The 70,623-nt window shown below is 47.8% G+C and overlaps 3 protein-coding genes and 1 pseudogene across 27 annotated transcripts; 2 read left to right on the top strand and 2 right to left on the bottom strand.

Annotated features, from left to right (window-relative positions):
• The first annotated feature begins 25,214 nt into the window (after positions 1 to 25,214).
• LOC123179966 (protein Rf1, mitochondrial) lies at positions 25,215 to 30,704 on the top strand. 3 transcript variants are annotated; one of them, XM_044591899.1, is made up of 5 exons: positions 25,215 to 28,168; positions 29,039 to 29,131; positions 29,611 to 29,719; positions 29,851 to 29,897; positions 30,123 to 30,704. In XM_044591899.1, the coding sequence occupies exon 1, from the start codon at positions 25,267 to 25,269 to the stop codon at positions 27,643 to 27,645; it is 2,379 nt and encodes a 792-aa protein (XP_044447834.1). In that variant the 5' UTR covers positions 25,215 to 25,266; the 3' UTR covers positions 27,646 to 28,168; positions 29,039 to 29,131; positions 29,611 to 29,719; positions 29,851 to 29,897; positions 30,123 to 30,704. The 3 variants fall into 3 exon arrangements, with proteins under 3 accessions (XP_044447834.1, XP_044447835.1, XP_044447836.1); XM_044591900.1 differs by having other exon boundaries at positions 28,975 to 29,131; XM_044591901.1 differs by lacking the exon at positions 29,851 to 29,897.
• Positions 30,705 to 36,996: 6,292 nt separating this feature from the next.
• Positions 36,997 to 39,066, top strand: LOC123162937 (laccase-15-like; annotated as a pseudogene).
• Positions 39,067 to 40,315: 1,249 nt separating this feature from the next.
• On the bottom strand, positions 40,316 to 47,010 carry LOC123179963 (disease resistance protein RGA5). 13 transcript variants are annotated; one of them, XM_044591884.1, is made up of 8 exons: positions 46,784 to 47,010; positions 46,488 to 46,673; positions 45,961 to 46,026; positions 43,584 to 45,863; positions 41,269 to 43,165; positions 41,016 to 41,126; positions 40,828 to 40,906; positions 40,316 to 40,696 (listed from the first exon to the last, which is right to left on the bottom strand). In XM_044591884.1, the coding sequence occupies exons 4-7, from the start codon at positions 44,420 to 44,422 to the stop codon at positions 40,871 to 40,873; spliced, it is 2,883 nt and encodes a 960-aa protein (XP_044447819.1). In that variant the 5' UTR covers positions 44,423 to 45,863; positions 45,961 to 46,026; positions 46,488 to 46,673; positions 46,784 to 47,010; the 3' UTR covers positions 40,316 to 40,696; positions 40,828 to 40,870. The 13 variants fall into 13 exon arrangements, 8 of the variants coding, with proteins under 8 accessions (XP_044447819.1, XP_044447821.1, XP_044447817.1 ...); XM_044591886.1 differs by lacking the exon at positions 46,784 to 47,010 and having other exon boundaries at positions 43,584 to 45,260; positions 45,675 to 45,857; positions 46,488 to 46,660; XM_044591882.1 differs by lacking the exon at positions 46,784 to 47,010 and having other exon boundaries at positions 43,584 to 45,260; positions 45,675 to 45,863; positions 46,488 to 46,659.
• LOC123179965 (uncharacterized) lies at positions 46,801 to 52,570 on the bottom strand. Of its 11 annotated transcripts, none has more exons than XM_044591889.1 (9): positions 50,717 to 52,565; positions 50,348 to 50,405; positions 50,145 to 50,185; positions 49,908 to 49,966; positions 49,286 to 49,499; positions 49,033 to 49,194; positions 48,357 to 48,787; positions 47,307 to 47,498; positions 46,801 to 47,197 (listed from the first exon to the last, which is right to left on the bottom strand). In XM_044591889.1, the coding sequence occupies exons 1-9, from the start codon at positions 52,065 to 52,067 to the stop codon at positions 47,042 to 47,044; spliced, it is 2,664 nt and encodes an 887-aa protein (XP_044447824.1). In that variant the 5' UTR covers positions 52,068 to 52,565; the 3' UTR covers positions 46,801 to 47,041. The 11 variants fall into 11 exon arrangements, 10 of the variants coding, with proteins under 10 accessions (XP_044447824.1, XP_044447826.1, XP_044447828.1 ...); XM_044591891.1 differs by having other exon boundaries at positions 49,286 to 49,496; XM_044591893.1 differs by having other exon boundaries at positions 49,286 to 49,445.
• Between the last annotated feature and the right edge of the window lie 18,053 nt (positions 52,571 to 70,623).

The following is a 70,623-nucleotide window of genomic DNA, read 5'->3' as shown; positions in this document are numbered from 1 at the left end:
CGCAAGGAGGCAGGAAAGGAATATCCGGTTCAGCGGCCGGTTTACTATATCAGTGAGGTACTTATTGAGTCCAAGCAGAGGTACCCGCATTGGCAAAAATGGGTGTATGGGGTTTTTATGGCAAGCCGGAAGCTTAAGCAGTATTTCCAAGGTCATCCCATCACGGTGGTCAGCTCTGCTCCTTTGGGGGATATAATCCAGAACAGGGAAGCAACTGGCCGGATTGCTAAGTGGGCTATCGAGCTCGGGCCTCACGGGTTGAAATACATACCCCGAACGGCGATCAAATCTCAGGCACTTGTGGATTTCATCAATGATTGGACAGAATTACAAGCGCCAGAGGAGAAGCCGGATCATACTTATTGGACTATTCATTTTGATGGGTCCAGGCAATTGGAGGGCTCGGGGGCTGGAGTCGTATTAACTTCCCCACGAGGTGATAAGTTTTGTTATGTTCTCCGTTTAATGTTCCCTTGCACTAACAATGCAGCTGAATATGAGGCTTTACTCCATGGTCTTCGAATGGCTAAGGAGATGAATCTAAGCCGAGTTAAGTGCTTCGGTGACTCGGATCTAGTGGCTCATCAAGTGTCTGGCACTTGGGATTCCAAGGACCCACTAATGGCACCATATCGTCGTGAGGTGGATATTGTTGCAGGTCACTTTAAGGGTTATCAGGTGGATCATGTGGACCGGCGGAAGAATGAAGTGGCGAACGCTTTAAGCCGCCTGGGTTCCCAACGTAAACCGGTTCCACCTAATGTCTTCCTGGATGTTTTGCATAATCCGTCCGTCAAGCTCCCTGGTGAAGAGGATTTGGCTGTTCCTAATCCGGAGGCTCAGTTGGTGGCGGCCCTTCATGTTATCCCGGATTGGACGGTTCCATTTCTGGCGTATATGAACCGAGGTGAGTTACCATAGGATGAAACTTTGGCTAGGTATATAATCCAGCGGTCCAAGTCCATGACTATTATCAATGGAGAGTTACATCATTGCAGTGTGACAGGGGTGTTTCAACGCTGTGTGTCTCCTGAGGAAGGCCGTGAAATTTTGCGTGAGATCCACGAAGGAGATTGTGGTCACCACGCCGGTTCAAAATCTTTGGTGGCCAAGGCGTTTCGTCACAGTTTCTATTCATTGACAACTCATGCTGATGCCGAGGACTTGGTCAAAAGATGTGATGGCTGTCAGAAATTCTCAAGACGCGCTCATGTACCGGCTCAAGAATTGAGGATGATTCCAATCACCTGGCTGTTTGCAACTTGGGGGCTGGATATGGTTGGGCCTTTCAAGAGGTCCAAGGAGAAGAAGACCCACCTCTTGGTGGCGATTGATAAGTTCACGAAGTGGGTGGAGGCAGAGCCAGATAGTAAGTGTGACGCAGCCACTGCGGTTCAATTCATCAAAAAGGTGATCTTCCGGTTTGGCTTTCCACAAAGCATCATAACAGACAATGGTACCAATCTGTCAAAGGGTGCCATGAAGGAGTTTTGTCAACGTGAGCACATCCGGCTTGACGTGTCATCAGTGGCTCACCCCCAGTCCAATGGTCAAGCGGAGAGGGCCAATCAAGAGATCTTGAGAGGCATCAAACCCCGGCTTATGGTTCCTTTGCAACGGACGCCGGGTTGTTGGGTTGAGGAGCTACCTTCAGTGTTATGGAGCATCAATACCACACCCAACAGATCGACAGGATACACACCGTTCTTCATGGTTTATGGAGCGGAAGCGGTTCTTCCTAGTGACATCCGTCATGACTCACCTCATGTAGCGGCATACGTTGAAGCTGACAACGAGAAGGCACGGCAGGAAGCTCTTGACCTGTTAGATGAGGAGCGTGACATGGCGGCGGCCCGTTCGGCGATTTATCAGCAAGATCTGCGTCGTTATCATAGCCGCCGGGTTAGAGCCAGAACCTTTAAAGAAGGAGATTTGGTGCTTCGACTCATCCAGGATCAGACGGATATGCACAAGTTATCCCCCCCTTGGGAAGGACCTTTTGTGGTAAGCAAAAATCTGCACAATGGGTCATACTACCTAATCGATGTTCGAGAGCGCAAAGACTCACGTAAATCGGAGGAGACCAACCGGCCGTGGAATATTGCTCATCTTTGGCCCTACTATACTTGAGCTACAGGCTCTGCTTATGTACATATTATGACATTGTATATATTATGATCAATATAATAAACCGGAACCTCAGCTAAAGTCGGGTATCTGTTGTTTTCTTACATCATGTGTGGTTACATGGAGCTTACAAAGCGGCGTCCGGTTTACCCCTTGATTTAGCTTCTCAAAGCTTGATATTAGATCACTTGGGGGCTTGGTCGTATCCGAACCATAGCTACACCTCTTGATCGGCGTAATGCCACAGCATCACTTGGGGGATTGGTCGTATATGAACCATAGCTACACCTCTTGATCGGCGCAATGCCATAGCAGCACTTGGGGGCTTGGTCGTATCCGAACCATAGCTACACCTCTTGATTGGCGCAATGCCACAGCATCACTTGGGGGCTTGGTCGTATCCGAACCATAGCTACACCTCTTGATCGGCGCAATGCCACAGCATCACTTGGGGGCTTGGACGAACCCGAACCATAGCCACACCTCTTGATCGGCGTAATGCCACAGCATCACTTGGGGGCTTGGTCAAACCCGAACCATAGCTAAACCTCTTGATCAAATTTGGGGCCTGGCAGCCCGTGAAAAGCCTCGACTACAACGGTTTTTATTTGCCTTTTGCTGAGTTTTCTTGGTTTTCATAAGATTTGTGACGTTTTCCAACCGGCATTTATCAACCTGGTTAGGCTGTCCACTACAAGTTGTCAGTACATGATCAAGTTATAACCCGGAGACTATCAGCCCGGTCTGGTTTTAGCTAAAAAGTCACCAGTATGGAATAAACCGGTGTTTATCATAGCCTGGAATGGTTTTATTGTAAACCGGTATCATATAACAGGAGTTACTTCTACTCCGGATTAGGGTTATTACCCTCATTACAAAGTTGGTCAGCCAACATTATGCCTAACGGTCGCAGGTATCATATATTTACATATTTGGTTATCTTTTACAACCTTGGTCATATATATATTTGGGTATCATGACCCGCCCGGTGATAAACCGCCAGGGCGCTTTAAGCCTCTTATCTGCAGGAACAACTTGAATAAATAGCTATTGATTATGAACATCATATATTAAGCATGGCGGATTAACACGCATCAGTTGCAGATAAATATGCACGAAGGCATAACAGACCAAGTGTTTTAACTAGCCTATTACAAGGCGTTTTAGTGCCCAACGGGATAATTGTTTATCAATAAGCATTGCAGCATGGAAGAATAAACCGGCCCCCGGATTATGATTGCTTATCAGCTTGACCTGACGGCTGCTGATCATCTTGCACCGGTTCATCTTCTTCGTCTCTACCCAGCGGCTAGAAGTCAACAGTTGTCCAGTCGATCCCAGTTAAAGCTTGGAACACAGCTTCATCGCTTATAAGGGTGGACGGTTCAATGTCAGGGGCATAAGTCTGCTTACGGATTGGAGGGGTCAGGTTTTGAGCCTCAGGAGTTGGTGCAGCAACCCGCTTGTTATTGGTATCATAACTTGCCTGGTAAAATGAAAGGTCAGCCTCTTCAGCAAGTTGACAAGCTAGTGGACGTACTTCTCGGTTTATGGCGCGGTGATCTTCAGTGCCAAACTCTGATCCGTCTTCTTTTAAACTTGGGTAGCCTTTAGCCACGTCCGTCGGATCAAGGTCAGGCACCCATGCTTTTGCCCGGGTTAGTGCGGTCAGAGCGCCAGCCCTTGCAGCAGACCTCTTTAGCTCTTCTACCCAGGCAGGCAGCATAGATAGCCTGTCTAAGGTATCCTTGATTAACGTCGGGGGCGGCTTATTGTGAGAAGCAGTGCAAATAATTCGTTGTGCGCCGGTATACAGTTTCTCTGTCAGCGTGTAGGCAGCCTTCAGCTTCTTCTGAACATCAGAGCCCAGATGACTAATGCGAGTTCCTGCATCATTGCAAACATCAGTAAACCGGTAACACATAGGAAGATATGATTGAAAGTATAAAGCAAGGATGCTTACCAAACACAGCAGCAGTCATAGCATGTACTTGCCGCTTTACACCAGTCAGCTCGTCTACCACCGGTTTGAGAGCTGTTTCTGCGTCTTCAGCTCTTTTCTGCAAAGCGGATTTCTCTGTGTTCCAATCCGCCCGCTCCTTGGCGAAGCTCTCCTTTAGCTTTTCCATAGCGGCTAAGGCGCTTATCAGCTCATCTTTTGCTTTGGAAGTTTCGGCCTGTTGGGACTTGATGTTCTCTTGCAGATCAGCGGTTTGGCTTTCCTTCTTGCTCAGCTCCGCCTGTAAAGGGACAGATGTATAATGAGTTGACATTACATATTGGAAGTACCAAGCCCATAACAAGTTATGCCCTTGATACTTGGGGGCTAATGCATGTTTTCTCTTTATCAGAAATTTCTACAAGTCCCAAGCACAATACAAGTATTAATCTTGGCACTTGGGGGCTAATGTGTGTTTGCTCAAAAAGCTGTTGGTATGGGAATTCTTCTACAGTCCCGGTTCATCTTTATAAAGTTAAGCCGGCCCTTGGGGGCTATACCGGTGAAAGAGCAGTATGGCAAATTTTAAAGAACCGTTTCATCTTAAAGAGGTAATCCGGTCCCTGGAGGCTAAATATGCAAAGATAAGTTATGACAAAAGTCCCGGTTTAGATCGGTATCATAAACCGTCACTTGGGGGCTACTAGGAGTTGATAAACTGCAATTGGACAAAAGAGAAAAATGGTAGTTACCTCATATTGCTCCTTCATCAAGTTTACCAAACTAGCTTCATAGTCACGGCTGGTATACAGACGGTTCAAGAAGCCAGAGTGAATGTCTTGAGCATTGAGATGGGCGTAGCTTGATAAATCGGCATTCCATTTGCCTTTGCCAATAGCAGAGAGGTCGTCCTTGGCAGTATGCTTTGACAAAGCGACAGGATTGCCAGGAGTGGTGTGGCCAGTGCCAGTAATCATAATGTCATCATCTTGGTCATTAGCAGCCCTCACTGGAGTCGGCGGTTTGTCAGTATCCTTAACTGGATTGACCAGTTTGTCATCAGTTTGGACAGGGCTGGTTGGCCGGTCTGCATGGCTTGTAGTGTCAACTTGCACTTGTTTGGCAAGGAAATAATGGTCTTGAGGCGGCGGATTGTTAAGCATGTCGTCAGCGTCAGTTTCTTCTGGATCTGGAGTTTTTTCCGGTTCAACAGCTACATTATCATTAGCCGGTTTGCTTAACCGAGCCTTCTTGCTGGGTCTCGGCTTGGCGCTGAGAAAATATAGACATGAGAATCAGTATAGTATGAAAAGATAATGCATCAAGAATAAAGACACGTGCATAGCTCACCCAGGAACTGTTTTGAGGGGCGGAAGCTGTGTGGCCGATGACTCGCCAGAAGATGAGTGAGAAGTACCCTGATAATTTGAATCAGACGGGTTAAGAGGCTGGCGGAAACAACCTGCTTTGGGGTATGAAGTATCAATGGGATAAGAGACCTCGGATCAGCGTTTCCGAACCGGACTGTTCGGTAAACCGGCGGAGGTAACTACCTGGCCGCTATGCCGGGTTGTACGGCGAGCCTCGTGCTGCTGCGTCTTCAAAAGAAAGTTTGGATCCAAGTAAGCAAGAGGGTGAGAAAATTTTACTTTCCGATTTGCTTGACGGATTTTATATGTTGGCAGAGGATCTGAATCGTAGGAAAGAATGGTTACCTCTACATCCTCAGCATGACTGCCTTCAGCGTCGTCCTGATAATAATCATCGTCAATGAGATGTACGAAAAATGAACCAAGAGAGTCAAGTTCTACCTCTAGTGCCGGATTACCCACATCGTCATCAGCTGGTAGATCGGAGGATGCAGTGGTCCTTTTCTTGGCAGGTTTTTTAACAACCTTGGTCTTTGGACAAACTGGCTTGACCGGTTTGTCTTGCGGCTTCAGCGGTTTGTCTTGTGATGGCTTCTTGTTCCAGAACGGATCATCACCCTGTCAGAAAATAATCACACTATCAGAGAATATTTGGACAGAAGCAACTTCAGATAAAAAGATTATATGATTCTTACAGCTGGTGGTTTGTTGAAGGTGTAGAAAGGGAGTAGTCCGGTTTGGGCACAGACAGCCTCCGGTTCATTCAGTATCTTCTTTACAGCTTCAGTGGCTTCTGCATCTGTAAGCTGAATGTCAATGTGCCGCTGAGCATCCTTCAAACTTCCCATGTACTCACACATCAAACCGGAGCGCCGGCTTAAGGGCAGAATACTCCAACTTATCCAACAACGAGCAAGATCAACTCCTGTCAAACCGTTCGCCATGAAGGCTCTGAGCTTTGATAATTGAGGAGCATAGTTGGCCCTTTCTCTTGCAGTCAACCTTTGAGGAAAAGGGTGTGTGTTGCTCAGGCGTTCAGGGCGGTAACCCGGCAGGGGGTTTCGTCAGATGGAGAGGTATCCATGCAGTAAAACCAAGTTTGGTTCCACTCTTTGGGGTGACTGTGGAGTTTGGGATGAGGGAAAGTGACTTCTTTCCTTTTCTGAACCGCCATTCCGCCCAGTTCCGTATTGGGTCCATCCGAGAACTCTGTGCGACGGTTTATGTGAAATAAATCCCTAAATAGTTCGACTGTAGGTTCCTCTTGCAGATAAACCTCACAGAAGACTTGGAAGTGGCAGATGTTGGTCACGGAATTGGGGCCGATGTCTTGAGGGCGCAGCTGAAAATTGGCTAATACATCTCAAAAAAAATTTGAACCGGGAGGGCTAAAACCTCGTCCGAGATGATCAGCAACCACGACTACCTCTCCATCCTTGGGTGTAGGAGGATTTTCCGGGCCAGGGACTCTCCAGTGGATGACATCTTTCTTGGCTAAAGCGCCCGTTTTAACAAGATTGTCTAATTGTTCTTCGGTTACTCGAGAAGGAGCCCAATTGCACTCATAGACTTGCTTAGCCATGGCAATGGAAGTCTGAAACATGATTATTGCCGGTTTAAGATTCATAGTGGACAACTATACAGCGGTATAAGGATACAAGCATATTGATAAACCGGAATTGGTTATTCGTAAACCGGAGTCTGACAATGGAAACAGTACAATGATGAAAGCCTTGGCGGTTCAACAAGGGACTAATGGTATCTACTGGGTCATCATTTTGTATATGAAGTTAAACCGCCCAATCAGGTGTTAAGGATGTATAAGTGAAGGGAAAAACAGGTTTCACAAGTTGGCACTATAATTTTGGATCTACCGCATGTCAGAAAATGAAAATATATTCAGACCTAAATATTGGTACCGAAGCAGTTGATGAAGGTTCAGATGGGATTTTCTACTTAAACGAGATGCATGGATGGAAAATAAGGGCTACGGCTATCGCCGTACAGGATAAACATCAAGATTTGAATCAAACAGCTATTGCACAACGACGAACACCGACGAACACCGATGAACGCTGAAACCCTAACAACATATCTATGGCGGAAGGAAAGAAGGCTTACGATGCTGATGGAAGAGCGGAGAAGCGCCGCGATTCTCTGGTGCGTTCAGGGTGATGCAGCGGCCGTAGTTGAGGCAGAAGCGAAGGTCGACGGTGGCGGCGGAGCTCCAAAGGTCGGGCAGCGCAAGGAAGAGGACGAGGCGAAGAGGCACGAGGGGGGGAATGGAAAGACCCCCTGGCCCTATTTATAAGGCAGAAAGATAAGCGTCGGGCGCGAAAATCGAGGAGCCTAAATTTTGGGTATGAGGCGGAGCTGTCGCCTCGATTGTCGGAGGCTCGTTAATGATAGGTGACGTCACGGCGGTTTACCATGGTCCTAGAAGATGATGTCATGGCGGTTTACCAGATTATGTGAAGATGTTGAAGAAGAAATTTTCTTAAGTATTGAGGATTGACATGAACCAGTTCAAATCAATCTGGGGCCTAATGTTGGGGATATTGCCACTGGGCATAAACCGGCCAGGAGAGGCCGGGTTAACCCCATAAGTAATTCATCTGTATCTGAAGTCCATGAAGACAGAAGGTGACGCTTCATGAAGGCCCAGGGCCCAAAGCCGGTTTAAGGCCTGTAGACATAAACCGGCATTGATATGTAAACTTGTGTTGTAAGATAGAAGTAGCAGAGACCGAGCCGGACACGATTATGAGCTGGCTCAGGATTCTGTAAACCGGCGGGCGTCAACCCATGTATATAAGGGGACGACCCGGCGGCGGTTCAAGGACAACAGAAAACAACTCGAGACTCAGGCAAAGCGTATTCGCTCCCTGGTCATCGAAACCCCATCAATTCCATCACAACTAGACGTAGGCTTTTACCTTCATCGTAAGGGGCCGAACTAGTATAAAACTCTCTTGCATCCCTTGTCTGCTTTAACCCCTTTAAGCTAACCCGTAGCGATGGCTCCACGACTAAGTCCTTTCTCTAGGACATCTGCCGTGACAAAACCACGACAAGAGATGTTGTCCTCCAGAACATCTTTTGAAGAACACACCTATATATGTCTGATTGTTAAACGTCGCAATCTATGAGAGTAGGGTTCTCTCTAGTAAACTCATGAAAGGTCTCGGAGTATGACGCATAAGCTCCACTCGCGGGGAAGACCCACGGTAGCCTAGTATCGGTCAAGGCTTTGTGTGAAGCTAGATTCGCAGATAACTTGCAGTTCAAGGCCCAGTCCATTGTTCAAGTTGCTTACTAGTGTAGCATAGGGTTCTAGGTGGAAGTTCAACTTAACAGTCCCAACTGCAATACCGGTATATAAAACAGTGTTTTGGAACCAAAGGCAAATTTTGTGTGCATCTGGGATCTAGTGGGGGATTGCTAGAATTTTGTCTATTTTGGGCCAGCCCAATAGGAATTTCAGAAAATCCTAATAAATCCTAGTGGCCCACTTAGCCCATTCGTGCAAGGCAAGGGGTACTACTAAAGTTTAGTCCCACATTGCTAGTTTGGTAGGAGTTGGGCCTCCTTATAAGGGAGGTCGTTTCCCCACATGTATGAGCATGAGAACAAGAGGGACATTCACGCGCGCTCCTCCTCCGCCGATGTCTAAATTTTTGCTGCGCATGACTGGTATACGAAAGGTCACACGGAAGTTGAAAAGATTTTTTCTATAGTGGAGTTTGAATGCAAACCATGCATCCCTTTGGCTGCTGGCTGTTCGCTTCATCTCTGTCTCTTCGTTTCACCTCCCGTTGTTGGCCTCTCGCCTCCTTCTCCTGTGCCTATAAAAGGGAGGTCGCTCCTCTCCAGATAGACACACCAGAAGACTCTCTTCCTCTCGCCATGGAGAGTTCCAACCTCTGAGCTGTTGCTATGATCTTCCCCATCCCGGCTTGCGGCGTGCACCACAGGTAGGGACAGTAGGCCTCTGAAACCCCACCTCTTTGAGTCATGTATGGGAGAAGGGTGATAAAGTTTTTGGGGAGCGCTCCACACGACTACTGACCTGTTCATCACGGACGCTCCGGACACTGATGAACACTTCCCCAATGACGACTTCTTCCCCGATGTCGACCACATCTTCGAGGACATGGCCAGCGAGGACATCTACCCCAAGACCAATGCTTCGGCCGCTATTCTGTATGTTCTCATGCTCTTTCTGTTTGAGTTTCTGCCTCGCTTTCTTGCTCTAGTGTCTGCTCTACATATGTTTGGTTCTAGTTCAGATATGCAGATGCTATTAACCTTCTCTCTATTAGATCACGTTACATGTTTCATCTCTACTACATTAGTCATGTTTTATCTACTATTTCTGTTATTAAAATCATATGGTAAATTGCTCATATTTCCAACAGCTTATAATTGCGAAAGTAGGTGCATGAAGAAACGGATAATCAATAGTAAGACTTGATCAAAATTGCAACAGGAGGTGATGTGGAAGTTTGTTTGATGTTTTGAACAATTTTCACCTGACCTTCCCAACTACATACAGTAGACAGAGAAAAAAAATGAGGTGCATAGAGGTCTTGAAATACACATGGTTGCAAATGCAACTGAATTCGTATAGTAAAAACATTTGTAGTTAACATGCTCATCAATTTTAATCCGGAAGCACATGATATACGTTGGTCTGATGATCCTCGCATGTAATACCCCTATAAAATGTGTGAACTGCAATAGAAACTACCAAAACTGAACCTTGCGGGGGCGGCTCAGCGAGGTGGCGGTGACGCGCTGCGAGCAGCCCGTTGAACTGGCGCCCGGCGGTAGTGAAGCAGACGGCCACGCATGTCTCAGGCAGCGGACGGGGGACGACGGCCAACTGAGCGTGCGGCGGCAGCGGGGCAAGGGCGGCGGTCTCCGGCGGCGGGCGGCACGGCCGGGTTGTGGCCGTGCGTGTGGGCGGGGGCAGGGGCAGCGACGGCGGCCATGCGAGCATGCGGGGGCAGGGCGGCGGCGGCGCTTGTGCAGGTGTCAGGCAGCCGACAGGTCGGCGCGTGCGAGCGGGCGAGGGCGCCGGTCTCCGGGGCGGTCTCCGGCGGCGCGGGCGGTTGCGAACGGGTGAGTGGGTGGGGGTGTCTCTCGCGCGGTTGCTGGGCAGTGGACGGGGCATGAGGTGGTTCGGGGTGGATAAATCAGTTTGACTGCGACGTGGGGCATGCGGGCGTGCGGGTAGCGCTCGCGTGGTGCAAGTTTTTTCTAACAACACATGTTTATACCAAACGTGTTTTAGTGACTAATCTGAATCGTATAGGAGTGATTAGAGGGATAAGATTAAGTTTTGGATCTCCGCACTCCGTGCTTTATAGGGGTAGTAGATACATTTCAATTTTTTTTTAAAAACTTGAGAGTGGGGCGATCTCACATGTAAGTGTCTACTAAATTTACAAAATTTAGAAGAAACTCTTTTGGACCCATGAGTTGTACAGAAAAAGAAAATGGCGTGATCTAGAATAGCAGACATTAAGGGTACTATTTGCTAATATTATGGATCACTATGTTTTGCAAAAAAAAATATGCAGCTATCAGATGAATGTATTTTCTGTCGGCGTCCTGAAAATGGGGGTACCCAGACTTGCCTGCCTGTGGCCCATGACGTGGCTCCACCAATGGCCTGGTACGGCCCAACATCGACAGCAACAACTCAAGACCCTCGCGAGGGGCCAAGCCTCGCGAGGTGGACGACACCAAGACCTCCCTGGGGGCGGCCTCGCTAGGATGGCTCCCGAGGAGCGGAGATATCTATGCAGGGGGCACCTCGCGAGGTTTGCGTGACGTGAGCCATGACGACCAAGGCCAGGTGGGCGCCAACGGGCGCAGTGTACCAGTTTCCCCTTTGGTGCCAAGGGGGCAAGCGCAGGCGCGGAGTCCCGAGGCATCAGGCAAAGGTTTCCATATTGGTACAACAAGACCAAGACCACCCGGACGGCAGGACGGGGGTCATCGTGGAGCCCAGGGCAGCGTCACCACCAGAGCCTTTGGCAGGCGAAGACAACTTTTGTCGGGATAGCTTATACTAGTTGTCTCCCTTCAAACTTGGTCGTTGTGGGATCCCTTCCCGCCTAACATTTGGGAAGAGGACCAGGGCCTCTATAAATAGGATTAGACACCACCATAGAAGGGGAGACGGATCCGAACCTTCACCAGCTCATCGAGCCCAAGAACACCTCTACTCCTGAGGTTGTTCGTCCACTGTACTAGTTCATCCTTAGCCCTCAAGAGGCAATCCACCACCACACACTGGAGTAGGGTATTACACCACAACGGTGGCCCAAACCAGTATAAACCCCCGTGTAAATTGTTCTTTGAGTTCGTCGAGCTAGGCCGTAGATCGTGAGCGAGCGAACCAGGGAGAGAGAGTTCTTCGTGCGCACCCCAGAGATTGAACCTCAAGGGTTTGCCGGAACCCGAAATCCAACATTTTCTATGAAATTTTTGTAGATCCATAGTGTCATTATCCAACAACAAATGTCATACTTGGGCCACCAACCCAAGATGGAGCTTCAAGCCAACTTAAGTAAGAGGGGGACCCGGAGCCAGGGTATCCCTCGCGCCGCACGGAGAAAGGCGCCGCACGGAGGTAGGTCCTCTGCCGGGGGAGACGCCGGCAAGCCCTTCCCCCCCCCCCCGGCAGAGGGCCCGAGGACACCGAGGGCGCCGCTAGCGTCCCCCTTGCCCCTTGGTCTCGTCCTGGTTTCCGGACGCCCCAACGATGGTTGGGGTGGCGCAAGGCGGGGCCCTCGCCTGGCGATATGAAGTAAGCCTCATCCCTGTGAAGGTCTCCGCTCGTGACACTCTCACGTAATAATGAGTGGGGCTGTACACGCCCCCGAGTCTCCAGAGTGCCGCTCTCGGGCCTCGGGGGCTCCCGCCCACATCCTAGTGGAAGCACCATGCTCCGCGCTGGCCGTCGACACTGTCCCCCAATGACTATGCTCACAGCCAGTGAAAGCACTTAGCTCCGCGCTGGTGGGAAGACAAGAAGACTAGCTAGGTGCTGGACGCGGCTATTTGCTTTCCTCTCCTTTTTGTAACTTGATTGGCTGCCCTTTCGGATTGAATTTTTAGCCTTTCTTGTTGCCAAAAGTTGGGGGAGTTTTCCTTTGGTTTGTGCCGGTTCAATCGCGTTTTGGTCGTATACTTCGTTTTTCAGGATCGCGTCTCAGGCCCTCCGGCTCGGGGGCTTGACGACCGACCGCACCAGGCGTGTCTACACGAACTCGGCAGGACCCCATCGGGGAAAGAGCGTACACGCTGCAAGATTGCCGCGTACGCATCCCACCGCAGTCTACAGGATGCTCCTGGCCTGGCTCTCCCGAGCAGGGCCGTAGGCTACTCAGGAGGCCCAGAGCCGCGGGCACCTAATGGTTTGCCTCAGGAGAGAGGCGCGGCAACAACCTCACAACCTCCCCGAGGCCAGGTAGGATCAAGATAAATCGCAACGACAACCCTGCTCAGGAGCTCGCGAACTCACGAAAGCGCATCTCAGGTTCGGCTTTAAGACAGGGAAAAGAAGAGTAGAACTTCAATTTATACACACGAGGGGCTCCCCTTCCAAAATGCTCTCACGCCCTGCAGGCCGTTGTCGGTTCTATATCCGGCGTATCTCGTAGTAGGGGTCCTAAGCTAGGCGTCTTGGAGCGATGGTAACATGGACACGGGGTTTTACCCAGCTTCGGGCTCTCTCGAAGAGATAATACCCTACATGCTGCTTTTGATTGTATTCATATGGGTGTAGTATAGAGTACATGTGTCTACCACGAGATTGTAGTAATGAATATGAGATTGTCCATTGACTAACCTGGCCTCGGTTTATATATGCTACGTAGGCCTCGGGTTTAGAGGAGTCCTTGTCTTGGGCGCCAAGTCTTGTGGAATCCTCCTTGTATGCGGCAAGGGCTGTCCGAACTGGCCCAATAGTGAACCGCCACGGGGGTCCTCGGCCCGATCCAGCTGGTCGGGAGATGACGTGGTGAGTACCCCCTAGTCCAGGACACCATCAGTAGCCCCCTGAACCGGTCTTCAAGTTGGGGATGCTCCTCGATTCTTCCAAACTGTTCTTCATCTTCGGTCATCGGTCTTGAAAACTGGTTCCACAAATCTTCCCATCTTCGATCTTGAGGATCGCCGAGGTGAATACGAAGAGTTTACACGTCGGGTATCCGAGGAGCCCCTTTAAGTACTCGGCCTTTATCAATGCCTTGCTATTTTTTACACCACACCTCGGGTTTGAAGTTGTTCCCATTCGGCGGTGTCCTCTTGCATCCGAGCTCCAACGCCGGACTGCATTCGAGGTATCTTTTGCAACCGAGCACCAACGCCGGAGCGCTTCCAAGCTCCAACGCCGAAATGTATCCAAGCTCCAACGCCGGACTATATCTGAAGAGTCTTGTTATAGCCAAGCTCCAATGCTGGACTGCATCCGAGCTCCAGCGCCTGACTGTATCCGAGCTCCAACGCCGGACTATGTCCAAGCTCCAACGCCGGACTATATCCGAGGTGTCATAGATCACCTTGGTTCAAAAAAGTTGAAGGAGTTTAGCCAAGCTTAATGCTGGAAATGCCCTCTATGGAGCCAGCCACTTGCATCCGAGCTATATCCCGAAATGCTTTCGAGGTGGTTCAGCACCTCGGTCATGGGCTGATTGTTCCCGAGACACTGGTCGAGTGGCAACACCAGATTAGGGGATCGATGTGCCCCTTTGATATTAGCAAATGATAAGCCCGAAGCCCAGTAGCCCCCGAGCCTTAATGTGGGCACGGGTGGCCAAATTAAGAATCGATATCCAAAGTAAAATCACAAATTATGATTCTATGTATCCAAGTACTCTACATCATTAATGCTCGGATCCGCATTGTACAAAACTTTGTTGACCGACCATCGGCTCCAATCTCCTCGGCCAGAAGCCGGGGAGTGTTTGTCCCACTTATAAATCCTTTATGAGGGCAAAGATTTACGGCAAACAAGGCAATCCGTTCATACGGTTTTATAAACAAAGGTACGCAGATAGATATGTTATATTATTTTTTAACATAAGAAACATCTTCCAAAGAAAATAGTCCCGCTATCGGTTCCTTTCTTTGGGTTGTCATGCCAACCATGATCATGAAATCTCACCTCCGATCAATGCAGGAGAAAAATATTGAGGATTTAGTTCGGGGAAAGTTCCCAAACTCTAAGGTCTGAATGGACCAAAATTTTCACTTCCGTCGTTGCCGACCAATTATATCCTTTAAGATTGCTAGCTTTCGGCTTCACCCAGTCTGAGGTACTGACCCGGATGACCCGGTAGTAACAATCATAGAGGTGCTCCCTTTACCGCCTAGCCAAACAATCGGGAACGTAGGGGTAAGCACAGGAGCCAGGCAACCCAGCTTGGCCAAAATCTTAAGTCAAATTGATGCATATTTATGGCTTTATATCGATGATTACGGAAGGCAGCCCTCGTATATTAAATACAAACGCCGATGATATGTTTATTTTGACTCTGTTGCGACCGTTTATCAATTGAAAGTGGCCCATCGTCGGCTTCCACCCCCTCGTTGATGCTACGCAGGGTGTTTCCGCAATAACAAAACAACTCTTAGTCGACGTCTTGGTACCCGAAGGCAGTTGTGTTAGCGGAAACGAGGCAATCAGATATGCGGGCTTTATAACTTTCACTTAGTCATAGGAGCTTAAAGTTGGGAGGCCGGTTACTAGCCCCCGGTTAGTGTTCGGCGACAGCCGAGGTCAAGTCGTAAACACTTCGACCAATGTTATGAACGGCCCATTATTTAACATAGGGTGACCTCTATCGATCTTATAGTCATCAGATCGCTGACCAGTTTACGCTTATTGTGCCAGTCAGTTTTCGGCTTTCTCCACTGAGGTGCTTAACCATTCGAGCTGGAAGCACAATCGCAATGGCTCTCCCTTTGTGCACCTAGCCGAACAAAGCGGAACATAGGAGGCAAGCACAGGAGCCGGGCAACCCAACTACTGACCGAAGACACAATTCAAAACCGATGCAGATATAGCAATATACGAGAATGTTTTTGCCGAATCTCTAAAGGTGTCCGGCGTTGCACTGCGAGACTTATGCTGGAAACACACAAATAGTTTAAAAGTGCCATAGGCTTGGAAAACCAAAAAACTTCAGTAAAAATTGGACGTCCGAACTAGATCAAATGTTCGGTGCCAAATCGAAAATTGGTCTTAAAAAAAGGTGCTTCTGTCGTGCTTTAACATGACACATCCTATCTCAAGACTTCAAGCGGGTCAGCCTACAGCTTCAACCTCCTATCCCGAAGGCGGAGTACTTCTCGTTAGGCCAGTTTAGCAAACTAAACTCTACCGGCTTTGAGAAAGAAATTAGGCTCCTCGGCTATTGACCACACACTCGCGTCGAAAAAAGGAGTGATAGAAAAAGACTTTGCAACGACTAAGAAGAAGAACACTTATTATAAAACAGCTCATACTAATTTAAGAGACCCCAAGTGACCTGGGTAAAAGAGTTTTATGTATAATGATTGTATGTACTGAAGTACTTATATCATATTTGTGTTCACCCGAACTTTAAACGCGTCTTAACCGACCGTTGGCTTCTCCCTCTTCAGTCAAGGGCCGAAAAGTGTTATGTACTCCACCTGTCGAGAATATCGACGGTGTTTCCGATAACCAGGCAATCAGGCCATAAGGCTGTAACAGACAAAGCGCGCTCAGGGAACTTATGCTATATTACCGACGAAGTGTAAGAAGCATCTTCGAAGAAAATAGTACCCCCACCGATACCTTTCTTCGGTTGCTCATTGTTACTATGAGACTTGTGCAATAGATTTTTTGTACTCATGAGTTCTGTTGTGTGCCGACCATGATTGAAAACAATAAGAGCACTAGCTTTCGGCTCCCACTAGTAGAAAAGGGGGCTTTTGGCCCGGTTGGTAAGGCCCTTTAGTCCCGGTTTTTGAACCGGGACTAAAGGGTCGTTACTAATGCCTCCCCCCTTTAGTCCCGGTTCTTACACGAACCGGGACTAAAGGCCGCGGCCACGTGGATTTCCACCTTTAGTCCCGGTTGGTAACACCAACCGGGACTAAAGGAAATTTTATGATTTTTTTGAAATTATTTTTTGTAATTTTTTAAAAAAAATTGAATTTTTTTTTTATTTTCAAATTTCTGAATTATTTTAACCTCTAATCTCTAATCACCACCCCTCATCATTGCTCAATTTATCCTCTAATCTCTAATCACCCCTCATCATTCCAAATCATCTAACTTCCCGGACGGTCACCCATCCTCTCACTACTCCAGTCTGAGCACGCTTAACTTCCGGGTTCTGTTCTCCCTCGTTTCCAAGTCTGCACTTGTTGTTTTCCTGACAATAGTAAGATGTCAATCCTATTAACCCTCAGGAATTTCGCTTGAGCATGAAGTGACACATTTCACTATTTGAGTTTGAAACTATTGATTTAAAAAACAATAATTATTTAGTAACACTAATATTTCTTGAATAATTAGTTTGACCACAGTTTGACCAGATTTGACCAAAATTCAAAAAAATTGAAATAATTATTTAGTAACACTAATATTCTAGAATAATTAGTTTGACCATTGTTTGACCACAGTTTGACCAGATTTGACCACATTTTTTCCAAAAAAAAATTGAAACTATAATTTTTTTCTGTTACTAGTGGCGCACCTAGCAAATGGTGCGCCACTAGTAAGTTTGAAATTTTTTCTATTTTTTCCACTCTAGATCTTAAAAGCCCTATAACTTTTTTCTGTTAGGTTTTTGAGGATTTTGAAAATGTTTAACGGGTTCCCCCAGTTAAATTCGGATGTAACTTTTCGAGTAGATGATTTTTCATATAAAAAACTTTTTAATCCGAGTTCGTATGCAACAGTTATGCAAATAAAGTCGAAATTCATATTTGTAAATTTTCCCAACAACTAGACCACATATCACATGGGAAACTTATTTTATTTATTTTTTTGACATTTCCATCATTTTCTTTTGTTTTTTCTAAAACTGAAAAGGCGGTCCACGGGGGGGGGGGGGGGGGTAGAGTTTGAAAATGGGACCTTTAGTACCGGTTCGTGCCATGAACCGGTACTAATGCCTCAAAGCCCATTAGTACCGGTTCGTGGCACCAACCGGGACTAAAGGTCTAACCTTTAGTCCCGGTTGGTGCCACCAACCGGTACTAATGGGCATCGCACCCTTTAGTCCCGGTTCGTGGCACCAACCGGGACTAAAGGGCCCAGGTGAACCGGGACTAATGCCGTAGCCGCACGAACCGGGACCAATGCTCACATTAGTCCCGGTTCGTGACTGAACTGGGACTAATGTGAATACTGCCCTGTGACCAAAGCCCTGTTTTCTACTAGTGTTCACCCAGTCTGAGGCCCGAGCTCGGATGACACGATCGTGACAATCGCAGAGGTGCTCCCTTTACTCCCTAGCCGAACAATCGGGAACGTAGGGGTAAACACAGGAGCAAGGCAACCCAGCTTACGGAACACTTAAGTCAATATGGTGCATATTGTGGCGTAATACACAAACAAGGAACGAAGCCATACAAGTATAATCATATGCAAGAGGAAAGGCTTCATAAAGGAAGCCCCCAAGTAAACGGGGTATTTGAATTTGTGTGTCACAAACAAAGTTTTGACAAGGAAGTTTTTCACCAACAACTTTTTGCCAGAAAAGTATAATACTTGGTCGAACCGAACAAAATTTAAAACTGAAAGTTTTTGAGCATGAAAGCGACTTAGCTGGTTAATGTGCTCGGTGTTGATGACGCGGTCCGAGCTTGATGCGGGACAAGGTCCCGGCCCCCGAGCCGGTCCTGAGGTGGCGGAGCGAAGAGCTCGACACTCTGAAGTGGCGACGTAGCACGGCCAATGTGGCGAGGTGGAACCCCCAGTCCGACCGAGGCGACGGAGCAGCCCGGCAGTATGACGGCAAAGTCCCCGGCGTGGGTTAATGAAGTGATGACAAAGCCCCGGTCCAGCCGAGGTGACGTGGTACGTTGATACGCTGAGGTGACAGCGCTGCTGGACCCGGATCATTTATCTGTGCACGGAAAATAGTGCAAGCCGGAGAGAATAGTAATAATAATAATTAAAAAATGTTGCATAATAAAAGAAATATGGCATGTGTGCCGAACACTCGATGAGGTAGAGCTCTCTCAACGATGCCGAAGTCCCCGAGGCAACCGAGCCTGCCGGTATGACAATTTTGACCAATAAGGTGATCACGCGAGCCGATTTATGCTGATTGGGACGACGATGTCGGTTTGCCGAACTGACCGCGTGACGCAGTTGAATTTACCTACACAGGAAATGGTACAGTCCAAAAAATAATAATATAAATACGCAAAGTAAATTGTTAAAAAGATGTAGCCTGGCGGAAGGACGATGTTGGCACGCCCTGATGACAGTCACGCTGAACCCGGTCATCGATGAGTACTGGGTCAGCGGTTTTTCCTTGTACCAAGTTGTACGTGCAGAAACAGGCCGTACTATTCATCAATCAAACCTTCAAATCTTGAAACGATTAGCACCCTTAATGAAAAGTAGGTATACTTCTCGTATGTTGGGGATGCAATTCACTAGCACTAATACGTGAGCAGTGCATAAATGACAGATTTTAGCAAAAAGCATAGATGACCTCCTTAATTAGATAATAAAGAAAACAAAGAAGGATTGGGTCTCCCTGTATGCCGCCGAGCGATCCGAATTCAGCCCGTGTCTGCTGCTCTAGCTTGATGCTGCGCGCGCATGTTCGGCTGGAACGCAGCTGTCCAGGATCTCCACAATGTGCGGCACGTCCTCAGAAGTCACGTCAGCTGCTAGTCCGTCGAAGTGGACCTCAGATCCAATGTGTAACCAGGCGGCACACACGGTCACCGCCGCTGAAATTTTGAAAGAGATGATTTAGGTGGAACAGATCTAATTGAAAAAATATCACATGATTATCCCATCGATCCGCGACGAATACCCAGTAGGCTCTCAATGAAAGCACCAATGTCGGTTCTATATCTGGCGTATCTCGTAGTAGGGGTCCTAAGCTAGGCGTCTTGGAGCGATGGTAACATGGACACGGGGTTTTACCCAGCTTCAGGCTTTCTCGAAGAGATAATACCCTACATGCTGCTTTTGATTGTATTCATATGGGTGTAGTAAAGAGTACATGTGTCTACCACGAGATTGTAGTAATGAATATGAGATTGTCTATTGACTAGCCTGGCCTCGGTTTATATATGCACCGTAGGCCTAGGGTTTAGAGGAGTCCTTGTCTTGGGCGCCAAGTCTTGTGGAATCCTCCTTGTATGCGGCATGGGCTGTCCGAACTGGCCCAATAGTGAACCGCCACGGGGGTCCTCGGCCCGATCCAGCTGGTCAGGAGATGACCTGGTGAGTACCCCCTAGTCCAGGACACCGTCAGCCGTATCCAAGCCTTTGCGTGCAGGTTCAAAACAGAGGAGCGCGGGCTCAATTGGACATGTCGCGCGCAACATCGTCTGGATCGCTCTCGTACACGCTGTTGGCGCTGTCGCTGGTGTCGTCTTCACCGTCATCAACCGTGCCGCCTTAGTCCGCTACGACTACCACCGCGTCGTCCTCGGCGGCAAAGGCCCTGACCAGAGCATCCACGTTATCGTCCACCCAGCACGCCAGGTTGTCCCGGATGGCCCCGGGCACTAGGGCGATGGCCGCATCAAAGTCGAAGTGGGGATCGATGTTCTGGAGATGACTAAAGACGCGGGAGAACACGCGCCCGAGGAAGCCTCGGCTCTTTTCTTCAACAAGCTCGCGAGCCCTCACCGCCTGGTCCTCCAGGCGCGTCACGACGTCAGTGAAGAAGCGGAGATGGCTAGCATAGTCTTCCGTGATGGGATGAGGAGCGCGCTCTTCGCAGATGGCGCCCAGTGCCCGGTTGGCCCTCACCCTGAGGGCCTGGAGCATGGGGCAAGCTCGCGCAGCAGTGTGTGCCTGCGACACGCCTCCTCCCTGTTCTGCCGTGCGAGGGATGCGGCGTCATCGATCTGCCGCTGGAGCAAGAGCAGATCAGCGCGGGCTTCAGCCAAGTCGGTCTGGGCAGAGGCCTGGGCCGCCGCAGCAGTCTTCTCGCGCCGCTCCACCTTGTCCAGCCTCGACCTGAGGACGGTGGTCCTGCCCTCGGCTTCAGCCTCCTGGAACTTCAACTTCAGGTCGTACTCATTGGCAAGATCCGCCCGAGCCTTCGCTACCCTCCGGGCGACCTCCTCCTGGATCTTGGCTTCGCGGGCGGAGATGGCATCTTCAGCTAAGGCCACATGGTGCTCCCTCGTCTCCAGCCGCTCATGCTCCAGGCTGCGCTCCAGGGCCTCCAACGCCAGTGCCTCCTCACGCTTCAGGATCTCCTTCTCTTCGAAAGGCGCACCCCTCATCGATGCCAAGACGGTCATGCGCGCCTCGACCTGCTGCTCCAGGGCAGCATTCAAGGCCAGAAGCTCGCGTTCTCGCTCCTCGGCGCACTCACGACGGTGGTCGGCCTTCTTTGCCTCCTCCAAGGCTCGAGCGCTGGCCTCGCGGGAAGCCGCAAGGGCCACTGCTGCTTTCGCCTTCTCGCGCTCGTGCTGAAGTTGCCCAAGGTTGATGGCGACCTTCAACTAGCACCACTCATGGGCCAGGCGGAGATCCTCCATCTCGAGGCGGGCATCGACCGCCACGAGCTCTCTTCCAAGGCGGCTCAGCGCACCCATCGCCTCCTGCAAAAGCTCATGGCGCACGACACCGCGTCTTCGAGCAAGCTGCAGCGTGCGGCCCAGTCCGCCCTCCGCGTCAAGGGTTGCTGTGGAAGGTCGAGCTGGCCCGCTTGCCCCCGGCAGGAAGCTCGAGGTCGGCGCCACCTCTGTCACCTTGCAGGCCTCGGCAAAGGTGCTTGGTGACGCGGCCTCACCACCTGAAGACGGAGCCGGTGCCGGGGTCGCCCAGCCACCGGTGATGACCAGCGGAGGAGTCCTTGGCACGCCAGCGACGTCCTAGGCCGGGGCACGAAGAAGTGACCTCAGGAAGGTCGGATCAAGGTCCAGGGTCGGCGCGTCCGCCTCCGGAGCAGGCTCCGGACCTCGCGCAGCGGTCCGGTAAGCAGAACTCAGGACCAAGCGCAAGTCGGCGGCCAGCGGGGGCCGCACCTCAGGATGTCTCTTCGCTCCGGTCGAGGGGATCCAGAAGAGCTTGGGTCAGAAAAGGATGCAGCATTCAGGAAATCACTCGGAAGAGGTACTTACTCGTCTTTGGCAATGTATCACCTCTACTTCAACGGCGGGCGGGCGCCACCATTGTAGCCTTGAGGCACCTTCCTCTTGCGGAGCGCTTCAAAGTTCAGGCGAAGCCGGCTGAAACCCTGGGCGCAATCACCGTCGCCTGGGGCCGTTGGCGGGGCTCCCGAGGGGATGACCTCAGGAGCGTCGGGCTGCGTCGCCCATTCAGCCTCCGCCTCGGGGGCTCCCCTCTCGGGAGCTTCGGACCGCGTCGGCCCTCCGGCTGCCGCCTCAGGACTGTTCGCCCGAGCCACAGGGGTTGTCGCCTCGGGAGCGGCAACCAACATCGCCTCTTCGGCAGTCTTCTCGCTGGTGTTCGGCGACGCTCGCCTCCCTGCACCCGCCACCGGGGAGGGCGCCGAGGAGACAGCAGGCAGGGGAACCACAAGGACGGGGCTCTCGCGGGGCCCTTCAAGGCCGACCGGGCGCAATCCCCACTCATCGAAAGGAGGCATCTGCCTCACGAACTCCACCCTGTTCGAGCAGCAGTACAAGAGGCAGCCCTCCTCCGGCAGATTGGGCGGCGCGTCGCCCGTTAGGAGCTTGAGCACTATATGCCGCGCCTCGGGAGGAAGAGCAGACGCATGAAGCCTCATGGGGTCCTTGCAGCCTGAAAAAGCCCACATCGGCCGGGAGTGACGCTGAAGCGCAGCAATGCGGCACCGGACGAATTCCTTCACCACCATGGGCGTCATCACCCCAAGATCCTTCAACCTGGCCAGCCGGCACCAGACTTGGGCGAGCCGCCGATCAACGAGCTTCGCGTGCCTCCAGCCAGAGCTCGGGACGGCCAGAGCCCGTGGAAGCAGCAGCAGAGGGTTGAGCACGCCGGCGTCCACAAATACCCCCGCTTCTAAAATCCATCCATGATAGGTGAGAGCTCGAAGTCGATCCCCGAACTGGCCGTCGCCGCAACAGCCTGGAAGGACACACACCCCGAGCGCTGGAGAGCGTTCGTCAGATGCAGCGAGAAGAAATGGCGGAGCAAGGCCACGGAAGGGGCAATGCCCACCATGGCCTCGCAGACGAAGACGAAGACGGCGAGGAGGATGATGGCTTGGGGGTCCAGGTGAAGCGCACTGACTTGGTAATGCAAGAGCGCGTCGTTGAAGAAACCAGAGAAGGGGGCAATCAGGTCGGACCAGAGGGCGTGAAGATGGATGGGGATCTCGGTGGCCGTCCTATCGACCGCGGCGCGGGAAGCGGGCCAAGCCACCATCGCCCCCCCCCCCCACTCATTGGAATCGGAGGCGAGCGCTGGGCGAACCTTGCCCATCCCCTCCTGGTTGAGCACCACCGACCGCTCGACGGCCGGCTCGAAGACCGGAGGTGCTGGGGCTGAGGTACGGGACTTCTTCTTTCCCTTCTTCTTCTGGCTCGGCGCCATGGCGGCGGGGAAGATTTGCGCCGGGACGAGCCAGGGCAGGAAACTGCTATTTTTCGGAGGGTAGAAGAACTGTGGGAGCGCGCTGCCAGCAATGGAGGCGAAGCTGTGTTGACAATGGCGGCCGCCTAGCCTGGCAGATATCAAGGCTGCGTGGGGAAGCGGAGGCGCCCACGTCCAATCAGTCGCCACGCGTCTACCAAGGCTGCAGGCGGTTGGGGCCCGCGGCGCTCCGCACTTGCCCTTTGGCTTCGCATCGAAGCCAAGTTCGAGCGCGCCTTGGGCTCGGGGGCTACTGTCGGTGTCCTAGGAATGGGGGTACCCAGACTTGCCTGCCTGCGGACCATGACGTGGCTCCACCAACGGCCTGGTACGGCCCAACATTGACAACAACAACTCAAGACCCTCGCGAGGGGCCAAGCCTCACGAGGCGGATGACACCAAGACCTCCCTGTGGGCGGCCTCGCTAGGATGGCTCCCGAGGAGCGGAGATATCTATGCAGGGGGCACCTCGCGAGGTTCGCGTGACGTGAGCCATGACGACCAAGGCCAGGCGGGCGCCAGCGGGCGCAGTGTACCAGTTTCCCCTTTGGTGCCAAGGGGGCAAGCGCAGGCGCAGAGTCCCGAGGCATCAGGAAAAGGTTTCCATATTGGTGCAACAAGACCAAGACCAGCCGGACGGCAGGACGGAGGTCATCATGGAGCCCAGGGCAGCGTCACCACCAGAGCCTTTGGCAGGCGAAGACTACTTTTGTCAGGATAGCTTGTACTAGTTGTCTCCCTTCAAACTTGGCCGTTGTGGGATCCCTTCCCGCCTAACATTTGGGAAGAGGACCAAGGCCTCTATAAATAGGACTAGCCACCACGATAGACGGGGAGACGGATTCCAACCTTCACCAGCTCATCGATCCCAAGAAAACCTCTCCTCCTGAGGCTGTTCGTCCACTGTACTAGTTCATCCTCAGCCCTCAAGAGGCAATCCACCACCACACACTAGAGTAGGGTATTACACCACAACGGTGGCCCGAACCAGTATAAACCCCCGTGTCCATTGTTCTTTGAGTTCATCGAGCTAGGCCGTGGATCGTGAGCGAGCGAACCAGGGAGAGAGAGTTCTTCGTGCGCACTCCAGAGTTCGAACCTTAAGAGTTTGCCGGAACCCGAAATCCAACATTTTCTATGAAATTTTTGTAGATCCATAGTGTCATTATCCAACAACAAATGTCATACTTGGGCCACCAACCCAAGATGGAGCTTCAAGCCAACTTAAGTATGAGGTTACCGAGATGCGTTGATGATGTCTGATCTAGCTAATGAGGGATATATCATGGGATTTTTGTAGGGAGAAAATGTCCTAAAGATCGTTGTCGAATCCAATTAGTCAATTAAGATTGACACCACCAATGGCTCGATTCACCCTTTCTATCGGCCTACTCTAGCATAGATGTGCACTATTTGGCTTCCGACGCGACCAGAATAATCAACGTGACACCAGCCTACCATGAGAAAGCCATCATGCCGAGTTTATTTTCCAGGCATCCCTTGTGGCATATCATGCCATTTCCTTCGCCCATGAGTTGATATCACCCAAATGCATCTTATCCCGGAGCACAAGGAACCACATCAGAAGGCATGGTTCACACGACAAAACATCATTTTGAGCCCGTCACCCATGTTAGGCACATTTGAAGAAGGAAAGGCGTTGAGAACCTCCGCCATCGTTAGTAGTAGACTTCTAACCTTTAGGTTTGCGACAACATGGAAGTGCAAAATTCACTACTTAGATAATCAAAAAACTAAATGCCTAAAAATATCTATTATTTTGTGGGAATACTTAAATATATATATTTTTATGGCTTCCTAGTACATTTCTACGGCTTGCAACTTAATCTTTATTCTTGGTCTAAATAAAGTTATATTCTCACACATTATGCGACATGAATATATCCATATTGAGTTCTGCTTGTATTGCTGGTACATTCTATTATATTCTCACACATTATATTATCACACATTCTTGGTACAACTTGGAAAAGCACTAGCCCCGTCGTCCTGCTCCCAGTTGAGTTCACGACCTACACACCAAGGCCATGCCCCGCTTCTCCTCCACCACGCCAATGTCGCCACCCCGCCTCCTCCTCCGACTCCGCGCCCGCCACTCCTCCTCCATCTCTCATCCCTCACGCATCTGGGATCCCCACGCCGCCTTCGCCGCCGCGACGCAGCGGGCGCGCTCTGGCACGCTCACCACGGAGGACGCACACCACCTGTTCGACGAATTGCTGCGGCAGGGCAATCCTGTCCAGGAGCGTCCCTTGACTAACTTTCTGGCTGCCCTCGCCCGCGCGCCCGCGTCCGCATCCTGCAGCGATGGCCCCGCCCTGGCCGTAGCCCTCTTCGGTCGTTTGTCCCGAGGCGCCGGACGACACGTGGTGCAGCCAAATGTCTTCACCTATGGCGTCCTCATGGACTGCTGCTGCCGCGCACACCGCCTGGATCTGGCGCTCGCCTTCTTCAGCCGTCTCCTCAAGACGGGCCTGGAGGCAGACCAAGTCGTCTTCAGCACCCTCCTGAAGGGCCTTTGCCACACAAAGCGGGCGGATGAGGCTCTGGACGTGCTGCTTCACAGGATGACTGAGCTGGGCTGCACCCCCAACGTGGTGGCGTATAACACCATAATCCATGGCTTCTTCAAGGAAGGTCAAGTAAGCAAGGCATGCAATCTGTTCCATGAAATGGCGCAGCAGGGCGTTAAGCCTAATGTGGTGACATATAACTCGGTTATTGATGCGCTGTGCAAGGCCAAAGCAATGGACAAGGCAGAGTATTTCCTTTGTCAGATGGTTGATAATGGTGCCGTACCTAATAATGTGACATATAATAGCCTCATCCATGGATATTCCTCTTCAGGCCATTCAAAGGAGGCGGTCAGGGTGCTGAAAGAGATGACAAGTAAGGGTATCATACCAGATGTTTTTACTTGCAACTCGCTCATGGCCTCCCTTTGCAAGAATGGAAGAAGCAAAGAAGCTGCAGAAATATTTGATTCAATGTCCATGAAGGGCCTGAAACCTAACACCGTTTCATATGCTATTCGCCTTCATGGGTATGCCACCGAAGGATGCTTAGTTGATATGATTAATCTCTTCAATTCAATGGAAAGAGACTGTATTCTACCTGACTGTCAGATCTTCAATATACTGATTAATGCATATGCTAAATCTGGGAAGCTTGATAAGGCTATGCTTATCTTCAAAAAAATGCAGAAACAAGGAGTGAGTCCAAATGCAGTCACATATTCAACCGTAATAGATGCATTTTGTAAAAAGGGTCGGTTGGACGATGCTGTGATAAAGTTTAATCAGATGATTGATACAGGAGTACGACCGGACATGGCTGTTTATCGTTCTCTAATCCAGGGTTTTTGTACACATGGCGATTTGGTGAAAGCAAAGGAATATGTTACTGAAATGATGAAGAAAGGTATGCTTCCTCCTGATATTATGTTCTTCAGTTCAATAATGCAGAACCTATGCACGGAAGGAAGGGTAATAGAAGCACGGAATATCCTCGACTTGATGGTGCACATAGGTATGAGGCCGGATGTTCCCATCTTTAATTTACTGATAGGTGGATACTGCCTAGTCTGCAAGATGAAGAATGCAACAAAAATGTTTGATGATATGGTGTCGTATGGTTTGGAACCTTCTAATATTACGTATGGTATTCTTATTAATGGCTATTGCAAAAACAGAAGGATTGATGACGGGCTGATTCTGTTTAAAGAAATGTTGCGCAAGGGACTTAAACCTACAACTTTTAATTATAACGTCATCTTGGATGGATTATTTCTGGCTGGACGAACTGTTGCCGCAAAGGAAAAGTTTAATGAGATGGTTGAATCTGGAGTAAGTATGTGCATCAGTACTTACTCTATAGTTCTTTGTGGACTTTGTAGAAATAATTGTAGCGGCGAAGCCATCACGCTATTCCAGAAATTAAGCGCAATGGATGTGAAATTCAATATTAGAATTGTCAATATCATGATTGATGCCTTCTTCAGGGTTCAGCGAAAGCAAGAAGCTAAGGATTTGTTTGCTGCAATAACAGCCAATGGGTTGGTTGCTAATGTTTTTACCTACAGCCTAATGATGACAAATCTTATAAAAGAAGGGTCAGTGGAAGAGGCTGACACACTCTTTTTATCGATGGAGATGAGCGGCTGTACTTCGAACTCGTGGATGTTAAATCTTATTATCAGAAGGTTGCTGGAAAAAGGAGAGATAGTCAAGGCTGGATGTTATATGTCTAAAGTTGATGCGAAGAGCTACTCACTTGAAGCTAAAACTGTTTCGTTCCTGATCTCTCTCTTTTCAGGGAAAGGGAAATACAGAGAACACATAAGATTGCTACCTAAAAAGTATCAGTTTCTCGAAGAAGCAGCCACAGTTGAATGGTTTGCTACATGATATCTGGACGTAACTCCTAGAAGCTAAACTTGAGTTGTTACTTGCCATAGGTTCTCCTGCTTTTGCAACAAATGCCTTTCATATGTGTAAATAGAAAGTCAGCTTATAAGAAGCCGTCAGGATGGCAGAGAGAGAACAAATCAAACGCACTCCAAAACAAAAGAGAAACCTCGCCAAACTGAATCCAAACTCAAACAGATGCATCATCAAAAGTCCGAAGCTGTACTGTTTGCTAGCCAAACTCCTACGGGAGATTGTCAGGCGGCCGGGCATGAAGTGGCAGGCGTCTATGCGCCTTCGCTGCTGCCAGCATCCATGGCTTAGCATCACACGGAATCGAGTCAACCAATTCCCAGCGAGTTTGGGCGCCTCCATTGAAGATGCAACCGTTTCTAGCCGCCAAATACGCCTAAGTGTCAGAGTAATCAGCGAGCATGCCCCTTTTGTCTGGTTCGAGAAGAATTTGAAGAAGCTAACAGCAACAGGAGCTTGACCGGTTTGTTCTCATCAAAGCCAGTTTAAGGTTAGTTAATTATAACATGGTAATAAAGAGGTGTTTTGTTGACTGTTGAGGTGTAATATGTTATATGCCAAGCTCTTGATGATTAGGGTGACCTGTGAAGCATGCAAAAGTCTGAATCATATGTGCTTGTTAGTTATTTTGGCAACTTTTTAGTCTTTTTTCCATGTACAGATTTTATGGATCCATTTTAAGTAGTATGTACATTCTGGCATTAAATATGAGGTGTAGAGGTTTACTTAAGGACCGGTCTGCAATTTATTTTTTTTGATCGAGGCAGCACCACGTTGAGTTTAACCCTGTAACTTGGCTCACCTCGTGCTAGTGTTATCGCCGGAAATTGTATTATCACTGGCCTCAGCGTTTTTTTACATTGAATTAAACATACTCTGTTGTTGCAGAAACTGACTCCAAACAGTGTTCACAGTTAATATGGCTCTGTCGGTAATTTTCATTGACTGTCAACATGTTCCTTTTTTGAAAAGTAGGCTGGCCAATTGTCGTTCAGTACTCTGTATATAATGATGGTAAAACTGACAAGGATATGACGGATGGATTTGAGCTTCTTTGCCATAGTTCAAAGTGTGCACTCTGGGTTATGCTTTATATTATGTTCTTTTTGGCTCTGGTAGTATGAACAGGAAGCAGGCAGGAACGAACTGATATGTGGTACTATATTTTGTTATGGAATCTAGTTGTTGTTGTTATTATCATTATTATTATCGTCATCATAATCATTATCCCTTTTCTCCAAGAAAAAGTGTGCCCTAAATTATAGATCAGTTCATTCATCTCGCCTCTTTTTTTAGGGGCCATAGTCTGATGGATTTTGAAGAGCTTCTCCATGGTTTTCTCTTCTGTTCCTTGGTGCAGGGCCTGGTGGAATTATGCTGAACTGTAACATTTTGGTACTACAGAAAAGTTCTTCTTAAGTTGGTCGCTTTGGGGGCACATTACATGTTTGAGGTACTCTAATTTTTCCTAGGCATGTCTAGACCTTGAATATGGTTTGTATTAATGCACTGTTATTATTCAAATTACAGATATCTAATTTTGTGGAAGTTTATTTTCTGACTCCCTAGATATCCTGTTTTAGTTGTACTATTAAAGGAAAAGGACTACCTTATATTTCACCCATGACTTTCTTTTTGGAATCAGCTGTAGCGTTTTATAATAAATTATGTACGATGAAAAATGTTAATAATAAACCACACCAGCTCAAATTGTTTGCGAAGCTGAATCTTAATTGATGTGAGGTCATATTGTTCTTGATCTTTTAAAACTGTACCTTGTGAATAATTTGGCATGTCTACCACATTACCTGGTTAATGCCATGCTGAGTTTAGTTTCATAATGCATGGACTGTGTTTTATCATGTTAATTAAACCTGTGCATTTCCTCAACTTTTATTTGGTATCTTCAGCTAATGCCATATGACCATACAGATGAAGTTCACTGTGGAGAAAAATTGGGTGGTCTGTCCTTTTGCCCCTATGTCTTCTGATTGTTGAACTGTAGCTTTGCCCGGGCCACTCCTCCAACAATTACGGGCTTGTGAGTTCTAATGAATAGCCCCCCTGCATTTATTTTCAGTCAAATTCTTGTAGAGTTGACCCAGAAAATAAAGATGGAAAAGAAACAAGTGTACAGTTGAATGTATGACGATTGTTTGGTCTTCCTTGCAGAAACCACTCATCCAGTGAACTGGCTGTTAAAATCGATGCTTCTTTTGGTGAGCTGATATTGCACGTGTCTGAGTAGTTGATCACTGGATTAGTAGTCAGTCATTGAATTAGTTTTGCTCGCATATTTGAACATGTATGGTCATCGACCACTCAATGCTCAGTCCGTCCCGTTAAACTTCAGTAACAAATTACCCCAGAAAGATCATAATACTGGCCTGACTAATTCAAGTAAACATGGTAAGTATTCTGATATCTCTGTTTTTGAGTTTCAGCTCACACCTTTGGACAATCTTATTCTGGAGCCGTTGGCACCGATGCAGTCAGAAAGATGGTGGACCTTGACATAGGGGTTCTGAAGTGCAATAAGACAAGGTCTCCAGAAGATATAGTACTCCCTCTGTAAACTAATATAAGAGCGTTTAGATCACTACTTTAGTATTCTAAACACTCTTATATTAGTTTACGGAGGGAGTAATTAATATGACTGATGGATATTCAGGAGCTTTCTTTTATGTAAAGGGCAGGTGTACTACAAATTCATTCTAGTGGAGAAAGACTTGGTACTAGCATTATTTGCACGCTCAAAGGTCGACAGACGAAACCAGTTAAAATAATACTCCTACCTCCATTCCAAAATATAAGTAGCCTACCAAAACGTCTTGAATTTTGGAATGGAGGTAATATATCAAAGGATCATCACTCCTAATGGTTGGCAGCTGATCACTGATTAGGGTGGAGTCGTCCATAATTGATAAACTGGCACATGCTTTACTGTATTGCAGTGATGTCAAATACCACAATTCTATGTAATACAACTTAAACTGAACACTCACCTGTTCCTTCTTAACTCTGTCATGTACTCCCTCCGTTCCAAAATAGATGACTCAACTTTGTACTAACTATAGAGTTAGTACAAAGTTCCAAAATAGATGACTCAACTTTGTACTAACTATAGAGTTAGTACAAAGTTGAGTCATTTATTTTAGAACGGAGGGAGTAGAAGAGTAGCTGTGTGATATCATGGCCCTTGATTTTATTTTGGATGGCTAGATGATGACTGCTTAAGTTGCAGTAGCAGTCCTAACTGCACGAGATATGTGTCCTATTTTTATAGAAGTGATGTGGGTCAATCGACTTGTGAGTGCAAACTTACTCTTGTGTGACCTGTTGGATCTTTACCGCACAGCTATGAACATATACTTCCTCTGTTCCAAAATATAAGGTGTATTTGTTTTTTTCAAAAAAAAGTGCAAATTTGACCAAGTTTTTAGAAAGAAAAATAATAATATCTACAGTAGCGAATTTGTATCATTAGATCCATCATGAAAAGTATTTTCATATTTTATATTTGCACTAGCCCAAATACCCGTGTGTTGCAACGGGACAGAATTTTAAGGTGTATGTTATGACCGGGCAGACTTATGCCTGTAGGAGGCCCACTGGGCAGGTTTAGTTAGGGGCTTAGCCCGCAAGTTATCTATTTTATTTTCGATCGTGGTTATATATACTAGTTGTAAGACTCTATGACAATTAAGCAATAAGAATAAATCTATTGCCCGGCTCCCAGAGGAGTCGGACCCTAACCCTAGCCGCCTCCAGCTCCTTGCGCCGCCGCCTCCTCCCTCGCGCACGACGGCGCCCTGCCGCCGGCGACCGCGAACAACACCACGCCCCTCCCCCTCCTTCCCCTACAACCTACGCCCTAGACCCGGTACGGTCCTAGCTCCTACCAATTTGATATCAGATAGCTTGGGTCCGATCATGTCTGCTCCACCACCCACCCCGCTGCTGCCCACCTCGCCGTTGTCCACCGCCGCCGCCCTCTCCACCGCGCCGCTGGCGCTTCCCGCCGCCGAGGTCGACAACTCTACCGGCGCCGCCCGGCTCCTCCGCGGGGGCCTCCACCAGCCAGTCGCTGCCCGTCACCACGCCACCTGCCGCCATCTACTCCCCGGCGGAGATCACCGGGGTCCTTAATGACCTCGTCACCGCCGTCCAGGGCATCCGCCTCTACCTGGCTGAGCCTTACGGGAAGCCGCCGGCCGCCGCGACCAGGCCAGCCGCCCTGCCCTAGTACGCGGCCACCACGGCGCCGATCGGGCCTCTACACCACCACTGGCCCGGTCAGCCGCCCCCTACTGGCCGCAGTGGCCGGCCCCAGCGATCACCGCGCCTCCGACGCCTCCCGGGTCCGGGCAGCCGCCGCCCCAGCTGTCGGCCCCACCGCCGCCCGCTGCCATGCCTCAATGGCCACAGTGGCCGGCCCCGGCCCTCGCTGCGCCCCCCACGCCACCCGGGTCTGTGCCGCCGCAGCCGCAGTTGCCGGCCCCGCCACCGCCCTGCACGGGGCCCGGGTCACCCACGCAGGGAGGCGTACCGATCCAGCAAGTGCGCTTCCCGCCGTCGCCGTCCCCAATACCGGCCTGGCTGATCGGATCATCGTTGCCACCCGTCTACACGTCGGCGAGAGACCCGCCGGCGCCCACTCTGCTGTTCGGCGATCCCTCCGGCTCGGCGGGGCACTCCACGGGCCGCGGCCACGCTGACCGGGCGCCCCAATCCTCGCTGCTTCGCACCTCCGAGCCAGCCGGCCATGGCGCTCCGACTCAGACACCGCCGCGGTTTGCCAAGCTGGACTTCGCCACCTATGATGGCACGGAGGACCCCCTCAACTGGCTCAACCAGTGCGAGCAATTCTTTCGCGGGCAGCGCACCCTCGCCTCGGAGCGTACCTGGCTCGCCTCCTACCACCTTCGTGGCGCGACACAGACCTAGTACTACGCCCTCGAGTAGGACGAGGGCAGCATGGCCCCTTGGGAGTGCTTCCACGAGCTCTGCCTCCTTCATTTTGGGCCACCGATCCGTGGGAGCCGCCTGGCAGAGCTCGGTCGCCTTCCCTTCACCTCCACGGTTCAGGACTTCGCCGACCGTTTCCAAGCCCTGGCTTGCCACGCGTCGGGCGTGACGGCGCAGTAACGGGCCGACCTCTTCGTCGGTGGGCTTCCGAATCACATCCGCGTGGACGTGGAGCTTCGAGGACCCCAGGATCTCTAGACGGCCATGTATTACGCCCGCGCCTTCGAGTGTCGCGCCTAGGCCATGCAGCTGGCGGGCCCAGCTCGAGGAGGCCACCAGGCAGTCCCCCGCGACAGGCCGGCCACCCCCAGCCGCTCCGGTGACCACCACCCTGGCCGTGACGTGGCCCTTCCGTCGTCTCTCTCAGGCGGAGCAGCTGGAGCGTCGACGCCTGGGGCTTTGCTTTAACTGCGATGAGCCCTACGCGTCGGGCCATGTCTGGCCGCCCCTCTTCTACCTGGAGACGGTCGACTACACCGAGGAGGACGCCCCGGCCGACGGGTTCGACGCGCTGCTGCCCCAGCGGCTGCCGATGCCGCATCCGCGGCCGCCCCGACGACGGCCCTTGTGCTCTCGCTCCATGCGCTTGCCGGCATCCACGATGAGCGGACCATGATCTTGCCCGTAATGATACACGGTGAGCGCCTGGTGGCCCTTTTGGATACGGGCTCCACACATAACTTCCGGCCCGAGGCTGCCATGCGCCGCTTAGCGCTGCAGCCAACGGGCGGGGAGCAACTTCGGGTCACGGTGGCCAATGGCGATCGTCTTCGGTGTCATGGGCTCGCGCGGAACGTGCCCATCTCCATCGGCGACGAGCACTTCACCATCACATGTGCGGGGATCGACTTGGGCTGCTTCGACTTCATCCTTGGGGTCAACTTCCTGCGGACCCTCGGTCCCATCCTCTGGGACTTCGACGCCCTGACGATGGCTTTCTGGCGTCTCGGCCGCCGCGTCCAGTGGAAGGGCGTTGGGGACGCCTCACCGTCAACGCCCCGCCTCCAGCTGGCGAGGGCCACGACCGAGGCCGAGCACCCTCTATTGGAGCACTTCCTGCAGTAGCACAACAACCTCTTCGACGAGCCGCGGGGTCTTCCGCCAGCCTGGGTGTACGATCACTGTATTCATCTCCTGCCAGGCTCGGCACCGGTGGCGGTCCGGCCATACCGCTATCCGCAGCTGCAGAAGGACGAGCTGGAGCGCCAGTGTGCACTCATGCTCGCCGCGGGCATCATCCGGATCTCCACATCGCCGTTCTCCGCGCCGGTCCTCCTCGTCCGCAAGTCGGATGGCACGTGGCGCTTCTGCATCGACTACCGCGCCCTTAATGCCCTCACACTTAAGGACAAGTTTCCTATCCCGGTGGTTGATGAGCTCCTGGATGAGCTACATGGGGCACGCTTCTTCACCAAACTCGATCTCCGGTCGGGTTACCACCAGGTGCGCATGCACCCGGATGATATCGCCAAGACGGCGTTTCGGACTCATCATGGCCACTTCGAGTTCTTGGTCATGCCGTTTGGTCTCTCCAATGCAACAGCGACTTTTTAGGGTCTGATGGACGACGTCCTCCGCCCCTACTTGCGCCGGTTTGTGCTCGTTTTCTTTGATGATATTCTTATCTACATCGCCTCGTGGGCGGAGCATCTTCGGCACGTCGCCATCGTCTTCAACGAGCTTCGAGTGCATCATCTTCATCTTATTAAGCGCTCGAAGTGCTCGTTCGGGACGCCTTCCATCGCCTACCTCGGCCACATCATCTCGGCCGAGGGGGTGGCCATGGACGCGACAAGGTGGCGGCCGTCGCCGCCTGGCCGACCCCGCATTCACCGCGGGCTCTTCGCAGATTTCTTGGCCTCGCGGGGTACAACCGGAAATTTATCCGGGAGTTCGGCCTCATCGCGTCTCCACTCACGCGCCTGCTCCGGCGCGACGCCTTTGCCTGGGATGACGAGGCAACCGAGGCATTCGAGGCCCTCAAGGGGGCCCTCACGACAGGCCCTGTCCTTCAGATGCCGGACTTCGACCGGCCGTTCATCATGGACTGCGATGCTTCCGGTGCAGGGTTCGGCGTCGTCCTTCATCAGGGCGATGGACCCCTTGCCTTCTTCAGCAGGCCCTTCTCCGCGCGCCATCTTAAGCTCGCGGCCTATGAGTGAGAGCTCATTGGATTGGTGCAGGCGGTGCGCCATTGGCGGCCCTATATGTGGGGCGGTCTTTCCGGATTCGCACGGACCACTACAGCCTCAAGTTCTTGCTGGACCAGAGGCTCTCGATCGTGCCGTAGCACCAGTGGATCAGCAAGCTCTTCGGCTTCGATTTCACCGTCGAGTATCGACCGGGCCGCCTTAACACCGTGGCCGACGCCCTGTCTCGCCGTGACGCCGACCACGACGCCACCGTCGGCGACCCCGAGGGGGTGGCACTCTGCATCCGCTCGGGGCCTACCTTCGCCCTCTTCGACGACATCCGCGGGGTGATGGTGGCCGCGCCAGACGCACTCCTCCTTCAGCAGCAGCTGGCTGCGGGTGAGCTGGAGGAGCGATGGCGCCTTGCCGACGGGTTGCTCCTTCATGGGCGACGGGTCTTCGTGCCGGCGCACGACGATCTCCGTCACCAGGTGCTGCTGCTGGCCCACTCGGCGGACCATGAGGGTGTGCAGAAAACCCTCCATCATCTCCGCGCCGACTTCTACATCCTAGGTGATCGGGCCCTGGTCCGCGACTAGGTCCGGTCTTGTGTGACGTGCCAGCGCAATAAGACGGAGACGCTCCGGCCGGCTGGTCTGCTCCAGCCCTTGGAGGTGCCGTCTCAGGTCTGGGCGGATATCTCCATGGACTTCATTGAGGGCCTCCCCAAGGTGGGCGGCAAATCGGTCATTCTCACGGTGGTCGACCGCTTCTCCAAGTATGCTCACTTCATCGCGCTCGGTCATCCTTACACTGCTGCATCTATGTCCCGTGCCTTCTTCGACGGTATCGTCCGCCTCCATGGGTTTCCCTCTTCGATCGTCAGCGATCGGGACCCAGTGTTCACCGGCCATGTCTGGCGATCTCTTCCGGTTGGCGGGCGTGAAGCTCCGCCTGAGCACAACCTTCCATCCTCAGACGGACGGCCAATCCGAGGTTGTCAACAAGGTGATTGCCATGTATTTGCGTTGTGTCACAGGTGATCGTCCTCGCCCTTGGGTGGATTGGCTCTCGTGGGCGGAGTACTGCTACAACACCTCCTATCACTCCGCCCTGCGCGCCACTCCATTTGAGGTGGTCCATGGCCGGCCGCCCCCGCCCATACTGCCGGTTGATCCGGTGACGGCTCGGACGGAGGTGGCCGGTGATCTTATGCGGTGCCGTGACGAGATGCTGGCCGAGGTCCGGCAACGTCTCCTTCAGTCCCAGCAGCTGGCCAAGCACTACTACGACGACCACCATCGCGAGGCGGAGTTCGCGGTGGGTGACTGGGTTTGGCTGCGTCTCCTTCATCGCTCTACGCAGGTAATGGACCCACGCGCGAAGCGCAAGCTGGGTCCTCGCTACGCCGGGCCCTTTGCTGTCTTGGAGCGCATCGGGAAGGTGGCATACCGTCTTCAGCTTCCGGCCGGTGCCCGCATCCACGACGTCTTCCATGTGGGGCTGCTGAAGCCCTTCCGTGGAGGCGCCACCTGCGGCTCCTCCAACGCTTCCCCCGACCTTCGACGGGCGTCTCCTCCCGGCACCGGAGAAGGTCCTGAAGGCCCAGCTACGTCGCGGGGTGTGGTATGTGTTGATTCAGTGGGCTGGACTTCCAGAGGAGGACACTACTTGGGAGCAACGCGACAAGTTCCGCCAGCACTACCCAGACTTCCAGCTCGAGGACGAGCTGTTTATGCAGGCGGTGAGAGATGTTATGACTGGGCAGACTTATGCCCGTAGGAGGCCCACTGGGCAGGTTTAGTTAGGGGGCTTAGCCCGCAAGTTATCTATTTTATTTTCCATCGTGGTTATATATACTAGTTGTAAGACTCTATGACAATTAAGCAATAAGAATAAATCTATTGCCCGGCTCCCAGAGGAGCCGGACCCTAACCCTAGCCGCCTCCAGCTCCTTGTGCCGCCGCCTCCTCTCTCGCGCACGACGGCGCCCTGCCGCCGGCGGCCGCGAGCAACACCAGGCCCAGCCCCCTCCTTCCCCTACAACCTACGCCCTAGACCCGGTAGGGTCCTAGCTCCTACCAGTGTAATTCAACTTTAAGCAAACACGCATTCCAAAATCCAGTCTAGAATCTACGACGATTTGCCTCGTTCAACTATGATCAATGGAAAGCTTGGAGACCTTAGTAACTGTTCTGGTAATTACAAGTATCATTATAATTTTAACGATAGTTATTAGCAAACATATGCGTGTATTCTATGTTTGAGCTCTAGGTGGTATGGTTTGGATTGTGCCATCTTTGCTGATATAAGGGTCGTGGTGTCGTCTGGGTTGTCCATATTTGGCGTTGTAAGGATGTCTTCATAATCAGCTGCATGGTTCGAAAACATTCACATAAATCTGTAATAGAGTTGCAATTTGATATTATGAAGAATATTTGTATGCAAATTTAATGACACTAACACAACGTTTCCAGTCTAAATTTGCCAGAAACATCTTTAGTGAAAGTTCTACTCCCTCTATTCCACAATGTAGTGCGTTTAGATTTTTTAAAAAGTTATAACCTTTATAAACTTTAATCAAGTTTGTATAGAAAAACATATACATCTAGAATACACATACCATTAGATATATCACAAGACATACTTTCATATTGAGTATATTTGGTCTTGTAGATATAACTAATCTTCTCCATAAAATTGGCCAAAGCTTGTAAAGTTTGACTTTCTACAAAATCTATATGAACTACATTATGCAACATAGGGAGTATATTTTTGAAAGTAGCCTTTCTACGATGCCATGTATTAATGAACAAATGTAGTAAAAAGCAGTGATTTCTCAGTACTATAAAAAAGTAGCACCCACATTTTAGTCTAGGATAACATTTCTGTAAGTAGAATATCGTGAAGACTTTATTATTGTTAAATTTTGATTTCGTGTGCATGCAGGGTTCATTGAAGACAACTATGTTCTTAATGTTGAGCATGGAAAGACATATCTCTTACGCATAGTAAATGCGGCACTCCATGAACAATACAACTTCAAGATCGCTGGGCATGAGTTCACGGTGGTCGCAATTGATGCCAACTATGTGAAGCCATACATGACTGATACAATTGTGATCGTGTCAGGCGAGACGGTCGACTCTTTGCTCGTTGCCAACGCACCTCCTGGTCGGTACTACATGGTCACCCAAGCTATGCAATCACCAAAGCCTTTCATCCAGATCCCGGTGTTAATGTCAAGAGGGATTGTATCCTACTATCAAAGCAACAGATCCACTGATGATACTCCGATAATGGCTCCTGAAATGCCCGATCAACACAATGCAACCACATCTTTCTACTTCCGTGGCAACTTGACCAGTCTACTACCTCAGGAAGTGCCAGCCAACGTCGATGAGCAACTGTTCATCGCCGTTGACGTGGGTAATATCTGCTCACATGATGGATCACATGACAACTACATGGTGACCAGGTTGAACATCTCATTCCAGCTCCCCATGACGACGTCGTTGCTCCAAGCACACTACTACAACAACATGAGCACAACCGTAATCAGCATGCTAAAAGAGTTCCCAAGATGGCCACCGAGCTTAGAGTTTGGTTACAGCCTGACGTCGGTGGGGACGGCGGTGAGGACAGTGCGGTACAACACCGCGGTGGAAATCGTGTTCCAGAACCCGTACTCGTCGGGTCGCTTCAGTATCAGCAACCCAATGCACCTTCACGGCCACGACTTCTTCATTCTCGGGCAGGGGCTAGGGAGGTACGACACAGTGAAGGATGTGCAGGCATACGACTTGGTGGATCCACCCATGAAGAACACCGCCCTTGCCCCGATTTATTGCAACCGGGTATTCATATGTATTCATTTTGTAAAATCATTGCTGTTTTTCAAAAATTGTCACAAAAATCATGGGTATTCACATGAAGAACCAAGAATACCCCTAGCGCCGCCCCTGGGGTGGACTGCCATCCGATTCATCGCAAGTAATCCTGGTACGTATGCATGTACCCATACACATATGTATATATTTATGCATTGCTTAGTATTTATCTAGCTTTCAACACATTAAAAGCTGTGAGTTTTAACAGGGGTGTGGTTCGTGCACTGCCATATGGAAAAGCACATATCGTCGAGAATGACTTTAGCACACGTGGTGGAGAATGGACCGACATCCGAGACGACTCTTCCCCCGCCTCCGGCAGATTATCCAAGCTGTGATGGCCAAAACAATATAGTACTGGCAGATGAATAATGAGAGACCGTAGGCTAGAAACATGTTTGAGTTCTGTCAAACACTTTTGCTTATTGCACTTGCAATTTGGACCCTCCGTTTATTGGTGGTTGTGTGCATTTATTGTGTCGTTGGTATTTTTCGAAATTAGCGCCCTGACATAAAAGGAGAGAGAACATTTGTTAAGACCAAGCATCTGGGTTAGAACATTTGTCAAGACCAACTCTCACACTAAAGGGTGCCTTTTTTATTTTACCTTTTGTAAAGCTTGGGATGTACTCCCTTCAATCCATTTTACTTGTTGTTCAAACGGATTTCTCTAGGACTGAAATATGTCTAGATACATCCGTTTGAGCGACAAGTAATAGGAGTAATCTTTATGGAACCTTTTCAGCCCACCTGTTGCTAATGGAAGCAGGACTTTAGTTCGTAAAAATAAAATGTTTACCCGCCCAAACCGGACATCACTGACAGCCATGGCTGCCACGAGGAGCTCAGCAGCTGAGAGTGACAAGTGGGTCCAACAAGAGCTACTTGTAGCAGAGTCGGTTGGCACCACACATTTTTGTTGCCTGCTGTCGGTGGAGTAATAAATAAAGGGATAAAAAGAACGTAGTACATGTTGGACAATGCATGTTTGGATCTGTTGCAGCTACAGAACAAGCAATCAACTACTGACAGAGAGTCCATCTGTGTGAGCAACCGCATCAGTTCAGTGTTCTTTCGTCTCACGCTTGCAGTGAAAAACAGGTATACCATTCGAAACCTAGTATGGCACTCCTTCATGAAACAGTTGAGCAAATTATCCCGATTACCGGAGAACTGAAGCTTCAAAAATAAGAAATAAAAGTTGAAAGAGTTCACTGGTCATAAGCTTAACCAACCGGTGTGCATCGCTGGATGCAGAGGCCAGGGATACATCCTCTTTTTTCAAAAAAAAAGTTCAAGATATGTATTATGGTTATGGACCAAGAAAGATGCCAGAACAAAATTTGAAAAATTCAAGAAGAGGTACATGATGTGGCAGTTGGTGCAAACATATGAGCTGATCATCATGATAGACTGATCGATCAGGCTTGCGACCATAATCCTACGAACTCTCACTGAGTGTGCCCCTCTCGGCTGCAACAATAATTTGTAAACTTGTTGGAGGGCGATCACGGGTTCGGACCAACCAGGGATTCTCCAAGAGGCGTAAAATGCTGGGTGGTTTGGAACTTTCAGAACACAAGAAACTTTGCAAGAGTTTATCCACATAATTTTTTCAGGAAAAGAGCCATATGAACTCTGTACATGGATCTGCTTCAGTTTGTGGTTTGTGCACCAGCACAGAGCACGGGGCATCTAAAAGAAGAAGTGGAGCCATGCTGTAAACATAATCTCTACACCTCACATCAAGGCTAGAGTATAAGCAGCTCCTCGGGTGCAAAAATAGAAAAGATGAATGGAATAAGGATAGCACAGATTGGGCATCTGGGAGCCGATGGACATGGACGGATCCGTTTTGTATATAGCACTCTGTTTTGAGGGAGGGGCCGCGGTTGGAGATGGTCATCCTTCGCATGCTTGTAATAGAACTTCTCGCCGCACCCTAATCCTCATGGGATATTTTCTCCCCTGCTCATGTTGCAATAGATTATGTTTATGAAATTCAAAGTTGCCAAGGATGAAAAACAAACCAGTTGTGCAGTTAATTGCAGAGAAACAAATCAATCAAAGCAAAAAACATGCAAGATTGCAAATCCCACCTCTGAAAATCATCTTGTCTTGCTGCTGTACTTGAAGTGGCTTTTATTTACTTTTAGCTTTCTTGGAGCACGCTAGAAACTGCCAAGCATTGGTGCGTGTTTCATAAAACAAAATATGAGTAATTAATTCTAAAAAGTGCACACGTACTGTGTCTGTAAATGGGGATGGGCTGCTAGCTGCTGCTTACAAATTGCCTGCAGATTAGAATGGATAGGATTGATTCTAGAGCACAACTATCCCACCTTCTCAGTCGGTCACCGTCATTCTTCTTCCTCTTGTTCCCATTCTGTGGGTAAATCTGCGAAACGAACAGAAATGAATGAGCACTAATTTGCATTGTTCAGTGATTGAGAGAGAATTAAGCCTCAGAGAAAGGACTCACAAAAATCAAAGACAACAATAGCAGGACGGTTAGGATGGACGGCCGCCGAAAGCCTCACCATAGCAGCTGCTTCGTCAATCTTATCTATAATCTCATCTTTCTCAGGACAAAGGGAAACCATGACCCGCCGGAGCGAAGGGAGGTGGTCCATGCCCACGTCCAGTTCACCGCCCGCGATGTGCAGCGCTCGGGCAAAGAAATAGAGGACTTCAAGCCTTGGCATAGCTCCTCTTGGAAAAATAGATGGCCCCGTCTGAAAATAGTACAAATAGCACTCCCTCAAACACGGGAATGCATCGGCGCCAACAATGAAACTTTCGGCGCGGGTGTACTGATCTTTGGTGGTCTCCAGATAGAGAAAACGAAGAGCGGGCAGCTTCCCAAGGATCTGAATATCCACCTCCGGCTGCACTCTCTTCACTTCTATTCTCAGGATGGAGAGGAGCGGAAGCACTGATGAATTAATCCACTTTGGCATTGTCAAAGTACATCCAACAAACTCAAACGTACGGAGATGTGGAGGGGGCACCCAACTGTCCCAGATGACATCAAACCTTAAGCCGCCTTGACGGAAAATTATTAGACTTTGCAATTTCCGCAGATTGCCAAGGGACACCACCAAGGAACTACACACACTATCATCGTCTCCAGTCCACTCAAGCTGAAGCACCCTCAGCTCAATCAGTTGCCCTAGCTCTTTCTCGATCGCAACAGTACCACCCACCTTCACAGTAGTCAGCTCTTCTAAGGACACCAGGTTCCCCATCCCAACTGACAATCTCACATCCGGATCAACATATAGGCACATCAGATGTCCTAACCGAACAACACTTGATGGCACCTCTGCAGATCCACCAACTCTTAAGTCCAGTGTTTCCAAAAACCGTAGCTTTCCTATTTCCATAGGGAGAATGCCAACTCGTGTATCTCTTAGCCCTAGGTACCTCAGGTGTAATAAATTCTCAACACAACTAAGATCAACCTTGTGGCTACTTTCCCCAAGATTGCAACCTTCTAAATCCAAAACGCGTAAAATTTGAAAGCTTGGAAGAGCCTGGATCAGATCAACATCAGTTCTAAAGAGAGTGACTGACCTCAGTTGTGGCATACTTGTGGCATCAACCCGATGGGTGGTGAGCTCTGACATGCTGTTTTGAAAGGATAACAAGCGAACCTTGATGTGTGAGCTAGGTTTGCTTTTCACAGTACCATCCAGTACAGTGACAAAGTTTTCTTCACTGGACAAGGAACATATGAGATCAAGCACCATGTCATGCACGCGACAAGCACTTGCCCTGCCTTCCACATCAATATCTACTGGCTGAATCAAGTTTCGATTTGCAAGCTCGTTAAAGTAACTCTCACCGAGCTCAAATGGTCTACTTTCTTGTTTTCCACCTTGGACAAGGCCTTCGGCTATCCACCTCCATATCAACCGGTCTCTCCTAATCTCAAAATCCTCTGGAAAAATACTTAGATACAAGAAACAAGTCTTCAAATGAGAAGGTAGATCGTAATAACTAAAGGATAGTATTCTCCGCATGTCCTTCACACTACCACCTTCTGCAAGTCCACGGCCCATAGAATTGAGTATGTTGTCCCATTGATACTTTGGCTTTATTTGTTGTTCATTACTAGCTAAAAGACTAGCTATAGTAATGATGGCTAGCGGTACTCCGCCACATTTCCTCAAGATATTTCTAGATACTTGCTCCAATTGACTAGGACAATCACTCCCTTGAGGAAAGATTCTTTTATAGAAGAGCCTTTGGGAGTCACCTTCAGTAAGAGGTTTCATCTCATAAACCATGTCATCACCAGATAAGTGGCATGCTTTTGAGACACTGATTTTGCGGGTTGTCATTATTACTGCACTACCGACACTCTTGGAGAAAGCACACTTGATAATTCGCCAATCTTCTTCATCCCATATGTCATCGATTACGATTAGGTACCTATAATTTTTTAAGAGGGTTAGTTTAAAAATCAATCAAGACATATCCAAGTTGCTAGCATACTCTCATCACTAAATTGTTTAAGATGTATTTTGTGAAAGGAAGGTTATTCTAACTCGACGAAGTTATGTAAACGATGCAAATCTATAGCTGGTTACATATACAGTGCTTAATTGGAAGATGCATAACGGACACAAATACAAAGCAATGGCAGCAGAACAGCAAATAAACACACTTTGAATATGCTATTCACTAGCATTATACGCCCTCTTGAAACAATAATGATCAGCATTCTGTAAATTGGATTACGGTGAAGAAACATATTTATTTCACTAATATGTTTATAATTGAATATTTAGGCTTAAGGTGAAGAAACTCATCAATAGGCTTTCAATTATAAAAATAGTTGATTACATACCTCTTACAGTGAAGAGACATATTCAATTCATCGATGAGTTGTTCTTCATCTCTAACAGCTTCATTGATAGATGCATACCTTTTTCTGTCAAGTTGATGTAACATTTTCTTGAAAATCTTTTTTATGTCGGGATTCCGAGACACCGAAACAAAAGCTTCACAATCATACTGCCCTATGAGCTTGTCATAGACTGCTTTGGCAAGGGTTGTCTTTCCCAGTCCGCCAGATCCAACAATAGAGATGGCCTTGGGTTGCTGCTTGCCATTTTCATCGCCCTCTCTCAACATCTTGATCAGTTCTTTCCTTTTATGTTCGATTCCAACTAGCTCTGAGACATCTTTGTACATAACTTCCAGGCGGGGATCAATGGTGTCTCTGGTCTCGCCGGCATGCCCTTCAAGCATGTACCTTTGACGCAGGTCACCCAACTCCTTGGCAAGCTCTTTTGCTTCGTCCATGGCGTCACCAATCTCATGGAGAGCCTTGCCTCTGCTGAACAGCTTGGTGGTCTTCTTCAGGAACTTCTTGACTCTGTTCTTCATGTTGTTGGGGCCACGCTCATGGTACTTGTTGCCCTCCACAAGGACCATAAAGGCGTCCACCGCATCTTCCATGTTGTAGCAGAGCTCTCTCACCTTGTCCGCCCAGATACGGACCTGCTCGTCGAGCTCCTCCGGTGGCTTCTTGCCCACCTTGCGCAGAGCGGCGTGCATCATCTCCAGCTCTGTGAGCAGAGATGTTACACCTTTCTTCACGCGCTTCTCCAGGTTGTACTCATCCAGGAGCAGGCCGCCGAGCTTGCGGAGCAAGGGGGTCATCGCTCCCGCGGCGATCTCCATAACTTCGTTGAGGAGGGTCAATGGGTCATCAAGGGTGTGTTTCTTTCTGTGATGGAGGCGTTGGTGCTAATAAGAGAGATGAACCAGCCTCTGCATGTATAAGGGGGGAATAGGAGGCCGACACTTTCCTTGCAGAAATGATTAAAAGTGAGAGCATCCAATGCTTTATCAAAAGCAGTATAGAGATTCCACAAGAAGAAGAAAAGTAGTAAAGAGATAAGATTTGGAGCGCTGGTGGTATCGATCTCCTACCTGCTTTGGGGATTTAATAAGGTGAAGCTATCCAGAGGTTGCCACTTGATAAAATGCCTATAGCACTAAAACGCCACATCCACATATTTTAATGGTATTTGGCTTAATGACCAACTAATCAGTAAGGGAAATTACCATACTGACCTCGCGGCATTTCTAATCAGTAAGGAAAAACTGTGTCGCAGGATTTCTGAATCTCATTTTTTCCAACAAACACAAGAGTATCCAGGTTTACACAAATACATCGATGAGATCTTATATTTACATAATCATTCAATTAAAGCAAATGTTCATTATATCACAGTGATGCAACTACAAGGATCTGCTTAGACAAGTAAAAAAAATAAGGGCCTGAACAGTAGCAAGATCAGTCCCCAAAAAATGAAAATTTTCGGGAGAATAATGATAACAGTTTGTGTAAACATCACCTGATGAATAAGATAAAATTACGAAAATACCTTGGACACAGATAAAAGAACTTAGTGCAAACATATATGACTTAAAGAGGTCAGGATTTGCCATGAAAGTAGAGATCATAAACCATAATCCAATTTTCATTAATTGCTTCGCTAAATTGTAACAAAACCTGCAAACATGTAGAAATTAGAGATTCAGACCAACCAAGGATTCTCAATGAGGTATAAAATACCGTAGTCGAATTTTTACAAAACATGGATAACTGAATGGGTTAACAGGTGCACAAGAAACTTTGTAACAGTTCGTCCACTTATGTTTCAGAAAAGCAATGTGCTGACAGTCAATGAAAATTACTAGCAGAACCATATTAATTCTGAACATTGATCGATGCTACAATCCACGATGATAACACCAACTTGATGCAATTAAGCAAAGTTACAGTCTTAAACTCAACATACTGCTTCATATAATTCCAGCATATACAAAATGATCACCCATACATTGCTGTAACTGGACCGATACAACCTGTACATGGCCCAGAGGCTAATAGCTGCGAACGTAAACAAAGATTATGCATACTTACTCTTCACAGGTCACCCTTACCAAGAACCTGACATATTACTCCTGCAACAGTCAACTGAACATCTTTGCGGTGCCGTGTTATGATGTAGCCAACGTGGATTGGCGCCAAATTTCTCGAACCAGTCAAGCTCCGGTTGCTGCTCGGCTTCTTCAGTGGCAGATCCCCATCCTTGTCCTTGACATCCTGCAGCTGTTCTAAGATATGGGAGCTTGCAATATGAATGTATAACAATTATGCAGTGCCATGTTGTTTCACTACAGTACAGGCAACAACTTGTGATGCTAACCTGTCTTAAGATATTGAAATGCCTGCATAATCTACAGGATCCAAAAGAAATCAGTTCATGTTGCATCTGAAACATCAGCAGTGAAAAAGTGAGAGAATTTAGAGCCTAGTACAAGAAATGGTTGAGCAAATTATCAGATTAGTGGGAGAGGACGAAAGGTACAAAATTAAACTAATCCAGCTTGCGAACATAATCCAACTCTCATCAAGTTCCTCTCTCAGTTAAAACCTCCAAACTTGTTTGAGAGATGCAAAATGCTGGGCGGTTCCGGAAGTTTCAGGACATGGGAAACTGAAAAAAAAAAACTGGGGCCGCACACAAGAAACTTTGCAACAGCTAATTTTCTTCAGGAAAGGGGCCATATCAACTCTGAATATTGATCTGATTCAGTTTGTGGTTGTGCAAAAACACAGCGCAGCGAACAGAAACTGCATCTAGAAGAAGAATTGGAGCCATGCTGTAAACATAACCACGACACCTCATAATTTATGCCAGGTCACACACACACACAAAAAAAAAAAACTCACCCTTAACACTGCTGCAACTGTATCCAGAGAACATGTGGATAAAATACTGCACAAGCACAAAAGATTTGGACTTGTGCAGACCGCAATGCTGTGTCTCCAGCGCATATGTGTAAGGCTCTCTGTACATATGTCCTTTCTTCTCCCCTGCTCATGTTGTTCCTTGTAATGCTTGGTACATTTATGTCTCTGAAATTCAGAGTTGCCGAGAATGAAAAAAAATAACTATTTTGCGGTAAATTGCAGAGAAACAAATCCATGAAAGCAAAAAAAAAAACATGTAAGAATGCAAATACCACCGTTGTAAATGTCGTGCTGCAGTCCTTGAAGTGGCATTTTGTTAACTGGGCTCTAGTTCACTCACTGAATTCACTAGACAGGGTTCAGGAAATATGCTGGATTCAGGTTACAAGCTTGATACAAGCACAATTGTGTGGAATAGAAGAATCAAGAATTGGGGGGGGTTAATTAGGGTTGAGAGCCTAGATAAACTATGATCCATGATTGATCTTCGATGATTTCCCTCCTGGCAATGTGAGCTTCTTATACTGTCCTTCTCAAACGACCCAGTCGTCTCCACTTACTAGCTTGTTCGGTTTACGTGGTCGGTTGCTTGTGCGACGGCCCACCACTTGTGCGGGCCTGGGCTCTTCATGGGCTTCTGGTCCACCGGCAGGAGAGGTGCTGACACAATTAATCCTATTGGTGGAAAGCTACAAAATGGCAAGCTGTTGGTGTGTGTCTGATAAACTTCTGAAAGAGAGAGGCATGGGCACAGGAGGTGAACTACTATGTGGTATGGGATGGTTGCTTTGTGTTTACCTCAACGTGAGCACTAGACCCCTCATGAATCTTCCTTTTATTCTTTGAAGAAAACTCCTCGCTGCACCCACTGAATCTCCGCGCAAAACGTTTCTTCTGCTTATGGACTTCCCTAAAAGGCTTGGCCAAATTGTTCTTACTGTCATAGCTCATGGTGCAACCATCTACATGGCACTGGCACGCAAAGGGCCTCTGCAACATTTTAAAAGGATATACATATATGTGAGGAATCGTAATCCCATATCCAAAGTAAAGTTCACTTTCTAATAATACAAGTGAAGTTACACACTTACATTTACATAAGATTATTATTCTTGACAAACTTTAAATACTAGATGTACATAAGATTGTAGACTTTAAAGCTGACCAAGCTCTTCTTTAACAAGTGTACTTTTTGTTATGACAATTATGACACTCTTTGAACAATATTGATAGTTTGTTTCACAATTGATACATTTTTCTAAACAAATATGATGGAGAACGGAACTGTAAAGAGATACAAATGACACCAATGTGGAGGCTGTAGCATCTAGAAATCGGCATGTGACCTCGGGATTGAAGGAAGCAGGGAGACGACAGAGCATAATACAAAAGTACAAATGAGAACAAATAAAGTAAATACGAAATACCAAGACGAGTAAAAAGAATGCTGTTTGATTGATCCCATAAAAATCAGATGAATATTATGTGAAATTTATAGAAGAACAAAAATGCTAGTGTTTCATTGGCCACATATATCAGTGGCTATATATGTTCAATTGTATTGATTAACAGAATACCAGTTGTTATGAAATTATATGTTAAATATTACGCTTGTCATATAATTTCCCAAAAAACTATTAGAATTTTGTAGGTTCTCCACTGGCTATAATCAAAGCAACCAAAAAATATTCGAAATGTAACCAGTGAGGATTTATAATATGTTTTTGGCTCACTTATAATTACTTTTTGGTAAACAATAGAAATACATATATAAAAATTTATATCTAAGAGAATAATGATGTTGCACGTGCAGCTGTGTGTGCCAATGTGCTAGTAATACGGTAATACCTTCTGCATCGGAGATGAAATGGCGTTACTCCTAGCTTCTGAATTTTTATTGTCTAATAAGGCCAAGTGGCACTCTATCCCACCACAGATTGTATTCTTCTCCAAGGTGTTGTTATCATCATAGAGCACTTCACTCATTTTGTCGACGCAACTGACTTCTATGTTAGCCTTATCACTATTCTGTTGCTCCAACATTTCAGTATCTTCTCTAGTATTCTTTGGCAGGTAGTCGGTTTCAGATTTATCTCCTAGAATATCCCCGTCACAGCTTTCAGAAGGGAAAACACCAGCCGTTTGCAGAGTCAGTTCATCATGACACGGATCCTTTTCCATTGGCTGAATCCTAGTATTACAACCATGCAGATCTTGACTTGATTTCTCACCAATGCCATGTTGCTCTGAACTCAGAGGAGTCTGGCTGCTGTGTACTTCTGCAGTACGAAACGATGTTATATACCTGAATCTATTTCAGGCACGGCACAAATATAAGGAACATCTAATATATGTTCTCTTTCCCTCGCAAAATAAAATAAAATAAGGAACATCCACCCCATTTCTCCCCTTCCATCCTATCCTTTTATTCTCTAGCCTATATAGGAGACAAGGTTGGGCCCCGATGGTGATGAGACTGACAAATGGTTAGAGATCTACAGTACATGTCAAGCTCTGTTCTCACCAGCTGCTGTCGGAGAAGCTGTGGCTGTGTTCCAGGCATGTTGCTTGGCAAAAAGGTTACGTTTGTTTGGTAGAAGGATGATGGTAGTGGTTATGGTTTGCACTTTGCAGTGCTGTGTGGGGTGCTTGCTGTCTTCTTTTCCCTCTTTTTTTGCTTCTGGAACTACAAAGACTATGTGGATGATGTTCTGCTAATTACATGAAAATGAAATTGGGGGCGGGAACACCTTAATTCGAAGGAGAAAACACAGTACCTGTTGATACGAGTGGGGCTTGTATGCCGTTGATGAGATGTGATCCATCTTTATCTTTAAAGTTCAGCATACTGTCCAGCAGCGTTTCATCACTCGATGTAGACCCCGTCATTTCCATCTCTGGAAGTCGTGCATTTTCAGACTGCAGAAGAGTGCCTTCCTGGAATGCATATTGAAATATTTTTACTGGCCTTTTATCATTCCCTGGAAGCTTCTGGCACCCAAAGCAGAAGTTAACGAACAAGCCAACATGCCAGGTCAGAACAAAGTAAACAAACAAACTTCATTGAGAATTCTCACAAAAAAAGTCCTCAAAATAATAGAATTAATTATGAAAGCCTCTTTTTAGATAGAACTAGCTAACATGACACGTTAGACCATAGTAAAATAAGCAAACTTCATTGAGAATTCTCTAAAAACACACACACACAAAAAGTAGCTCTCATATTCTAGTCATTAGTTACGGAAGTGATTTTTTTAGTTTTTTATGGAACATGCAAAGAACATTTGCAATAATTATGAAAGCCTATTCTAGCACATTTAACTATCCACATCTCTCCCTCCTCAAAGTCAAATAACCAAAAACAGAATAAACAAGAGAAACAGAGGGATTGAGCTTTACATGGTATTTGCGAAGATTACCAACTTCGTGATCACCATCACCATTAAGCTTGAATCCTGCTAGCATGATTCATGGGAACTCAGATATTATACTCTCATTAACAATATTTGTAGCGCACTCACTAGTGTGCAATTGTGCATTCCTTTAAGGGTTCGAATTAGGGGCAAGGTGGAGTTTTTTAAGAGAAGATCTATAGTTCTCCACACCAGTAGAGAATCAAGGATCATAGTAGCGTACCACGGTTGCAGCTTTCTTCTAGATGCATACCCGATTCATCACTGCGCAAGAATATTTATATTACTATTGCCGTATAACACAGAGTTAAGATAAGCAACTCTTCTTTTTGTTATTTTTTTAAGTAAATATATTAATTGAGGAAAGCATTTCTAAGGGCATCGAATGGTTTGAACTTATTGCACGGCCCTACTAGACAACCATACCTCTTCTTTCTGCTTCCGCTCTCGCTCAGTTCCCCTTCAGGTAAAACTGGTGCAATGTCTAGGATCACAATAGCAAAAAAGAAGAAACAGGAGTTAGATCAGGAGGTGCATTTACATGTTGCACAACATTCAAGCATCTCACGTAACTCATCCTAGCAGATATGCGAATGTAAGAACTGTGAGTCATTTAAAAATAGTATGACATGTGAGTCACTTCACAAACAAAAAGGCCAAATGATGGCAGATTTAAAAAACCTACCGTCGCTATGGAATAAGCAATCAATGTAATCAAGCTCTATTCTGTTAGCCTTTCAAAACAGTGAAGTGTAAGATTCCATGTGATTCCATTTTGCAGCATAACATCCATACCTATGTTGGTATCTTCCAGAGAAGACGTGGATCTGGAATTAGTTGTGGCCAACCCAGCAGGCGGCCATGACATCTGGTACGGGTATCCCCGAAACTGAAACTTGGCCAGCAGAGCCATGCTCTGCAAGTCGACCACAAACTGAGGGTCATGGTCGTCCTTGCAAAGTAGCGCTAGTCCATTGATCACCATGCGAACTTGACGCACCCGAGCAGATTCGCCAAGCAGTTGGCTCACAGGGATTTTCTTCTCGAGCCTCCACCATTTTTCCGATGAGTCAAGCTTCCACAATTTGTTGTTCAATGATGAGTGGAGCTTCCACATGTTGGTATCGAGTACCCAAACTTCCAAGGTGGGGGTTTCCTCGCCAGTCAGGCCTGTAAGGCACACGAGGCAGCCCTTGCCGTCCTCGATCTCTCCGATGGCGTATCTTGAAGGCACATGAAAGCTCAAGTCCGGCGGGAGAGGGCGCAACGAGAACTCCATGGTGCTCGTCTCAAGCACGAGCACCAAAGATTGTTGGGCGCACCTCCAGAAGACGTTGCCGGCTGCGTACATCGCCGTCGTGCCCCATTTCGGCAGCCTTTTTATGCCGTCCGTCGGCGGACTCACCCACGGGTGGTGGTGCCACTCGAGAGTGTTGGAGTCGTACACAAGGGCTCGTATCTCCTGGCTTTGCTGCTGCAGGGACACCACACGGAAGGACTCCATGGCTTGTGGCATCATCCTTTGGCCACATTGCCGCACGGTGGAGGACGTGCCAGTGCCACGGCCGGCGTCGAGCAAGCAATCCGCCAAGCATTGGCTGCCCGCCGTGCCATCATGTGGGCGGCGGGGAATACCCACTCGCCGCTTGGAGACAGGGTCGTAGATGCAGAGGGAACTATCCTCCAGGGAGAGGAGGAGGAGGCCATTGCGGCAGTCCCGGAGGCGCAGGCTCGGCTCGCCGTCGAAGCGGGTGAGGAAGAAGTCGCCTTTGCGCGTGACGGCGGTGATGTCCGGGTCGGAACCCCGGCCGGAGAGGGCTGGGTAGAAATGGGGCCACGGCGCGCAGCCGCGGCCGTCATCGGAGGCGAAGAGGCCGACGAGGGGCGACGACGGATGGCGCTCGCGGAAGCGGCAGAGGAACTTGGAGTCGGAGGCGATGCGGCGCCAGCGGCCGGAGACGAGCGCGGCTTGGGCAAGGGATGCCGCCGACGGGAGGCGGAGCAGGATCTCCCTGAGGATGTCGTCGTCGTGGAGGGGGTTGGCGACGACGGCTGCATCTGCAGGGCCCTCCTTCTCCTCAGCCATCAGAGATGAGCAGTTGGCGCACAACTGCTCGCGAGTGGAGAAATCCCCAAATCCCCACATCCGCCCCCAACATCCGCCCCAGCACCGCTGCACGCGAACGGAGAAATCCGGAATCACTACGGCCGCCGCCCGCTCGCCATGCCTAGGAGACAATGCGCGCGGGGACAGGGGCGCGGCCGCCGGACTTGTACGGAGCAGATGCGGCGCCGCACCTGCCGAATGGGGGAAGAAGCTGCGACGCGGCGGCCGGACGGGGGAATGCTGGCCTACCCCTCGAGGGGGGTAGTCTCGCAGCGGCAGATGTGGACGAGGTGGGCCGACGCGGCGGCCTGCCGGACGGCGACGAGTGGCTCGGTGGCTGCTGGACAGGGGAGAAGATGGGGAATGTGGGTGGGTGCTGCTGGATCGGGGTCAGGGAGAAGAAGGGGGTGTGGCTGCCGTCCGACGGGGAGAAATGCGGCGCCGCGGCCGGACGGGCAGGGGAGGTGGGGTCTGGACGGTGGAGCGCTCCGCTCCTCGACGGGTTGCAGCAGCGGATACAGTACGGATCATGCCGGGCTGGGGCTTTTGTAACGCAAAAATGGGTCATGGTCACGCAGAAATCACATATTTGACCTGAGGGCAAAATCACATCACGATCTGACCTGCTTCCGGAAAAATTTCACTCTGCTGACCCTTTCGAGTGGCGCCCGACAGCTAGGCGCCGCACCGTACTGTGCAGCGCCTCTGTCTTAGGTGTCGCACCTCCTGCCAGCGTGGCAGCCCGAGGCCAGGCGCGGCCCCACACACAGCTGTGCAGCGCCTAAGCGCTGGGCGCCACACTTGTAATGTGCAGCGCCTAGCGCTTAGGCGCTGCACACTGACTTAAAGCGCATCGGCCTAGCCCGACCAGGCAGTTCTTCCCCCTCTCCACTCACAGAGAGCAGCGGCGGCGCCCCCATCGAATCCCCCCCCCACATCCCTCTCAGATCTGAAGATTTGATCCGTGGATTCGATCTCCAATCCATCCTACTAGGTAAACTCCTCCGTTCCCTTTCTTTTCCTCCGTAAAACTATTGCCATTTTAGAGATTTGTCCAAGATATGATGGAACCCTTGATTTGCTTGATTTGTTTGATTTAGGATGTGTAGTCATAGTGGTAGTACCGTAGTGTTGTTGTTAGTGATCCATCCTACAATATAGTTAGTGAAACCCTAGATTGTTTAGTTTTTTTAGATATGTACCCTATATAGTTAATGAAACCTTAGATAGTTAGTGATCCATCCTACAATTTAGGATTTGTTTGATTTAGAGATCCATCCTACAATATATGTTTCTTGTTAGTGAAACCCTAGATTGTTTATAGATAACTATGAGATGTTGAGTTTTGTAGACATATATGAGATGTTTGTTTAGATATATATTAGATGTTGAGTTTATTTGAAATATTAGATGTTGACTTTATTTGAACACATATGACATATTCATTGTGACATATTCATTCTTGTAGTTGAACACATATTAGATGTTTAGTGTATACCGATATTTGAGATGAAGATGAACTCATATATGTTTATTGTTTGAACTTTGTAAGGATGGTTTGGCTTCTCGACGATGTCTACGACACACAACACCGGGCCTTCATGATGCGCGAGAAGGGGATGGTAATAATGCGTAATCTAAATATTTTGCAAATTTGCTTTTAGTTCATGTTATAGCATCAGGCCAAGAAGTTAAGGCGGTTATCGAATCTTCTCGGTTGCCGTGATCCTGAATTTGATGAACCATCTGCCTCTAGGTCTGGTACACCATCAGACCCCTTATCTGACCATCAGGGGCCGATGTGAGTTCCTCATATGCTTATGTGGATGATGAGGGTGCGGTCACCCAAGAGGTATGCCTAATCCTTTAGATGTGATTCTCACTTGATTACGATGCCGGTCTTCACCATATTGTTTGATTGTGTGATAGGGCGATGAGCTTGATGATGACATGACTTTGGCGGACGCTCAAGTTCGGTCCGCATATATGTTGAAGCCTAGGCAGCCCATACGCCGGTACACACCCACAGACTTTGACAACAGAGGCAACCCAAAGGTGGTCGTAGGGACCTCGCGGATGGCTAGCTTGGATGATGCGGCGGAGGAGGAAGTGGAGGAAGAGGAGGCTCATCCGCCCAGGAAGAAGAAGATTGCCTTTAGGCGTGGCACCAGGAACACGCGCGAAAAGCATTAGTGCTTGTGTTTTTTACTATGGAAGTGCTCTTGTAGCCGTTTCATTAGGTTGATTGAAAGTGCATTATATCGACTAGAGGGGGGTGAATAGGTGATTTTTATAAATTCTTCACTGAGGAATTTGTGGGTGAGGAAATTCCTTAGCGAGGAACTACTTGCAGCGGAATAAGTACTCACAAGTATGCATAGCAGAGCACAAGCATAGTCATCATGATGAAATGAAAACAAGCACAGAGTACAGAAAGCGTAAACACAGGATAACACAGGATGAAGACAAACACACTGAGGAAATTGAGAAAGTCTTCAGTCAAAGTCTTCAAACACAGATATGAACAATTGCACAACACAGCAATGAGGAAATGAAAGAGTTGAGGAAATAGAACCAGTTGGCTTGGTGAAGACAATGATTTGGTAGACCAGTTCCAACTGCTGTCTCAGTTGTACATCCGGTTGGAGCGGCTAGGTATTTAAACCTGAGGACACCCAGTCCCGGACACACAGTCCTCACCATATTCTCCTTGAACTAAGGTCACACAGACCTCGTCCAATCACTCGTGGTAAGTCTTCAGGTGACTTCCGAACCTTCCACAAACTCGGTCACTCGGCGATCCACAATTTCCTCTTGGATGCTCTAGACCATGACGCCTAACCGTCTGGAAGAAGCACAGTCTTCAAAGGTAACAAGCGTCGGATCCACGCAGGATCAATCTCTTCAGTGATGCTCAATCACTTTGGGTTTGTAGGTGTTTGGGTTTGGGTTTTTCCTCACTTGATGATTTTCGCTCAAAGTCCTCGGAGGATGGGACGCTCTCAAATGACAAGTGTCAGTTTCTCTCGGAGCAGCCAGCCAGCTAGTGGTTGTAGGGGGGCGGCTATTTATAGCCTAGGGAGCAGCCCGCATGATAAGACATAAATGCCCTTCAATGATATGACCGTTAGGTGGGTAGATATTTTGGGACAGCTGGCGCATAGCACAACAACGGTCGGAAATTTGAGTATCAAATTCCTCAGGGCTATCATGTTCCTCACTGTGTAGGCAATCCGCACTGGCAAATTCCTAACTCCTCAGTCAGAACAAATTCCTCAGAGACCAGAAGAACTTCATCTCTGTCACTGAAGAATATGACTGAACTGTATGAGATTTCCAATGGCTTCACTCGAAGGGATTGGTAGGTGTAGGATTTGAGTTGAGCATCACATGGAAATTTTTCCTTAGTATTTCCTCGACCCCCTTTATCAGTACGGTGTTTCCTATGACTCAAGAAAGAGAAAATGAGACTACGAAAACAAAAGTCTTCACGCTTCATGTTCCTCAAAAGAATACCAAGTCTTCAAGGTCACACCAATTTCTTCACTTTCAAAGTCTTCAGAAAGTCTTCAGAAATCCAAAATCTTCAGTCGAAGAACTTCATTTTTAGGGGTCGACTTTCTCTGTAATTATCAAACTCCTCATAGACTTATAGATCTGTGTACACTCACAAACGCATTAGTCCCTTAACCTATAAGTCTTCAATACATCAAAATCACTAAGGGGCACTAGATGCACTTACAATCTCCCCTTTTTGGTGATTGATGACAATATAGGTTAAGTTTTCAACGAGGATAAACATATGATGTGTAAATACTGATATTGAGGAATTTGATTGCAAGATATAGAAGAACTCCCCCTGAAGATGTGCATAGTGAGGAATTTGCTTTTGAAGCAATGCACACTTGAAGAGTTGAATCATGGAGATCCCCCCCTATATCTTGTAATTCATACACGCATTTGACATAATATATGAAGAATTTGAAATGCATGATGAAATATGGTGACTGATGTAATTCAGCATGCGTGCAATAACATTAATGAGGAATAGGCATGCAGAAGAAACAGCAAAAGTATCAGGTCACCATAAAGTTTAAGTTTACAACTCGATCCAACAAAGTCATCAGAAGAACGAGAGTTGTAACTTAGGAAAAAAAACGCCCATATAATAGACCCGCTTGAAGACTAACTCAAATTTCTCCCCCTTTGTCATCAAATGACCAAAAGGGTCGAAAATGAGGACTAACGCCCCTGAAGAATATCAAGGTGATGAAGGAGCGTCAGCGTTGTTGGGGTCGGTTGTTGGAGTAGGGCCTGCCGCAGTGTCGTCCAAATCTTCATTTTCATTAGTGTCACATGATGAAGAATAGGAGCTGGCCACCAAGGAAGGAACCTTGACCTTCTTGTACTTCTTCGGAGGAGGTGCAGCCCAGTCAAGATCGTCCTTGAGACCCATTGTCTTCAGATCTTCTTCACTATAGACTTGAGACAGAACAGCCCAGGTGCGGTTGAGGATTTCATGAAGGTAGTAGTGGTTTTTCTTCACTGCATTGTGGGTAGCAGTCATGTTGTGAAGAATTGAACCAACTGACGCTTAACCCATTTATGATTGCGATCAACCTTCTGGTGAAGACTGAGGAGAAGCTCACAGTCAGTCATCACCCTGGGTGTTGTGCCTTGAGGATTTTGCTTGGGTGCGTTGGCGGCAGAGTCATGGGTGGCAGAGTCATCATTGGTGGAGTAGGATGCAACCTTGCGAAATTGTCCATCCAATGGATGAGTGCCTTCATCAATTACAGCAGTAGCCTTGCCCTTTTCATCAGCTGAGGAAAATGTCCGTTTGAGGACTTCAATTGGGGGCAAGTAGCTGCAATGGTTCAGTGTATCAGCTTTATAGTTGAGTGAAGACCTTGTCCTGATGAATCTCATAATCCAAGGTGCATAAGGCTTCAACTCAAATGGTGACATGGCGACATTAGCCGGAGTCCTCATGAAGAAATCATGGAAGTTGATGGGAATGCCATGAATGATATTGAAAAGTAGATTCTTCATGATGCCAACGACTTCTTCTTCATTTGATTCGTGGCCCTTGATTGGACTCAATGTCTTCGTCAGAATGCGATAGACAGTCCGAGGCACATACAACAATTCCTTCACAAGGAATTTTGTTCTTGAGGTCTGACCTGGCTTCAAAGGCTTCATCAGCACTTGCATGTAGTGATCGGTTAGCTCAGGTTCATTGTAGACACAACAAGCACCTTCAAGGGGCGGACTGAGAGGTAAGGCACGAAGCAATTCAGTAGCTGGTGCCTTGTAGTGAGTGTTTTCAGACATCCAGTTCAGCACCCATGAATTCACATCTTCAGAATTTCCGGTGATGTGCAGCGTTGCATAGAATTGAAGAATAAGTTCTTCATTCCAATCATAGATGTCAGTGCAGAAATTTAACAGTCCAGCATCGTGAAGAACACTGAGGACTAGCACGAAGCACGACAGGGATTCCATGTCCACGTGAGGAATGTGCTCATGATCGAAGACTTTGTCTTTGTCGAACAGCACTGAGGAATAGAAATTTGCCTGGCTGGCAGTCCAGAAACGCCTCTTCCTTATGCGAGCAGAGTCATAAGGGTTGTAATCAGTGAAGAATACATGCTCGCCAAAGAAGGCATCAGTCTTGAATTTTTGCTTCCTGGAGAAAGGATCCTTTGGTTTGGGCAGAGGAGTGTCAGTGAGTTGCATCACAACCTCAGGAATCACAATCTCAGGTTCTTCAGGCTGAGGAATTTCTGGTTCCTCTTCAGTGGCAGCCTGGTTCTTGAATTCTTCATTTTCAGTTTCTTCAGCACTAGCAGCTGGAATGTCTTCATGAGCTTCATCAGATCCCATTTGAACTGTAGTGACTGGGAACTGAGGAATTTGCTGCAGTGGAGTGAAGAGTGGAGAATTGGGGTGCTGACTTTCCCAAAAGTCATCATTCATCACAGGTGTGGTACAGCCTGTTGGGGAACGTAGCAGAAATTTAAAATTTTCTACGTATCATCAAGATCAATCTATGGAGTCATCTAGTAACGAGAGTGAGGGGAGTGCATCTACATACCCTTGTAGATCGCGCGCGGAAGCGTTCAAGAGAACGGGGTTGATGGAGTCGTACTCGTCGATCCTAGCGCCGAACGGACGGCACCTCCGCGTTTAACACACGTACGGAGCGGGGACGTCTCCTCCTTCTTGATCCAGCAAGGGGGAGGAGAAGTTGATGGAGATCCAGCAGCACGACGGCGTGGTGGTGGAAGTAGCGGGATCCCGGCAGGGCTTCGCCAAGTGGAAGCGGGGAGGAAGAGGTGTCACGGGAGGGAGGGAGGCGCCAGGGCTTGGGGTGCTGCTCCCATGCGCCTCCCCACTATATATAGGGGTGGAGGGGGCTGGTTTCTTGCCCTCCAAGTCCATTGGGGCGTTGGCAAAGGTGGGGGAAAGAAATCCCATCATTTCCCTTCCCCACCGATTGTTATCCCCCTTTTTTAGGGATCTTGATCTTATCCCTTCGGGATATGATATTATTCCTTCTAAGGTGGGATCTTGGTGCGCCTTGACCAGGGGTGTGGGGCCTTGCCCCCACTACCCATGTTCATGTGGGTCCCCCCATGCAGGTGGGCCCCACTTCGGAACCTTCTAGAACCTTCCCGGTACAATACCGAAAAATCCCGAACATTTTCCGGTGGCCAAAATAGGACTTCCCATATATAAATATTTACCTACGGACCATTCCGGAACTCCTCTTGACGTCCGGGATCTCATCCGGGATTCCGAACAACTTTCGGTTAACCGCATACTAATATCTCTACAACTCTAGCGTCACCGAACCTTAAGTGTGTAGACCCTATGGGTTCGGGAGACATGCAGACATGACCGAGACGACTCTCCGGTCAATAACCAACAGCGGGATCTGGATACCCATGTTGGCTCCCACATGTTCCACGATGATCTCATTGGATGAACCACGATATCGAGGATTCAATCAATCCCGTATACAATTCCCTTTGTCAATCGGTACGTTACTTGCCCGAGATTTGGTCGTCGGTATCCGAATACCTTGTTCAATCTCGTTACCAGCAAGTCACTTTACTCGTACCGTAACGCATGATCCCGTGGCTAACTCCTTAGTCACATTGAGCTCATATGATGATGCATTACCGAGTGGGCCCAGAGATACCTCTCCGTCATACGGAGTGACAAATCCCAGTCTCGATTCGTGCCAACCCAACAGACACTTTCGGAGATACCTGTAGTGCACCTTTATAGCCACCAGTTACGTTGTGACGTTTGGTACACCCAAAGCATTCCTACAGTATCCGGGAGTTGCACAATCTCATGGTCTAAGGAAATGATACTTGACATTAGAAAAGCTCTAGCAAACGAACTACACGATCTTGTGCTATGCTTAGGATTGGGTCTTGTCCATCACATCATTCTCCTAATGATGTGGTCCCGTTATCAATGACATCCAATGTCCATGGTCAGGAAACCATAACCATCTGTTGATCAACGAGCTAGTCAACTAGAGGCTTACTAGGGACATGTTGTGGTCTCTGTATTCACACATGTATTACGGTTTCCAGTTAATACAATTATAGCATGAACAATAGACAATTATTATGAACAAGGAAATACAATAATGACCATTTTATTATTGCCTCTAGGGCATATTTCCAACAGTCTCCCACTTGCACTAGAGTCAATAATCTAGTTCACATCACCATGTGATTAACACTCAAAGTTCACATCGCCATGTGACTAATACCCAAGAGTTTACTAGAGTCAATAATCTAGTTCACATCACCATGTGATTAACACTCAATGAGTTCTAGGGTTTGATCATGTTATGCTTACGAGAGAGGTTTTAGTCAACGGGTCTGCAACATTCAGATCCGTGTGTGCTTTACAAATCTCTATGTCATCTTGTAGATGCAGCTACCACGCGCTACTTGGAGCTATTCCAAATAACTGCTCTACTATACGAATCCGGTTCACTACTCAGAGTCATCCGGATTAGTGTCAAAGTTTGCATCGACGTAACCCTTTACGACGAACCCCCTTTCCACCTCCATAATCGAGAAAATTCCTTAGTCCACTAGATACTAAGGATAAGTTCGACCGCTGTCATGTGATCCCTTCCTGGATCACTATTGTACCCCTTGACTAACTCATGGCAAGGCACACTTCAGGTGCGGTACACAGCATAGCATATTGTAGAGCCTACGTCTAAAGCATAGGGGACGACCTTCGTCCTTTCTCTCTCTTTTGCCGTGGTCAGGTCTTGAGTCTTACTCAATACTCACACCTTGTAACACAGCCAAGAACTCCTTCTTTGCTGATCTATTTTGAACTCCTTCAAAATCTTGTCACGGTATTTATTCATTTGAAAGTACTATTAAGCGTTTTTGATCTATCCTTACAGATCTTGATGCTCAATGTTCAAGTAGCTTAATCCAGGTTTTCCATCGAAAACACTTTTCAAATAACCCTGTATGCTTTCCATAAATTCTACATCATTTCTGATCAACAATATGTTAACAACATATACTCATAAAAAATTCTATAGTGCTCCTACTCACTTCTTTGGAAATACAAGTTTCTCCTAAACTTTGTATAAACCCAAAATCTTTGATCATCTCATCAAAGCGTACATTCCAACTCCGAGATGCTTACTCCAGTCCTTAGAAGGATTGCTGGAGCTTTGCATACTTGTTAGCATGTTTCAGGATTGACAAAACCTTCTGGTTGTATCACATACAACCTTTCCTCAAGAAAATCGTCGAGGAAACAATGTTTTTGACATCCTATCTGCAAGATTTCATAAATAATGCAGTAAGTGCTAATATAATTCCAACAGACTCTTAGCATCGCTACGAGTGAGAAAATCTCATCGTAGTCAACTTCTTGAACTTGTCGGAAAACATCTTAACGACAAGTCGAGCTTTCTTAATGGTGACACTTACCATCATTGTCCGTCTTCCTTTTAAAATCCATCTGCACCCAACAGCCTTACGACCATCAAGTAGTTCTTCCAAAGTCTACACTTTGTTTTATACATGGATCCTCTCTCGGATTTTATGGCCTCGAGCCATTCGTCGGAATCCGGGCCCATCATCGCTTCTCCATAGCTCGTAGGTTCATTGTTGTCTAGCAACATGACTTCCAAGACAGGATTACGTACCACTCTGAAGTAGCATGCATCCTTGTCGTCCTACGAGGTTTGGTAGTGACTTGATCCGAAGTTTCATGATCACTATCATAAGCTTCCACTTCAATTGGTGTAGGTGCCACAGGAACAACTTCCTGTGCCCTGCTACACTCTAGTTGAAGTCATGGTTCAATAACCTCATCAAGTCTCCACCATCCTCCCACTCAATTCTTTCAAGAGAAACTTTTCCTCGAGAAAGGACCTGTTTCTAGAAACAATCACTTTGCTTCCGGATCTGAAATAGGAGGTATACCCAACTGTTTTGGGTATTCTATGAAGATGCATTTATCCGCTTTGGGTTCGAGCTTATCAGCCTGAAACTTTTCCACATAAGCGCGCAGCCCCAAACTTTTAAGAAACGACAGCTTAGGTTTCTCTAAACCATAGTTCATACGGTGTCGTCTCAACGGAATTGCGTGGTGCCCTATTTAAAGTGAATGCGGTTGTCTCTAATGCCTAACCCATAAACGATAGTTGTAATTCGATAAGAGACATCATGGTATGCACCATATCCAATAGGGTGCAGTTATGATGTTCGGACACACCATCACAATATGGTGTTCCAGGCGGTATTAGTCATGAAACAATTTCCACAATTTCTTAATTGTGTGCCAAACTCGTAACTCAGATATTCATCTCTATGATCATATCACAGACATTTTATCCTCTTGTCACGACGATCTTCAACTTCACTCTGAAATTACTTGAACCTTTCAATAATTCAGACTTGTGTTTCATCAAGTAAATATTCTCAGCATCTACTCAAATCATCTGTGAAGTAAGAACATAACGATATCCACTGCGTGCCTCAGCACTCATTGGACTGCACACATCAAATGTATTACTTCCAACAAGTTGCTCTCTTGTTCCATCTTACTGAAAACGAGGCCTTTCAGTCATCTTGCCCATGTGGTATGATTTGCATGTCTCAAGTGATTCAAAATCAAGTGAGTCCAAATGATCCATTTGTATGGACTTTCTTCATGCATATATACTAATAGACATGGTTCGCATGTCTCAATCTTTTCAAAAACGAGTGAGTCCAAAGATCCATCAACATGGAGCTTCTTCATGCGTTTTATACCAATATGACTCAAGTGGCAGTGCCACAAGTATGTGGTACTATCATTACTATCTTATATCTTTTGGCCATGAACATGTGTATCACTACGATCGAGATTCAATAAACCATTCATTTTAGGTGCAAGACCATTGAAGGTATTATTCAAATAGACAGAGTAACCATTATTCTCCTTTAATGAATAACCGTATTGCGATAAACATAAACCAATCATGTCTATGCTCAACGCAAACACCAAATAATAATTATTCAGGTTTAACCCCAATCTCGATGGTAGAGGGAGCATGCGATGCTTGATCACATCAACCTTGGAAACACTTCCAACACATATCGTCATCTCACCTTTAGCTAGTCTCCGTTTATTCGCAAACTTTTATTTCGAGTTACTAACACTTAGCAACCGAACCGGTATCTAATACCCTGGTGCTACTAGGAGTACTAGTAAAGTACACATTAATATAATGTATATCCAATATACTTCTGTCGACCTTGCCAGCCTTCTCATCTACGAAGTATCTAGGGTAGTTCTGCTTCAGTGACCGTTCCCCTCATTTCAGAAGCACTTAGTCTCGGGTTTGGGTTCAACCTTGGGTTTCTTCACTAGAGCAGCAACTGATTTGCCGTTTCATGAAGTATCCCTTCTTGCCCTTGCCCTTCTAGAAACTAGTGGTTTTACTAACCATCAACAATTGATGCTCCTACTTGATTTCTACTTTCGCGGTGTCAAACATCGCGAGTTGCTCAAGGATCATCATGTCTATCCCTGATATGTTATAGTTCATCACGAAGCTCTAATAGCTTGGTGGCAGTGACTATGGAGAACCATCACTATCTCATCTGGAAGATTAACTCCCACTCGATTCAAGTGATTGTAGTACTCAGACAATCTGAGCACATGCTCAACGATTGAGCTTTTCTCCCTTAGTTTGCACGCTTAAGAAACTTGTCAGAGGTCTCATACCTCTTGACGTGGGCACTAGTCTGAAATCCCAATTTCAGTCTTTGGAACATCTCATATGTTCTACGATGTTTCAAAACCGTCTTTGGTGCCAGAATTTTAAACCGTTCAACATTACGCACTGAACTATCACGTAGTCATCAAAACGTGTATGTCAGATGTTCGCAACATCCACAAACGACGCTCGAGGTTCAGCACACCGAGCAGTGCATTAAGGACATAAGCCTTCTGTGCAGCAATGAGGACAATCCTCAGTTTACGGACCCAGTCCGCATAATTGCTACTACCAACTCTCAACTAAATTTTCTCTAGGAACATATCTTAGTAGAACTAAAGCGTAAGCTACGACATTATTTGCAAAGACCTTTTGACTATGTTCATGATAATTAAGTTCATCTGATTATTTAATGAACTCCCACTTAGATAGACATCCCTCTAGTCATCTAAGTGATACATGATCCGAATCGACTAGGCCGTGTCCGATCATCACGTGATACGGACTAGTCATCATCGGTGAACATCTCCATGTTGATCGTATCTACTATACGACTCATGTTCGACCTTTCGGTCTCTTGTGTTCCGAGGCCATGTCTGTACATGCTAGGCTCGTCAAGTCAACCTAAGTGTTTTGCTTGTGTTCCGAGGCCATGTCTGTACATGCTAGGCTCATCAACACCCGTTGTATGCGAACGTTAGAATCTATCACACCCGATCATCACGTGGTGCTTCGAAACAACGAACCTTCGCAACGGTGCACAGTTAGGGGGAACACATCTCTTGAAATTTTAGTGAGGGATCATCTTATTTATGCTACCGTCGTTCTAAGCAAATAAGATGTAAACATGACAAACATCACATGCAAATCATAAAGTGACATGATATGGCCAATATCATCTTGCGCCTTTGATCTCCATCTTCGAGGCGCGGCATGATCACCTTCGTCACCGGCATGACACCATGATCTCCATCATCATGATCTCCATCATCGTGTCTTCATGAAGTTGTCTCGCCAACTATTACTTCTACTACTACGGCTAACGGTTAGCAATAAAGTAAAGTAATTACATGGCGTTTTCATTGACACGCAGGTCATACAATAAATTAAGACAACTCCTATGGCTCCTGCCGGTTGTCATACTCATCGACATGCAAGTCGTGATTCCTATTACAAGAACATGATCAATCTCATACATCACATATATAATTCATCACATCCTTTTGGCCATATCACATCACATAGCATACCCTGCAAAAACAAGTTAGACGTCTTCTAATTGTTGTTGCATGTTTTACGTGGCTGCTATGGGTTTCTAGCAAGAACGTTTCTTACCTACGCAAAAGCCACAACGGTGATATGCCAATTGCTATTTACCCTTCATAAGGACCCTTTTCATCGAATCTGATCCAACTAAAGTGGGAGAGACAGACACCCGCTAGCCACCTTATGCATCAAGTGCATGTCAGTCGGTGGAACCTGTCTCACGTAAGAGTACGTGTAAGGTCGGTCCGGGCCGCTTCATCCCACAATGCCGCCGAATCAAGATAAGACTAGTAACGGCAAGCAAATTGAACAAATCATCGCCCACAACTACTTTGTGTTCTACTCGTGCATAGAATCTACGCATAGACCTGGCTCATGATGCCACTGTTGGGGAACGTAGCAGAAATTTAAAATTTTCTACGTATCACCAAGATCAATCTATGGAGTCATCTAGCAACAAGAGAGAGAGGAGTGCATCTACATACCCTTGTAGATCGCGCGCGGAAGCGTTCAAGAGAACGGGGTTGATGGAGTCGTACTCGTCGTGATCCAAATCACCGATGATCCTAGCGCCGAACGGACGACACCTCCGCGTTCAACACATGTACGGAGCGGGGACGTCTCCTCCTTCTTGATCCAGCAAGGGGGGAGGAGAAGTTGATGGAGATCCAGCAGCACGACGACGTGGTGGTGGAAGTAGCGGGATCCCGGCAGGGCTTCGCCAAGCGCAAGCGGGGAGGAAGAGGTGTCACGGGAGGGAGGGAGGCGCCAGGGCTTGGGGTGCTGCTCCCATGTGCCTCCCCACTATATATTGGGGTGGAGGGGGCTTGTTTCTTGCCCTCCAAGTCCATTGGGGCGTTGGCAAAGGTGGGGGAAAGAAATCCCATCATTTCCCTTCCCCACCGATTGTTATCCCCCTTTGTTAGGGATCTTGATCTTATCCCTTCGGGATATGATATCATTCCTTCTAAGGTGGGATCTTGGTGCGCCTTCACCAGGGGTGTGGGGCCTTGCCCCCACTACCCATGCAGGTGGGCCCCACTTCGGAACCTTCTAGAACCTTCCCTGTACAATACCGAAAAATCCCGAACATTTTCCGGTGGCCAAAATAGGACTTCCCATATATAAATCTTTACCTCCTAACCATTCCGGAACTCCTCGTGATGTCCGGGATCTCATCCGGGACTCCGAATAACTTTCGGTTAACCGCATACTAATATCTCTACAACTCTAGCGTCACCGAACCTTAAGTGTGTAGACCCTACGGGTTCGGGAGACATGCAGACATGACCGAGACGACTCTCCAGTCAATAACCAACAGCGGGATCTGGATACCCATGTTGGCTCGCACATGTTCCACGATGATCTCATCGGATGAACCACGATGTCGAGGATTCTATCAATCCCGTATACAATTCCCTTTGTCAATCGGTACGTTACTTGCCCGAGATTCGATCGTCGGTATCCCAATACCTTGTTCAATCTCGTTATCGGCAAGTCACTTTACTCGTACCGTAACACATGATCCCGTGGCTAACTCCTTAGTCACATTGAGCTCATTATGATGATGCATTACCGAGTGGGCCCAGAGATACCTCTCCGTCATACGGAGTGACAAATCCCAGTCTCGATTCGTGCCAACCCAACAGACACTTTCGGAGATACCTGTAGTGCACCTTTATAGCCACCCAGTTACGTTGTGACGTTTGGTACACCCAAAGCATTCCTACAGTATCCGGGAGTTGCACAATCTCATGGTCTAAGGAAATGATACTTGACATTAGAAAAGCTCTAGCAAACGAACTACACGATCTTGTGCTATGCTTAGGATTGGGTCTTGTCCATCACATCATTCTCCTAATGATGTGGTCCCGTTATCAATGACATCCAATGTCCATGGTCAGGAAACCATAACCATCTGTTGATCAACGAGCTAGTCAACTAGAGGCTTACTAGGGACATGTTGTGGTCTATGTATTCACACATGTATTACGGTTTCCAGTTAATACAATTATAGCATGAACAATAGACAATTATTATGAACAAGGAAATACAATAATAACCATTTTATTATTGCCTCTAGGGCATATTTCCAACACAGCAAATGTCCACATCTTCATCTTCAATTTCTTCAACGCCGGCCTCTTCAGCAGTAAACTGAGGCACAGGCGAGGAAACAACTGGGGTTGAAGGGATTTCATCCACTTCAATTTCTTCATCCATCTGCTCTGACGTAGCAGCAGAAGGAGTTTCTTCATCGGATCCGCTAGGGATCACATATTCTTCACCAAAAGGAACAAGGTCCTTTGATGGCATGATGAAGATTGGAACAACATCAATCGGGTTTGCAAAAGAGCTGGTCATAGGCTTCATTTTCTTCGGAGCAGAAGAAGCTGATGCTTTCCTTTTCTTCACTACTGCACGCTCTGCAGCCTTGGTCTTCTTCACATCTGATGCAGATGGAAGGATTGGAGTTGGAGTAGACGCAGGTGGAGCAGAGGAATTTGGTGCAGTTTCTTCAGGCACAACTGATGCAGTTGCCCTGACCTCTTCATTTTCTTCAGGCGCACCGCTAGTGGGTGCCCTGGAACTCACATTATCTTCAGCAGCCTGATTGTCATCAGCGGTGCTGGCATATTCTTCAGTTTGCTGAGCAGATGCTTCAGCCGGAGTGACTTCAATATGCACAAGGGCAGCGACACTTGAAGTGAGTGTCTTCGTCACATTGACGAACCTGACCTTGGCTCCTTTCCAATCAGCATAGTAAGCGTTGAAATCATCGCTGAGGACTTTGATTTCAGACTGGAGCTATACAAGTTCATCAGTTGTCATAGAGACAACGCTGTTCTTCAGGAACTTCTCCTTCCTGTACTGTGCTTTCTTGAGTTGCCTGGCCTTCTCATATTTCCATTTTTGTTCACTGATGAAATGGGTCAGCATGTGACTTTGGCCAGGTGTCAACTTGAAATCAGGCATAGGAGTGTTTGGGTCCTTGTGCCAGAGATCAATATAGTCGAGGATCAGCTTTGGATCCAAAAGCAGTGACACTTCTGTGCCCTTGGCTCTAGCGGCCCTGACTTGCCTGTCTCTGATGATTTCAGCAAGTTCTTCATCATCAGCTTCGTCTTCATCAGACGGTACTTGGAAGGCGACCTGCTTCTTCTGAGGACTTGGGCGAGAGCCTCGTCCAGCAGTTGTCTTTGTCTTCAGCAGAGAGGGTCCTGTTGAAGACTTTGGTGCAGCTGAGGAACTAGCTGAAGCTCCTGAGGCAATAGAGATGCCTGTAGTCCTTTGGCACGTGGCAAGATGCACAGGTGCTGAGGATTTTGTCGGAGCAGCTGAGGACTTTGGAGGAGCAGGAGCGGATTGAGGAATTGGCCGTGAGGGCTGAGCTGAGGAAATTGGCCGTGAGGGCATTGACGAAGAAGCACTTGGCTTGTGCGCAGGCTTCTTTGCCATGGATTTCTTCGGCCGTACAGAGGCCTCAGCAGCTGCAACAGTGGAATCTTCGTTGAATTTCCTCACTGCATCTTTTGCCTGTTTGGCCAACTTGGCTTGGCGCTTGGCCCATTCTTCAGGAAAATCCTCACCGCGCTTGATGCTAGTGGGATCTGCCTCTTGGCCAGGTGCCAATGGAGGTCTTGAGCATGGAGGAGTAACAGCGAATTTCTTCATGTATTTTGGAGTCACATACCTGTACTCCCTCCACTCTTTTGCCCATCTCCTTTCTATCCTCTGAATGTGCACCTTGCGCTGATTTTTATCTTCCTCAGGGGGTGTACAGTATCCAGCATAAATGTCCTCAGGGATTTCAAAGGCAGTATTGACCTCAGGCTTCTTTCCTCCTTTCTGTGGCCTCTTTTCATGAGCCATTTTCTTTAGTTGAGGAATTTGAACAATTGAACTCTCTGAAGAAGTATGCAACTTTTCTTCAAGGAACGCTGCAAATGAGTTAAGTTGATGAGAACCTAGTGATTCAGCAGTGGACATGAGTACCTGTGAACAGAGTATAGTTGCGAGGAATTTGGAGAGGTCATATGCGTTCTCAGAAGGTTTTTCAATAAGAACAAGTTTGAGGAATTTGACCAGATGAGTCTTGAAGAATTTCACTAAGCGTTCTTTGTCTTAGGTTCTAGAGTTGTGTAGATCGAAGATCCACACAATTGAGGAATCTTGAAGAAAAGTGATGCTTAGAGAAACGAATCAAGAGCAGATGACATGTGAGGTGTTTAGTGTGTGAGAATTTGAAGAAAAACACCTTTGAAGATTTTGTAGTAAACATTTGAATCAAAGTGGGCAGTAAAAGTAACTTTTAATTACCCTGAACGAAGAACACGACGAACTGGGATGTGGAGAAGTGAAGCTCGTCTGTGCAGATCTTCCACGCCCTAACTTGGCGGAGGAAGACGGCTACGGCGGCGGCGGAGTGAAGATTTCCGCGGCCGGCATGAGTACGGCGGCGACGAGGTCGAGGCAGTGAAGCTCTTCCTCACCGGCAACGATGATGTAGCGGCAACGCTAGGGTTTGAGAAGCTCGAGCTGGAGAGAGGTCGAGCGGAGTAAAAGAATTGAGGAAGGGGAGAGGGGGTATTTATAGCCACGGTGAAAAACGGTTCGCCCGAAGAAATTGGACGAACGTGCCCCTGACCCTTCTCATTCGCATGAAATGTATCACCCACATACTGAGAGGTGGAGATCGTGTTAGATCGTGGGTGAATAGATAAGTATATCGTGGGAAGCGGAACGGTTTGAGCGGCAAAGCCGAAAATTTGGATAAGATAAGTTAAAAGTTCCATTCGCAAATTCTTCAGCTGACAAGGACACAGTGAAGATTTTGAACGAGTTTCAAATAGAACGCACATGAAGAATTTGTGAATAGATTGGGTTGAGTATAGCATAGAGGGGGAAGGGTCTGATCACATTCACTTAGCAGAAATAGCAACTTGAAGAAATAGCAATAAGTGAATGCTGTAGAGGACATAAACTCATATATATATATATATATATATATATATATATATATATATATATATATATATGTAGCCAATGAAGAGAAACGACGGAAACAATGAAGATTTTGCAAAGTTGAAGAATATGAACAACTGAGGAATTTCAAAACTGAGGAAAAACTCAAATTGAAGATTTTCAACTTTTGTGGTGGCGTGACCCACCGTATAAGAATGATGATTTCAGACACCGCGCACAATTGTCGTAGGGTTCTGAGAATCAAATTCTTCATTAATTTCTTCACACTTAGAGTGTTATTCTTCATTGATTGAAGAAAGACGTTTCTTCATGTGTTGCACATCTAAGTCATCAATTTTGCATAAGTGTTAGGATGAGTGTCCTTTTCAAAGACATTCGAAGATTCTAAGATATTTAGCTCACACCGCAACTTGCTAAATCTCTTCTCATCCAAGGGCTTTGTGAAGATATCGGCTAGCTGTTCTTCAGTCTTCACAAGCTCAATAGAAATGTCGCCCTTCAACACATGATCGCGAAGAAAATGATGACGAATCTGAATGTGCTTTGTTTTCGAGTGCTGAACTAGGTTGTGAGCAATCTTGATGGCACTCTCATTGTCGCAGAAGAGAGGCACATTCTTCACGTTGACGCCGTAGTCCTTGAGGGTTTGCTTCATCCACGGCAATTGAGCACAGCAAGAACCAGCAGCAATGTACTCAGCTTCAGCAGTAGACAGTGATACGCAGTTCTGTTTCTTCGAGGACCAACAGACCAAAGATCGTCCAAGGAAATTACATGTACCAGATGTTGACTTGCGATCCACATGATCACCAGCATAGTCACAGTTAGAATATCCAACGAGATCAAATGCCGAGCCCTTGGGGTACCATAATCCTAGTGTTGGTGTGTGAGCTATATATCGAAGAATATGCTTCACAGCCTTACGGTGTGATTCCTTCGGTGTAGCTTGAAATCGGGCACACATGCAAACACTAAGCATAATATCTGGCCTAGATGCACATAAGTACAATAAAGAACCAATCATGGAGCGGTATACCTTTTGATCGAAGTCAATACCATTTTCATGAATGC

Source organism: Triticum aestivum, chromosome 1D (assembly GCF_018294505.1).
Source record: "Triticum aestivum cultivar Chinese Spring chromosome 1D, IWGSC CS RefSeq v2.1, whole genome shotgun sequence".
Lineage (NCBI taxonomy): Eukaryota > Viridiplantae > Streptophyta > Magnoliopsida > Poales > Poaceae > Triticum > Triticum aestivum.
The sequence above is the reverse complement of the archived record's forward strand: the minus strand, read 5'-3'. Positions and strand labels throughout refer to the sequence as shown.

Excerpts from the sequence above, each read along its gene's own strand:
- LOC123179966 (XM_044591901.1), top strand. The coding sequence starts at position 25,267 with ATGCCCCGCTTCTCCTCCACCACGCCAATGTCGCCACCCCGCCTCCTC.
- LOC123179963 (XM_044591888.1), bottom strand. The coding sequence starts at position 44,422 with ATGGAGATCGCCGCGGGAGCGATGACCCCCTTGCTCCGCAAGCTCGGC. Across the intron at positions 43,166-43,583 it reads ATGTCTCTTCACTGTAAGAG|GTACCTAATCGTAATCGATG; the intron begins GTATGTAATCAA and ends AAAAAATTATAG. Across the intron at positions 41,127-41,268 it reads TTGACGAAGCAGCTGCTATG|ATTTACCCACAGAATGGGAA; the intron begins GTGAGGCTTTCG and ends TTCGTTTCGCAG.
- LOC123179965 (XM_044591889.1), bottom strand. The coding sequence starts at position 52,067 with ATGTGGGGATTTGGGGATTTCTCCACTCGCGAGCAGTTGTGCGCCAAC. Across the intron at positions 49,967-50,144 it reads AGAAGAAAGCTGCAACCGTG|CAGGATTCAAGCTTAATGGT; the intron begins GTACGCTACTAT and ends GAATCATGCTAG. Across the intron at positions 47,198-47,306 it reads GGTCTAGTGCTCACGTTGAG|CTTTCCACCAATAGGATTAA; the intron begins GTAAACACAAAG and ends GCCATTTTGTAG.